The 72,089-nt window shown below is 36.0% G+C and overlaps 4 protein-coding genes across 4 annotated transcripts; 3 read left to right on the plus strand and 1 right to left on the minus strand.

The window, feature by feature from the left end:
- Positions 1–4,234: 4,234 nt before the first annotated feature.
- LOC108943311 (uncharacterized) lies at positions 4,235–4,672 on the plus strand. The gene has a single exon (XM_018767211.3). The coding sequence runs from the start codon at positions 4,383–4,385 to the stop codon at positions 4,611–4,613; it is 231 nt and encodes a 76-aa protein (XP_018622727.1). The 5' UTR covers positions 4,235–4,382; the 3' UTR covers positions 4,614–4,672.
- Positions 4,673–4,897: 225 nt separating this feature from the next.
- On the minus strand, positions 4,898–11,493 carry LOC104085843 (uncharacterized). Its single transcript, XM_009589958.4, has 12 exons — positions 11,201–11,493; positions 10,721–10,819; positions 10,520–10,604; positions 9,519–9,588; positions 8,594–8,654; positions 8,429–8,482; positions 8,049–8,205; positions 7,881–7,971; positions 7,535–7,644; positions 6,838–6,944; positions 5,369–5,479; positions 4,898–5,278 (listed from the first exon to the last, which is right to left on the minus strand). Exons 1-12 carry the CDS (start codon positions 11,288–11,290, stop codon positions 5,159–5,161), a joined length of 1,155 nt encoding a protein of 384 aa, XP_009588253.1. The 5' UTR covers positions 11,291–11,493; the 3' UTR covers positions 4,898–5,158.
- A 42,745-nt stretch (positions 11,494–54,238) lies between these two features.
- LOC104120406 (receptor protein kinase-like protein ZAR1) lies at positions 54,239–57,041 on the plus strand. The gene is made up of 2 exons (XM_009632167.4): positions 54,239–55,849; positions 55,958–57,041. Exons 1-2 carry the CDS (start codon positions 54,382–54,384, stop codon positions 56,629–56,631), a joined length of 2,142 nt encoding a protein of 713 aa, XP_009630462.1. The 5' UTR covers positions 54,239–54,381; the 3' UTR covers positions 56,632–57,041.
- A 6,999-nt stretch (positions 57,042–64,040) lies between these two features.
- Positions 64,041–69,820, plus strand: LOC138900409 (uncharacterized). Its single transcript, XM_070187150.1, has 3 exons — positions 64,041–64,679; positions 65,060–65,303; positions 69,357–69,820. The coding sequence occupies exons 1-3, from the start codon at positions 64,041–64,043 to the stop codon at positions 69,818–69,820; spliced, it is 1,347 nt and encodes a 448-aa protein (XP_070043251.1).
- Positions 69,821–72,089: the final 2,269 nt, after the last annotated feature.

Consider the following 72,089-nt stretch of genomic DNA (forward strand, 5'->3'; position numbering starts at 1 on the left):
TCCCCAAGGATCACTTGAACAATTAAACTAACCTACTGACCGTTTAGATACTTTTATTTGACAGAAGTGTATTTATTGGACATTTAAGTCAAGCGGACCACATGCGTGACATACACTTGCTGTTGACGTGGCAAATGAGCCAATTAAATAAGAACACATGTAATTTTAAATAAAAATAATGTCACGTGTAATTAAGAAATCCCAAAAAAGACAAACAAAAATTTTCACTTCTTCCGCTAAATGTTTGTCGTCTTCCTTGGAAAAGAAAAGTTCACCATCTTCCCCACCCGTATCCATATTCTTCAGTCCCGAAATCTTTACCCATTTCTTCTCTCTTTAATTTTTTTCTTCTACATGTTTCGAACAAGAGCTTCACTTTTATCTCTATTTATTCGAAAAACGGATAGAATTAAATTTATACGTAGTTCTAAAGATATATGGCGCAACTTAATACAAATTGAAGGATAAATAGAAATATAAGTATGGATTGTAAAGAATGCAAAATGGATAAGGTTGTAAGAAAGATGAATTTTAGGACTAAACAAGTGGAATCAATTTAAGAAACTTGAAAGAACAACTCTTTTATTGTGGGAGCATAAAAAAACTTGCCTTAACCAAAATGATAACCATACATTTTTATAGTATAGGGATCTTGCTTTAAAATATAATTAAAAATATATAGTGGGAGATCATGATAAATCAGTTTTTTCATAATTTTTGCCGAGATTCTCTTCTCTAGTGGGATTGCCACGGCTCTTGTCTATGAGCTCGATATTGACTCGAGTCTTCGGTCTTGACTCGAGCTCTCAATCTTGGCTTAAGCTCGATTCTGAATCGGACCCTTAAATTGATTCGGGATCGATGTTGATCGGTATCTGGATCATAAGCTCGATAAATTTACTTTGCATCATACCTCGATTTAGATTCGGGCTCGATAAGAATATCGACTCCTCGGACTCGAAGCTTGTTTGTACCATCTTCGGAACCCGACTCGAAGTCTCGCTTCGATCGATTATGTTTTGAACTCAATCGATCATACGAAGACCGAAATTTATTTCTGAAGGCATACAATCTCCCTAACTCTGGTTCATAAATAGATCTGTTATCGGACAGACTATTTTGTCTAGAAATCGGAGAAAAACATGATGAATCAGCTTCAAGAGCTTGAGACATAGCTCTAAACGATAACGACAATGAGGTAAAAATGGTGGGAGTAATCAAGTGCTTCACCGGAGATGGGAATTTGCAAATTCGTGGCCCTTCTTGGGTTAAATCACTTATTTTTTTCACTGGTTACTGCTGGTCAATCTTGGATTTCGCTAAATAGTTGAGATTGTTGGCTTATTTCCTTAATCCTCATAAGGTAGGGATAAGATCTGCGTATACACTACCCTATACAGATCTCACGGTGTGGATAATACTAGGTATGTTGTTGTTGTTGTATTTTTAGTTATTGGCTAGTACGCAGCAATAACTACGAAGATTAACATTTCATGACTATTTAAAAATTTCGTGAAATTTCTTAGTTATAAAAATTAAATAGTAAAAACTATTTCCTCATTTTTGCTATAATAATTGTGAAATGTTGTGGGAAGAATGACCAATTCACTCCAAGTTGTAATTAAGTCATACGCCAACTTAAACAACCAACTTCCCAACTTTAAGTAGTAACTAGTGAATTTGACTCCGCCTCGCACGGTCATAATTTTTTTTTTGAAAGGTAAAATTAGTAAATTCATTGATAAATGAAAAAGAAATGTACAAACTTTTTTTTAGTTGTTAATAAGCAAAATAGAAGTAAAAAGAAATTAATTCATACATTTACATCATAAATGCGTAAGAAAGTAAAATTAAAATGATAATAAAAATAAAAGCTTTACTAAAAAGGAAAATATCATCGTATTCTTGCTTATACCCAACTGATAGTCCCAATACAATCATCTGAATCTTCCCAATTGAAGTTTTGGAAAGCTTTACCTTGGAAGCGATTCACATATAATATCTTTATCACTTAGACTTTTGTTATATGTTCATTTATGTCATCTTCGAGCGAACAAATGTATACTTCAGAGTTTTACCTTGTCTCATTGTTGGATGTAAATAATATTGGCTCTTAATAATTTACATTCTTTGACTTGTCCTTAATTTTTAAATACCCATCAGAGTGCTTAACTGCAACGTCACTTGTATAGAAAATATTGCCACTCATAAGCCCAAAGTGAAAAAATTTAAGGAAAAGAATGACAATTTAAGTTGCAATCTTTTGCTTGCACATAAACACATATATGGACAAAAATGAAAATATTAAATTCTCTATGATTTTGTAACAATTTCTAAAACCATCTTTATTTTGAATTAACCAAATCAATTAACAAATATAAACAAAGAAAAAAAGTAGGGAACAGGAGAATGGAGGAAGAAAAGAGATAAATTTTGAGACTCAATTTTTTTTTTATTCCATTAAAAAGGAATATGAAAAGTTGGTATTGTAATACGTTGATTTAAGTTTTTTATTACAAGGAATGAGAAAGTTTGAAAAGAAAAAGTTCTAAATTTTTATTACTTCATTTGTTTTAGTTTTCATTCTTGTTGATGCATGAATTTTAAAACTATTTTGTAGATTCAAATTATAGTATTAGCTGAAAAATATCCATGTGTTAAAGTAGTACATATAGAAAGCAAAGGATGCAATGGAACTTCAGATATTTGAGAGGCCTAAAATATTTTCTGAGAAGTGAACATCAAGGAAGCATAAGCAAAAAATAAAACTAACTCCTCCATGTCAGTCTCAAAGTTCTATTTGAACAATTAGAAAATTCTGAATTTTAAAATAAAATTACTTCAAGGATCTAAAACATGTAGTGTATTTACTTGTCCAAAAAATAATAATTAAAGGATAGAACTCTAACATATCCTAGCGTAGATCTTTTTCGCTCCAATGACTTTGACATAGAGATGACCCAAATCATGGTAAGTAGAATAAACTTGTTACAAGAGAAACAATTTCAATGCCTTGTTATAGTGCGTTCCGACTCCTCCTCTTGCATATTAATATTTCTCCAAAAAGTTTCGTAACTCTCCAAAAAAAAAACTCCTTAGACATGGGGAAAGAAAACATTTTTTGCCTTTACTAATGTTTAATACACATTAATCACACTCATTATGGCAGAAGGGGAAAACAAATGCTTAGTATTTTTGAATTTTTTAAATAAGATAAAGGGAAACACGAGGGAAAAGGCAAAAAAAAAAGGAGAAAAAAGATAAATGAGTTTCTTGGCCAAAAGAGGTGCAAGTCATCTTTTCAATTCATTGAAAGCCAACTTACTCAATATTGTAATCGAACTACAAGCTAAATTACTTAAAGTTGTAAGTCTTTAGTATTTTTTTTATGCTATAAGTCAATTTACTTAAAAAATTGTAGTCAAACTTCCAACCAACTCATTCCAGCTAGCAAACAAGTTACTACCAAACAACTTTCAAAAATAAACTAAAAATTCACAATATTTTTCTAGCAAGTGTGATGGTAGTAGCATGAGAACTCAATATTTCCAAATATACTATGATATCCTATGCATAACCATTTCTCGGCAACCAGAGCGGAGATAGCAATACACTTTACGGGTCCGGCTAACCCAGCTTTAATCCAAACTATATATTTATCTTAAGAAATTAATTGAATATGTACAAGTTATTAATTTAGAACCCATCAACTTAAACGGATTACAACCCCAAACCCATAAACTTCAAATCCTTGCTCATAAACCTAATAACGGATAAGCATAAAGATTATATATAATCAAGGGCTTTTTTCACTTTTAGTCCGTAACAGAAACTATTTACATTTGGTAGCCGAAAAAGTGTAAAAGATTTGTATAATTTTTATATATAACATACATAATGTGTGTGTATATATATATATATATTTTTTTTTTCTGACTATTATTTAAAAATATATATATTTTGGCTATAGTTTTAAGAGCTGCTATACAATATCACTTTCCCTATAATTAATCAACTTGAACCTCCAAGTTCTATGAAAGGTCAAATAAAGGTATTTATCAAATATAAGAAAAAAATATCCCACTAGTTACGCTCGGCAACTTTTGCAATTGTGTGAATCACAAATAAGAATCTGTTCACACCACATTTAGCCATGTGCCCAAGTATTCTACCATATTTGGATAAGCACTGCCAAAAAGTCAGAACCCTTTACCCAAAACACAAGGTAGTTTATTTTGACCACTCATTATTAAGTCTCAAACATCCTTAAAAACCATCAACTGCCTTCCTAACTTGATAAGAGAAACTCATTTTTTGGTGATAAGAAGTCAGTAGAACTGCCCTTATCAAAACACCTGTTAAAATAGCCACTTAGACAAAATATGGTTAGGGAATTGAAAGCAACAGTGGGAAGCTGGGAAGGAAGAGGTGTTGAAGATATAGCACAGGTTGGCATTTGGGGTCTGTGGTTGATTTTGATCAGCCTGTGTATCATTTCAACAATCATCTTCTCTTGTGCAGATGGTATTTCTAAAGGGAAAGAAGCGACAACCCATACCGATAACTATGGCGCCGGCTGTGGTGCAGGCTGTGGCGCTGGCTGTGGTGCGTAACAGCAAAAAAGCGATAGGAGGAGAAAAGGAAATAGTGAGTACTCCCTACTTGTAATGGGGCTGGGTATCTCTTTGGTGGGGGGGGGGGGGGGGGTTATGGGAGGGGGCGGGTGATAGCTCGATTACATTTCATTGTAATACTTGGGTGGCAATGTGCAACTGTACAATTCTCTGTCAGATATTTCTTGAGTAGACTGTAAGCAATAGCCCAAAAAACGTCCTAAAGAAGAAAAAAAAGAGCTTAAGCCAACGATTTAAGTATAAAATTAACAGAACCTTAAGCCTTGGTTAAAGGGCATAATACTTAAAAACCAAGCATCAATTAATATACAAATGTTATAAAGAATACTTAACAATTTCTCACATTCTCAGTTCTATGGAGACTTGAAAGAGAAAACTATGAAAGAACTGATAAAGCTTACTTTCTTGGTTATCACTACTGTTCTTTTTGTTTTGCCCTTTATTTTTATGTTGCATAGACAAGTAATTGCTTAGACAATGCCAAGTACCAAAGCAGACAGGTTGAGTGAAATTATGCAAACAGCTTACAAAAGGCCTTGCCTCTTCCTAATTTCAGTGGAGGATATATCCATGCGGAATTTCTCGCCTGGTATGGGCACAAACATGTCTTTTAGCTCTGCTGGAATGTCGAAATCCTCAAGAACCTAGAGAAATTACATGATACAAAATTCGTAAGAGTTTCGAAAAGCTGAAGTGCTAAATACCTGAAGGCCGTGGAGAGTTTGTTAGTGTACCTTGAAAGTTCCATTAACATCTCGACCACCAACTAGGAAAGTACATCCCGTGTTTTTACATCCCAGAAGTATCTCCAACATCTTTTCATAGTCATCACCATAGTATTTTGGCTGGAAAGTGTAACTTGCAAAGGTCAATACATATGCTTTTGAAACCTTAGTACCTTACTACTCTATAGCAGCTTATCCCCCCATTTATCAGCAAAGGTTGATCATGCAAAAATCAGAATTTGATCACAAGTATGGATCACCTCTGCTATTTCCGAGTACACATATTTGTTTCGTCAACAAACAGCTCGGGCACCGCCAAGAAACCTTCAGCTCAGCATATCACGAGCTTTTACAAAGACTCCATTACCATGACAGAGAAAGTGAACGGAAGTTTGAGGAAATAATTGGTATAGGCAATACGACACATTAGTATTACCTACAACTTGATGTCAAAGCTACTAAAGGGCTTCGCAGCATTGAAGTTGAAGTCTACACCTAACTACAATGTCTTCATTCAACTTCCACTGAAAATTTTTGGTCTGAAAGAGACACAAAGCACCTCCATCATTATGTACTATTGTCTTTATCCTTGTTCTACGGAGTATTATTTTTATTGTCATCATCATCATCATAGTCAACAATGTGGTTTCTGGTGGGTGTGCTCGTACCTTTTACAAAATTAATTAGGTCTCCCGTAGTCCCGTATCATGGCACACACTGTGTGCATTTTATTTTTTTAGGATTATCAGTGGTGTCCGGTCAGGTTGTGCGCACTTTGACTAATTCATGAGGTACGAGTTACTTTCCACCAGCAAAATATCGGGTAACTTTATCCATCAAAGTTAAGACAAACGGAAAGAATTCACCTATTGTGCCATATGCTGCCTCTGTTGGGATTTAAATGTTGGTTCCCAAGGTTGTATCTCCATCTCTTCGACTGCTAGACCATCCCCTTGGGGCTGTGTGTGCATATTTTCGAAAGACTTACTTTTTCGCTACGAGTGTAAATAGCTAGAAATGCAAAGAGGAATACTTGATAATTAAAAATAAAAAGAAATATAAAATAAGAGAGATGGCCTAGAAAGTCGAAGTGCAGAATAACTGAAGAGACTGCTATAAGCAAGTAGTGAGAGAGTGGGGGCAATTCTGGGAGACAAGACTTTTTTTTTTTGATGAAGTAAGTGGCGTATCAATAACAAAAGCATCCGTGGATGCACGTATTACAAAATAAAAGAGGATATCAGCTCCTAAGAAGAAAGCAAAAAAAATTTATCATAAGACTAGAGAGCTGATAAACTCTGGGAGACAAGACTTTTGCCAGACAGAAAGTTATCAGAGCTTTGCTGATGGTAGGATATTACATGGAACACAGAATAGTTAGAGAGCATATCCATATGAGACAGAGAGAGATACTGAATTTATGGAATTCTTGATCTCATGTAATCACAATCTTGCAGAAGCAACTGAAGAAACCTTACATTTATAAGTCTTGCAACTGTGTCAGCACCAATAACAAAAGCACTGCCAGGAAAAAGTTCTGCTTTCTTGTAAAAATATGGCTGGTTAGACACTATGACCGTCTTTCCTGCATTCAAAGGCTAAAGTCATTCCAATACCAGCATATTTTTAATATGACAGTAGGGTAAAAACCTAATGACATGGATAGATCCTTTCTCTTTTCAGATAACATGAAAATTGAAATATTACATCAATGATGGAGAGACACTTTAGGGATCAGTCTTCGGTGGATGGTAGAAAATAACCGCAACATACAGTTCAGCATTCGAAGCCTCTGAAAAGTGTTGCAAAAAGATTTAAAAAACAGCTTTGCATCCATTTCTCAACCCTTACTTTCTGTGATTTCTCAATTTGGTTTGAGGAAAAAAATAAAGTTCACTTTTCCATTGGCCCCTTATCAAGGACATCTCTGAATGCAATATAGATATCTCTTTCACTCTGGATAACAGAACCATAGCCAAGCAAGATCACCATGCCGTTCTGATATCAACTTGCTTTGGTATATTTTTATTTCTTCTTTCAAGACTTATATGACATCAAGCTTGGAACCATTTCAGCCAGTAACTGATCAAACTAAATTTCCTAACTACCTAAGACCTAAAGATTAAAAATATAAAGATGCATGTAAAACATCAAAACATACATGTAGGGTCTTACCAACTTTTTCAAATTGCTTAACACGATCTTTAATTTGAGATATTGCTAATGGAGGTTTGTCTGCATTGACAGCTGACAACTCAAAGCATGGATACCCACCACCACAAATGCTGCATGAAAATAAATATATGAAATGAATGATATTCCACTATTTCTCTATGCAAGTTTTCAAATTAGTGTGCTACACATCTTCTCTTTCCTTTTCCTTGTGAAATTTGAAGGAAACGGTTTGGCACTCTGCAGAAAGATGTAATTCCTTAAGAGATAAACATATCTTTTCTCAATGTCTACAAGAAATCAATCTTTCCAATAGTGGAAATCACGATTGATGTTTACAGATGTGTACCTAGTTGCAATTTCCAAGAGCTTAACGTGACCATCATGCAATGGATTAAAGGAACCAGATAGAATTATTTTCCTTTGTTCATCGGACGTGTCTGCAAAATTCCTGTATCAACATATGACTGAATCTTTGGCTTCTTAAAGTGACTATCTCGATTGCATTTACACATACCGCTTGAGAATGGATACATTTTGAAGCATATAGTCCCAGCGAGAAGTTGCTCTAGCTCTTCATCTTCATCAAACTGTCTTTCATATTCATCTGGAACTTCTGATTCAGTCAAGTCTGGAACAAAAGTTCCTGGAACCTTGCTAGCATTTGCAATTGCCTGAACCAGATGGCACAAGCTAATATAATAATCTATGGGATAGATTTGATATAAGATCCAGCATAGAAGGATTAGCCATGCACTTATACATTTTGTTCAGCCATATGTACATTTAGTTGATGAAACCAGTGGAGTTGTATGTTGAACTTGTATAATTACCCAAATCGGAGTATGAAATGTTCTAATTCTTGTTTCTGAAAATATTTCAAAATTTTATACACACCTTGATTAAGTATTGACTTGAGACTCCATCTTCCTGCTCACGAGTTCGCAGCCCCTGTATTAGTTCATTCAGTTTAAGCGAATAAATCCTTCAGCAATTGATATCCATAGATCCTAATATAAAGAAGGTAAAGATGACAACATGAGGAGTATGCATGAACAATACCTTAGTTAAAGTAACAGTAGAGGTCCAAAGACAGTTAGACGTTCTGGTTGACAAGTGAAACCTACTCATAAAGCGCTAGCTTAGAAGGAGATCCAGATTTTGAAGTAAAAGAGTTATACATTCACAAATCAGTATGACAATGCTAGGAACACCAATGACATGTCAAAGGCATCTTTCTAGAGATCCAAACATGGTCTGCAGGCATCTTTGAAGGGATGGAAACCTTTCAGACTTAATTAGAGCAACAATGTTTGGTGCTTTATTCTTCCCTTTAGGGGATACAAAAGAGCACCGAGATGAAGCAATTCTAACATGAACACAACTCAGCAACATTTTTCAAAAGAAGGATCCGTCTGTGTTCTTAACATCCATACATGTAAGATATCAACAAAAGTTGTGCTTTCTTGATAATAATCATCGGCAGAAGAAGAAAACAAATTCAAAAATAGGTTGTTGATGTAGTAGTAACAAGAAGTTCATCAACCACAGCCAAAAATATACGACCCCTGATTGCAGAACTTTTCTCATGTCTCCAACAGAAAAGAAAAGCAGTTATTTCCACCCACATCATAAAGATAAAGGAGGAACAGCTGTCATCAATACTATCTTGTGCTTGGAAAACCACCCTCCAATTAACCAGCCCCACTTTTCAAAGAGAAATATACAAATATATCTTAGCATATTTTGTTTTTCCCTTAATTTGATCCACTTAATGCTGTAAGGAAAAGTGAATGGTAATTAGGGTAGTCACAATATAGCACAGAAACCTCATGTGAATCATTCAATAAAAATCAGCCCTATATCCCTCCTAGTGAATCTAGTTAACATACAACAAAAATTACAAACTCCGAACACAAGGTGCTCCTAAGGGAATAAGGATCTGAAAGGATATATCAGGGTAAACTGACAGATGCAACAGGAATACCTATGATCTCCACGTTTTGGACGTGCACTAGCCAAGGCACCAGTAAAACCCATACCTAAAACTGGTGAATCTGTACATTCAAACAAATAGAAAGCATGTCACATAAAAACAACATAGATCAAAGAATAAAACACTATTAAATAATAAATGGTGAAACTTTGTAATACACATAGGTGTAAAACAGTCTAACTTTGACTCCAAGTGACATCACTAGTTTTACGACCATACACACGATCCAACATAAAAATGAGGAGAAGTGATAAAAATCTGGCTTCTCCTTTTTGTGAAAGAGAGCATTTATCAGAAAGAGTAATAACAAAACCTGTGCTGCTACCTAGTAACTGAAAAGATGGTACACTTTGGCTTCTAGACTGTACCTTTAGCCTTTATACATCTTCAATAGCAAGCACAAATATCACACTAGAATGTCTATTATAACTTGTCAAAACAGGAAAATCTTCATCATTTAGCCAAGGCACACAAATCATTACATACACATATATCAAATAGACCACTCATGATTAGCTCAAGTGGTCATCTATGATATGAGCTGTTAAGTGTCTCCCAACCACTTCAAATTGACACTTGAAAGTTTTATCTTCTCTATCAATTCTCAACACGCTTAACTATCAATCAACTATATCAACACTAAACTAGTTAGAGTCGGCATAAGATGAAACATGAGGACTCTCCATGAAGACACACATCCTAGTACTACGCTCGCCTAAGCACACTTAACTTTTGAGTTCTAATGTGATCCATTACATTATTGTTAGTATAATCGCATCCCTCACATATTTAATCTGTTTACCCGCTTCCTTTATTCTTGGAGCTGGCTATGCTTTGGCTGCTCATGGAGTTTTCTCAATTCTCCTAACTAAACTAGAAAATTTCAATAAATATGTGAGCCAAATTCGTTTAGCTAAGAGATGCATGCACATGATAAAACCACAAAATCCACAATCCAACGACAAAAATTCCAATAAATCCAAAATCAAGACCTGGTTTAGAAAGCTTTAATGCCCTATTATAAGCCAACAATGCCATTTCCTCAGCCGTTTGCGAACTAGCTGCTTGAGCAGGAACCTGTCCCAGAAAAAAGGAAACTCTTAAATGCTTTAGCAGTGAAATCACGATAAATTTCAATTCCAATCAATAAAATATAAAAGAAAAACAACGATTGAACTTGAACATTAAATGACCTTGCCAAGTAATTGAATCATAGACATTCTGGAATAAGTAACTACGGATTCAAGCACCGTGTTTGATGCTCCTGGAACTGACATCAACCACCCCAGCGCCTGCTCAAATTGTTACATTTCATAAAATAAATGATATAGCTCAGTTGATAACATATAGAGATGCCTTAATATCTCATACGAGTTTAACTTATGTACACTGGCAGGATATATTTTAAACTTTTTATGCACTCAGATTAAATTGACCTAAAACATGATATTGATCAGTTTTAATAACACTTCAAAAAAAGATGCAATGATCAGTTGATAACACAAAGATGTCTTCATATTTCATGCTTATGAGATAAACTTATGTCCGCTGACAGTATATATTTAAAAACAATTTACACAAAAATTGACCTAAGTAAACAGTTATTAGCTGTTCATCACACGTCCAATATGTAATTAAGAAAACAGTTTTACACTGTCAGTGCATACGCTTACCTGAGAGGCACCGCCGGAGAGATAAATGACAGCTTGAGTAGGAGAGGAATGTATCGCTTCTACAAGAGCTCGAAGGCGACTATCGGTCATCGTCGCCGTTGCCGTCGCCGTCGATGGACGACTGCGATTAACTTCGCTTATTTTTTCGCCGATTTTGTTCAAATTGATTTCGTTGACACGGTGTCGTTTCTAGCACTACACGAAATGAGGAAAGTGCCAAAGCGAATCCCGTAGTGTAGCAGTCTGTAGCTAGTCCTCCTTTTGCTTTTCTTTTTTTCTTTTTTGGCAATGACAAAATGAGATATTTTTATAGTATAAAATATTAGCATAATTTTTTTTGGGGGGGCGGGGTCCAATAGTTCTCTTGCAAAAAACATATCACCCTTTTTATTAGTCATTTTCTGGTAAAAGTTTTCTTGCGAAAGACTACCAAATTATACCAATTTACTATTGTCATAAGATCTAATGAAGTATGAATATATATTAATTAAATGCAGTTAAGTGAGGAAAATACATATTTAAAAATATCATGTGTTTATTGATTTGATATATAACTTATAAGGTTTTAGCATTTCTTGTTGGTCCTTAGTATTCATATTTCATACTTGTTTATGTCACATAAAAATTGTATTATGAAGCAAATGAAATGTTATATTTAAGTAATATAAAGTCAAAACTTGTTAGAGTTTTTAGCTTTAGTACTGGGCTTATTCTGTTGTCTTAGTTTAGTTGTATATTTATCTTGTATTAGTCCAGTTGTTATTTTATCCGGTTAGTTAGCCCATTAAGCTTAGCTCTTACTTTGTGGGTGTTTCGATATAAGAATTGTAAAATTCCAAAATATAGGGGGGGAAAATTCAAGTAAAATGGTATTTGAAATTTAGAGTTGTGTTTGGACATGAATATTATTTTGGGTTATTTTTGAAGTTTTGTGAGTGATTTGAGTGAAAATTTTGAAAAATAACTTTTTGGAGTTTTCCAAATTTTCGAAAATTTTCAAAATGCATCTTCAAGTGAAAATTAGAATTTTTACGAAGAAACACTGATTTCGAAAAAAAATAAAAACTTTTTGAAAAAAGGAAAAAAATTCCTATGTCCAAACGGGCTCTTTGTTTTATCAATTTTGCCTGTGTATAAAGAACATATATCATCATTTTGGAGTAGTTATGAAAAGTTCTAGAATTCTCTCAAACGCTCATTCATCTCTCTAGCTTTGTTTTCCATTCTCTGGCTAGAAGTCCCCAGATTCACCATGGATTTCGGCTAGTTATTCTTAATTTCTTCATGGTATCAGAGCGGTATACCTCACTTTGTTTCATTTTCGTCAACCGATTATAAATCGCAGAGACCCTAATCTCTCCATTTAGGATTTTCTCAATTTCTCTTTTCATTTTTCTCATAATCACCTTCTATCCATTGATTATTTTGGAGTTTTGTTCTCTATTTGTGCGGAAGTTTCAAGGAAGGTTCGAAGTTGAGTTAAATTTGGCAAGTTTCGACTTCATACGGGCAGTTTCGAGTTGAATTTGGCAGTTTCGAGTTCATAACTCTGGTGACACATTTGTGGTTTTGCCGTGATTTTCTCAGTTTGTTGCTCGCTTGGTGATCCTCTTCGGTGTTGGTAAGATCTATCCCTCTTCTGGTAGTGTGCGTGTTGGTATAGTGTATTGACAGTGTCTGTGGGTGTATTCGTGGTGATATATCTTAGCTTCTCTGACTTCTCTTACTGTTGTGGAAAAAAAATTATGGGTGACGAATACTTTGATGTTGATAATTTTCATGATTCTGACCATCCCTACTATTTGTACCCCTTAGACAATCCTAGTCTCATGATAGTACCAAAGCAGTTTAACGATTCAGGGTTCGGGGTTGGAGTCGGTCTATTCGTTTCTCTTTAGGTGCGAAAAACAAATTAGAGTTCATAGATGGATCCTTTGTCAAACCTTCTTCCACATCTCCCCTGGCTAAACAGTGGGAAAGATGCAATTCTATGATCTCTAGCTGGTTGTTGAATGCACTGAGTCCTGATATAGCTGATAGTGCTATATACTCTAAAAATGCTAGTCAAATGTGGGCTGACTTAAATGAAAGATTCGGACAAGCTAATGTTGCTCGTTGGTATCGGGTTCAAAAGGATCTAAGTATTGTTTCTAAAGGTTCTTCTGATATTCAATCTTATTTTACCAAAGTGAAAAGACTTTGGGATGAGCTAGACTCTCTCAGTTCCTCTGGTTGCACTTGTGACTATACTTGTGAGGGTAAGGAGAAAGCTCAGAAAGATAAGGAATACAAAACTAATGCAATTGTTAATGGGGTTAAATGAAATCTATGCTGGTACTAGACGTAATCTAACTATTATGAAGCATATTCCAACTATAAGTCAGGCATATGCTATGCTACTCCAAGAAGCAAAACAAACTGAAATACATACCCATGTTCAGTTTGTTCCAGAATCTGCATCCATGACTGCTTCCTACTCAGGCACATAAAGATATGGTCATAAATTTACCCCCAAGAAATGATAATAAGAAGCTGAACTGCAACTACTATAAGAAGCCATGTCATACAATCGACAAATGTTATAAATTGCATGGGTTCCCATCTGACTTCAAGTTCACTAAGAATAAAAGAATTGTTGCAACAATTCAGGCCATCCTTGTGACTGACAATTCCACTGAGTTCACTGATAAATGTCAGACTTCTTCCTTCACACCTCAACACTTCCAACAATTGCAATAGTTGGTCTCTCTACTTTAAACTAGTCATCTGAACCGTGAGAAACATGCACCTGAGTCAGAAATGCTTACGACATCTGCCAACTTTACAGGTAAGATAGCCTGTTTCTTTGCTGGAAAGATAGCTTGTGCTACTCATAGTGTTGGTTCTTGTATGTGTCTTCATTCTAAGCATTTTGTTGAGTATTGGATAATAGGCTCAGGTTCAAGTGATCACATGACCTCAAACAAATTCTTACTTACACATGTTCATGATCTTCCTATTCCTTACTTAATCACTCTCCCAAATGGGTACAAAGTTAAAGTAACTTCCATAGGATCTTTAGCTTTGACTCATATTTTTATCTTGAAAAATGTACTCTTTGTTCCTAGTTTTTGATACAATCTTCTCTCAGTACACAAATTGACAGTTCAATTACATTGTAATTTGTTTACCTTAACTTTTTGTATATTGTCGGGCCCTTGTCACGCCTCGAACTCGGGGAGCGCGACCGACGCTCAACCGAGTGAACTCGGTCAAGCAAGCTTGTTAGATACTTTCTACCCAAACTCACTTATGAATAAAGATAATACATATTTTCATTAATTAGATAATAAATAGATCATGTATACAATACCAATTTATTACCATTAGTTACTTCATTTTAAAGTCTCAAATTACACACACTTTCATAGTTTGAAGCGGAAGATGTAACACATACACAACATTACTATCTTGACTTTCCCAATACTAATACAACACACACCATGTTTGCGGAGCCTCTAATAGATACGAAAGAGTACTATGATAGTGCCGGCAAGAATGCCCCGGATATACCTCAAATAAAATACACGAGGAACAAAAGATACATGATCCCGAAATGAAGTGAGGCTCACTAAGTTAGCTGGGAAGAGGGTGCACCGCTATCACTGATCAATGTCTCCTGTTGTGGAACCACCTGCATCCATTGAAGATGCAACACCCCCGGTAAGAGGGAAGTTAGTACATATGGAATAGTACTAGTATGAATGACAAAACACCCTCTCAATAGAACGATTAATAATACAAGCAAGAACAATCATAATATCAGTGAAAGCCACAAACAACATCAAATCTCAAGTTAGGACCAATACAGTGTTCAAATAAATTTCCATATTTTAAGTGGGGAGATCTTTACTACCAATATTCCAACGTTCATAATACCATTACCATTGTACTTTTAGCACAGAGTCCAATCACGACCCGATCGGCTAGGCCGTATCATCCGAGACATCAACCACAATCACAATTTTAATTACAATTTTCAGCACATTCACCACCGTGTGAGTGGCATGGCGTCCGATCATGACCCGATCGGCTGGGCCATCTCACCACAATGATGTGTGGATCAACATCATCCTTTTCTACCAATCATATCGTTTCATACTTCTTTCACATCTTTTCATTTCATTGGCACTAGTGGCCATAATTATAAAATCATTCTTGGCACGTCGGTCGTATTTAGTATTTTATGCTCATTTTTTTTCACTTTCAAACATCATCATCATCGTCAACAACAAGGCGTTTCAAATCAAAATTTTAGAACACATGTGAGCAATTAAGAGTCTTAGGCACGTAGAGACATTTTACAAAATTTGCATAATAGCCTTCGTTTGGACTTGACTTGAAGTCGAAACATTTTTAATGCATACCCCATACTTTGAACACATTCTCAAATGATAACATAACATGATAAAAGCATTTGGGATACATATTGAACATATATCTTTCAACACAAGCTTATTCCGAATAGCCAATTTTATAATGAACAACTCGGGACTTACATAAATTACATGAATACTGTGGGATTCAATTTTAAGAGGGGAGTTTAGCCAACATACCTCGATTTGAGCTTTCCTTAAATTACTACAATATTCCGAAAATCTTAGCAATTCCAATCTATTTTGAGACATAACAAAGTTGAACACAAATTAGGAATATATTCATGATTTCAGCTCATTTGAGCATTTTATCAAACACTATGTGTGCAAATTTGGCTACAAGGTTCTTCTACAAGATTTTCTTCATTTTACAACCCAATCTTTACTTATTTGAGCTCAACAATTTTCTCACAAACCTTATTGGTACATGCATGTATACATAATACTCTCACACCCAAAAATCATACTCTCAATCAATAATCTGTTACCCCAAACTCGAAATTGAAGAATTGGGGAAAAGAATTCTTACCTCTTTGAAGCCCTAGCAAGATCCTTGTGAAATCTTCAAGCCTTGAGCTAGAATTGATAAATCATTGGTTATGTCTTCTCTTTCTCTCTCTAAGATACTCTCACCTCCCTCTAAAAATATCAGATGAAGCCCTTAAAAATAACCCCCAATGCATTTTTATAAAAATGGGATCGGGTAAAATTTTTAAAACTTAAACTTGCCGAAAGCGGATCTGCGGTCGCATACTGTACCGTAAAATCGATATGCAGCCCGCAAAATAGGCCGCAAAAATGATGCCCAAAAACTGGACTTGTCTGGTCCAATGTGCAACAGTTCTGCGGTCCGCATACCTGTTCTGCGACCGCATACTGGACCACAGAATTATCTCCCAGATTGTTTTCATGCCAAGTTTACGACTGAAATGCAGTCCGCAAAGTGCATATGCGATTGCATAATAGACCGCAAAAATGACCTTCAAATTCAACAATCTATCTGCTTCAGTTCACGGTAGATCTGCGGTCCGCAGATGAATTCTGCGACCGCATAATTAACAATAGAAATGCCCTACGCTTTCGAAGATTTTCTTCAACTCCCCAACGCACTGTTCAACCCAAAAAGTTCGAGTCGCTACAATCTTCAAACACGTAAGCTTACCCGGCACCACAAAACCTTAAATTCCTTTACAAAATTTTAAGGGGTCTTACACCCCTTCTCTGAAGAGGCCACTGGTTCTTGGTGATCTGGTTCAAGGAATTTACATCATGGACAAACCCACTATCATATATACTACTACTGATTTTGATTCTCGCCTTATCCCTGCTTCTTTACAATCTGTAAATAATGCCACTATCCCTGTCTATTTATAATATGTAAATAATTCCATTATTCATGCTCCCTTACATTATGTAAATAGTGTGAATAAGACTTCTAGTTCAACATGTAATACAGGTTCCTCTATCAATAAAATTGTTGAACTATGGCATTCTAGACTTGGTCATATTCCTTTTTCCAAAATGTTAAAAAAAATTGGAATTTTTTTATCTCCATGCAATAAACAATATTTTATTTGTAATATATGTCCATTGGCTAGACAACAAAGAATTTTCTTTCCACATAGTAAAATTTATTCTACACAGATTTTTTATCTCATTCATGTGGACCTTTGGGGCCCTTACCACACCTCCAATTATTCTGGCTATAGGTATTTTCTCACTGTGGTGGATGATTACAGTAGAGTAACCTGGACCCATTTGCTGAGCTGCAAGAGAAATGCTTTTACCATACTGAAAGCCTTCTTTTGTATGGTAGAGACTTAATTCAATATGAAGGTTAAAATACATAGATCTGATAATGCACTGGAATTAGGATCTAGCCTCGAAAAATCTTCCTTTATTATTTCTAAAGGTATAATCCATCAAACTTCTTGTCCACACGCCCCTCAACAAAATGATGTGGTGGAAAAAAAGCACAAACACCTTCTTGAGACAACAATAGCTCTTTTATTTCAGTGCGGCCTTCCCACTTCTTACTGGGTGATTGTGTTCTTACAACCACTTATCTCATTAATAGATTCACATGCACTGTTTTATCTGGGAAGTCACCACATGAAGTAATGTTTAAATCCCCTCACTCTTATCAACATCTCAGGGCCTTTGGTTGTTTATGTTATGTTAACACACCAAAGCCTATTCAATATAAGTTTAAACCCAGATCTTCTGCACGTGTATTCATTGGGTATCCTTTTTCCAAAAAGGGATGCACGGTACTTCAACTCGACACCAAGAAAATTACAGTATCTAGAGATATTATTTTTTATGGGTCCATCTGGAAACCCTACATCTACTTTTTATCATCCTAATCCAGTGTTTAATTCTGAAATATGCCTAAATGATGCAGCTAGGTATGCACCACATCCCATTTTTCTCCTCCTTCCACTTCTACAATCCATGTTTCTCCAACTCATGTTTCTTCTCTACCTCTAGTTACATCTTCTCCGGGCCCTGCTTCTTCTCCACCTCTAGTTACCTCTTCTCTTATTCCTGATCCTCCTACTTCTAGTTCCCAGTTGAGGAGATCTTCTAGGCCTCATATTGTCCCTAACTACTTGCAAGAAATTTGTTATTCAGCCCCTACTTCACCTCTTCTTACCCTCACCAACTGTTCCATTGGTCCTAATCGCTTGTGCTTAAGTAGTTTATCTTCTAATAATCAAAATTTAGTAAGGACTATTAGCACTGTGCAGGAACCTGCCACTTTTCAGCTGGATGTTCTTCACCGTGCATGACAAGAAGCAACGAATAAAAAAATTGAGGATCTTGAGGCTAACCAAACCTGGTCTATTATTCCTTTACCTCCGGGGAAGAAACCAATTGGTAATAAATGGGTATATAAAATTAAACATAAGGAAGATGGCATCATTGAGAGATTCAAAGCACGACTTGTGGTTAGAGGGGACACACAACTAGAAGGCATTGACTATACCGATACTTTTTCCCCTGTTGTCAAGATGACAACCATCAGAAGTGTCATAGCCATAGCTATTAAAAAGGGCTAGGACATGTTTCAATTAGACGTTAATAATGCATTTTTGCAACGGGATTTAGAGGAGGAAGTATATACGAAAATTCCACAAGAAATGTCTGTTCCATCACCTAAATTGGCTTATAAGTTGCAAAAATCTTTATATGGGCTAAAGCAAGCTTCTAGGAAATGGTATTTGTAGCACCCCGGAAAATTTTTGAAATACTTAAGCGCTAATAATAAACTTAATATGCACTAATTATATTATTTTGTGTATAAGCGAAGACTATTAATATGATGGATATCAATTAGATATGATAATAAGTGTACGAGGTATATTATAAGTGATGTGGGGTCTAAGAATAGACCTAAGTCCAAGTCAAGTTGGAAATTACATGATAGATTAAAGTGCCAAATAAGTACGCACAAAACCAAACTTTGAACGAGCATATCTACATATATATATAAGGAGTTATGTGATGGACAACCTATCAAATAAAAGATCTTCGAGTGATCGAGTTTAGTTTCTAACGCTTCAAACCGATTGTCATTTGGACATTCCTACAAGACGTTATGACCACATTATTAAAGGCTGGCAGAAGAGTGTGCGGATGCGAAGCATCCGGGGCCGTGTCCGTAAGAATGGCTGGTAGTGAAGTGCTGCCATAGCATCAAAGGCCGCGTTCGAAACTCAGAAATCTGGACCTATAAATACAAAGTCGGGTTAGGGTTATTGATGTGAAGAGGCAATTTTAAGCTCAAATCAAATCCAATCAACCACGGTAAGTTGTTAATGTTGTTTTGGGTTGATTCTTACTCAATATACATGAGTTCTAACATCATTCTTATATCCAAATGCTATATTTCATCATCATATCCTCAAGAACACTAAAATAACCAAAGATTAAGCTACTAGAGGTAATTTCAATGCTTCAAACTCATTTATTTTGAGTAGTTAGAAGTATTTGCATCATTTGTTACAAGTTTTAATGGTTGAAAGATTGGATTATAAAACTCTAGTTCATGGCATGAATAGTACTTTTGAGAAAATAAGAGAGAAGATGAATGGTAATCTTGGCAATAAAATTTATGAATACAATGAACCTATGAAATTATTTGTTAGCAAAAGATGGAAGTGATCAACTAAGTAATCACCCGAATTGAATATTTTACAAGTGTTGATTAGAGAAGACGATGAATAGTAACTTGGTGGTCATGGACAATTGATGTAGTATCATTAATGATTTCGAATGGGTATTAAAACATGAGAATGAGGTTGAATGGTCTAGCATATAAAACTATTTGGCGATTTGAATTGTTGGAGGCTTGCAGCCAACTTATGAGCCATATATGGATGTTGATCAATAGCTTAGGTCATATTTTGATGTAATTAGGATATCTAATTGTAGATATTGAGTTGTTGGTGATGTTGAGCATTTTAATCAACATTGGAATGATAGAGGGGGATTGAAAGCTTGTGAATGTTAATAAAGCGAAAGCGAGGTAAGTTGATTAAAACTTACTCTTCTTGAGGGACTTTCTCTAAAAGCATGTTTCAAATTAATACTTAAGTTATTTGCTAATGTGCTTTCGTGCTTATGGGGATAAACAAGTACGAATGTCTCCATGTATTAAAGTATTATGTTGCATATGTAGTGTCATGTTGTATTATAAAATTTTATTTTAAATCTTGTTGGCAAAATGACACTCAAGGTAAATGTTATAAGTTTTTATCAAAACTTACGTATTGACGAGAGTATACATATTTGAGTGTTAACGATAAATTTTCATGGAAAGTATCTTTTTTAGAAATTAACTAACATAATAGCACTTGTGGTATCTTTTAAAGATTGATGTTAAATTGCTAAAGGCTTTAGAATGTAAAATGTTTTTTATTTAATTTTTGTTCAAATGATTTAAATTTTTATATAAATGATATGAGTTGATAAAAGTAGATCCTTTGAAGCTACTATGCTATGAATTTATTTTTGAAGTATCAAATGTTTTGGGAGTTACTTGTGTTCACCGAGATTGAATTCAGATATATTGTCTTCGTTGTCATGAAACTACATGTGCTGATGTAGGTGTAGATGGCCACTTTGTGGTATAGACTACGGCAGAGTGCTCTCCCTCGAGAGAGTTCTATTTTGTGCTATTATTAATATGTCTGAGATGATTCGTACGACACTACGATGAGACGACATGAGCAAGTAGGGTATATGATACTTGTCGCTAGGTACATAACCTAGTTGACCTTCTTATGTGGGTGATTGTATAGTACTCCTAGTGAAAGGTAAGGATGGTTTTCGTATGTTTAGACCTAAGGAACCGAAAGTGATTTTAATGACTTAAAACAAATGGAATAATTTTGTATGATTTTATCCAAAATCTTGGATTGATGTAAATATTTTAAAAGTTTATATTGTGATTTATATTTTAGTTGTCTTTTATTTAAAATGACAAAGATCATAAATTGATAAAACTTCTTATCGTTTTATATCAAATATTGATGAATTAATTTTTATAAAGTTTGTCCCAAGAACTTAAGTTAGAGAGAGTCTATGACACTTATTAAGTACCGTTGTGGTGTACTAAGCCCTTAGGGGCCCCACTCCAGGGTCCCGCTTACTTTACATGTTTCAGGATGAGGTATGATACGTGGAATACGGTCAGGTCTAGGATGACTCTCTTCCTGAGGTATATGGTGAGGCACCACTCCTATTTCATGGTAGCTATCGTGTTGTTTTCTTAATTTGCGCTAGTCGGGTATTAACCCAAGTGTTTAATTCTATTCTTTGGTATAGAGGCTCCATAGATAGTTGTGAAAGGTTGTAGTAACGGGGTTGTACATGACATACATGAAAGTATATTTATTTTACGTAGTTTCATTGTTATTATCATGAAAGACGTCATGTGTGATTTTGAATTGGAAAATATTTTATCATTTAACTTGAAAATGTATATGAATTTCAAAGAGCTTCCACAATTAAATTGATTTTCATGCATATGATTTGGGTGCATCACATGGTTTGATTCGCTCGGGTCAGGTAGTGTGTCGGGTGCCAGACACGTGGTTTTGGGCCGTGACATACTTGGTATCAGAGCACTAGGTTCTAAGTCGAGTCCTAGGAAGTCTATGGAGTCGTGTCAAGTAAGAGTATGTCACGACCCAAACCGATAGGCTGTGACGAGTGCTCGAATTTTACCTATCGAAAACCACTAAGCATTCATCTAAGATATAAACATGAAATAAGTGTTGTTCATGCATAAAGTCTGGAAATAAACTACTAATTCATATGAACAACTTACGTGAGAAAACATGCCCAAAAGACATATATATATATATATATATATATATATATATATATATATATATATATATATAGGAATACGATAGGGCTAGCCGATAAGGCCACATACTATCTAACTATACATGATTGCCTACAGACCTCGATTAGAGTGTACAACTGTATAAAGGACGGGACTGGGCCCCGTCGTACCCATATATATATGCAAACACATCGTACCAAAACTCAAAGCAGCTCCGGATCAAATGGAGCACACCAACTCTCGCTGATCAATGATCCTAAGAAGGGGGGGTGTCAGCCTGTCTACTTGCACATGCGGGCATGAAACGCAACGTCCCCAGGCAAAAAGGGACGTCAGTACGAATAATGTACTGAGTATGTAAAGCATGAAAATTACTACATAAAAGGCATAGATGAAACATGGGGTAAAGAATTCCACCTTGAGTCTAAATAACTTTGTGAATCCTGAAACATTTATAATGTCATGCACGTGCGTGTAAATGCCGTATCATGCATAGGTATAGGTGTACATAATATCATCAAGCCTCTAAGGACATCCTATCATATCATCTCGGCCACTGTGGGCAAAATCATCAACATATACCAGTTGATCAGGTGGTGGTACGTATATAATGCCTTAACCGTTTCCCATATCCCATATACATATAATATACGCGTATTTAACGCCTTCTGGGAATGGGTCAATGTACATGTATAAATGCATAAGAAATACGTTAATAAGATTTCTCGAATATCATAAAATTAATATTCCTTTCGGAAAAACTTTATCAAATACGGATTTTCCTGGGACCCATGAACAGAGGATATAATAATAATTCACATGGAGAATCAATAATATAAACACCCCTAGTATTTCTATTAATAGAGTCATTTATGAAAGTTGTGTATTTTGCTTGTGTCGTTTGTATCATTTGGATCATGCCAAAAGAAAAGAAGGGATAGCCTTAACATACCTCAAGTCGTCAATGCAACTCAACAATAATCTTATGACAACTAGCGCACCAACCCTATAGCAAATAAATACGTGTACAATTTAGATGGCGGTAGTATATTACGTATCTCAAACGATAACTCGATTCTAAAATAAAACGGGTAGAATTTTCCCTAATTTTACTGCTCCCTCAAGCCTACTATAGGCGAGATACAAATATAATACAATTACCAACTCAAAACCAACCTAATTACAATCCGGTACCTTCAATACAACAAAAACCCCAAATATACCATAATACACCCAATCAACAAGTTATCAATTAGCCCGCAACTACAATGGCGAGCGACCAACCTACTACCCTACCACATGTGGCATTTTTACATGCCATTTTTATCCTTCCAAACACCATATATCAGCATCATAATAGACAGACCGAAAGCAACACAAAACAGCCCACAAAACAATCCACTACAAGTCAAAGAACTCGAACTCACAGCTTTCGATCACCGTCCCGTGAGGTCTAACTATTAGGAAATAAATTTATCAATTTTTCTTGATATTTTAAAGCTTAAATATAGAAATTAGAAATTTTATTAACTACTAAATACATTCCAAAACTCAAACTATGAAGAAAAAAAAAGGCGATATAGTGATACTTACGTCATAGGGTCTGATGTTATCGCTTCTCGATTTCGTACCCGGGATGTTAGTATTATTTGAAGCTATTAGAGAGCTCAAGGACCATTTTTATGGCGCATCTGGTCATATTCTAAGTAAAATGAAGAAATAGAGACGAGTTAAAACATATTTATCAAACTTTTGAAAAGTCAAAAGGTGCTAGCTTGGCACCCTCTGATTCGCGTTCGCCCATCTTCCGACGCTTCTATCATTTTATTTGTATATCGTATGAATGAACGGTTAAGAGCGTTGGAAACTAAATTCAAAGACCTTAAATTTGGTATATAATATGTCCCAAAAGGTCCTCATATAGCACACAAAATATATTTCTCAAAAAGCACTGTTACAGGGCAAATCCTTAGTTGGGTTTTCCGCAACTTTAATCCGATTTTTTCCAAACTTTATATATTTTATCCAAACATCATATATAGTCATATTATGACTTTAAAATCATGTAAATAATGATTAATAAGTCTCATATTCATTATACGTCACCTTGGAACGCACAGGGTGTAACAATCTGCCCCCTTAGAAACATTCGTCCTCGAAGGTTAAACTCCCAGATATTTATAGAAATATTTGGCAGAGTATCCTCTGTAATGGTGCCACTATCAACCTGTTAGACAGAAAACCCAACAATACAAATCCACAATCATCAATAACACCAATTTTCTCACATTACCAATGACAATAACTAACATAAGAATCAAGTACCATATACGTACCTAAGGCTATGATGTCTCAGTCCGATCCTCCTTCATAAAGGGAAACAAGTAAGGATACCTAGACTTCATGTCTTCTTTAGCTTCCAAGTCATATCCCCCACATTATTGTTCCTCCAAAGTACTTTAATCGAAGATATGTCTTTAGTTCTCAACCTTTGAACCTGTTTATCTAGTATAGCAATGGGAGCTTCCTCATATGATAGATGCTTTGTGACCCAAACATCGTCAACTGGAATGACTCTAGAAATATCTCCAATACACTTGCGGAGCATAAACACGTGAAAAACTAGATGTACTAACTCTAAGTTAAAAGGCAAGCCTAACTCATATGCTACCTGGCCTACTCTGCGTATTATCTTATAAGGTCCAATGTACCGAGGGATAAGCTTTCCTTTCTTACCGAATCTCATAACACCTTTCATCGGTGATACCTTTAGGAATACCCAGTCAGCTACCTGAAACTCCAAGTCTCGTCATTGATTATCTGCATATGACTTCTAACGACTCTAAGCTGCTAATAGCCTTTCCCGTATAAGATTAATCTTCTCAACTGCCTGTTGTACCAACTCTGGTCCAACTAACTTAGTTTCCCCAACCTCCAACTATCCGATAGGTGACCTACACTTTCATCCGTAAAGAGCTTCATATGGATCCATCTGAATGCTGGAATGATAACTATTATTATATGCGAACTCAATAAGTGGAAGATGATCATCCCAGTTACCCCTGAAGTCCATCAGACAAGCCCGTAGCATATCCTCCAATGTCTGAATAGTACGCTCAGCCTGACCGTATGTTTGGGGATGAAATGTTATACTAAGACTTATTTGAGTCCCTAATCCTTTTTGGAAAGACCTCCAGAAATTAGCTGTAAATTGAGCACCTCTATCTTAGATAATAGATATAGGGACACCATGAAGTCGTACTATCTCCTTAATGTAAATCCTTGTATAATCCTCTGCTGAATACGTAGTCCTGACAGGCATAAATAGGCTAATTTTGTAAGTCTATCAATAATAACCCAAATATAATCAAACTTATGCTGGGTTCGAGGTAAGCCTATGATGAAATACATGTTAATCACTTCCCATTTCCAAGTCGGAATCTCTATAGCCTACAATAATCCACCGGGTTTCTGATGCTCAATCTTAACCTATTGACAATTTGGGCACTGAGCAACAAACTCTGTTATATCCTTCTTCATTTCTTCCCACCAGTATATTCCCCTGATATCATGATACATTTTCGTCGCTCCTGGATGAATAGAATAATGAGAATAGTGAGCTTCTCAAATAACCTGCTGGCGCAACTCTGCTACATTATGAACACATAATCGACATCGATATCTGAGGACTCCTTCTCTTGTAATCTCCAATAGTGTCTTCTCCTTTTGAGGGGTTGTATCCCTGTAGTGAGCTAGCACGGGATCTTCATACTGGCGTTCCTTCACTTCAGTTACTAGAGAGGATGTTGTCGTGTCCTAAATAGTAACTCCGGTACCACCTGAATCTAATAATCGAACTCTAAGATTAGCTAGCTGATGAATCTCACAAGTTATCTCACTTTTCCCTGGTTGTAAATATGATAAGCTACCCATAGATCTACGGCTTAGGGCCTCGACTACTACATTCGCCTTTCATGGATGGTATAAAATATCAACATCATAGTCTTTTAGTAGCTCCAACCATCGCCTCTAACGTAAATTCAATTCCTTTTGCTTGAATATATAGTGAAGGCTCTTATGGTCCGTATAGATATCAACATGAATGCCATACAAATAGTGCCTCCACATCTTTAGTGCATGAATCACCACGGCTAACTCTAAATCGTGGGTCGGGTTATTCTTCTCGTGGTTTCTTAGTTGTCTAGAAGCATAAGCGATAACCTTACCATGCTGCATCAATACACAACACAATCCAACGCTCGAAGCGTCACAATAGATAGCATAACCATCGGTCCCTTCTGGAAGTGTCAGAACTGATGCTGAAGTAAATTTGTCCTTCAATGCCTGGAAACTCCACTCACAAGCATTAGTCCACTGAAACTTGGTTGCTTTCTGAGTCAACTTTGTCAATGGTGCTAAGAGGGAAGAAAATCCCTCTACAAATTTCCTGTAATAACCTGCCAAACCCAGGAAGCTACGAGCCTCTGTCGGTGTCGTGGGTCTAGGCCAAGTCTTCACTGCCTCAATCTTCTGTGTATCGACCCGAATACCCTCACCCGAAATAATATGACCAAGGAAGGCAACAGAATTCAACCAGAATTCACATTTAGAGAACTTTGCATATAACTTCCTTTCTTATAGATCTCTGAGCATAGTACGCAAGTGATCTGCATGCTCAGCCTCTGGATGAGAATAAACCAAAATATCATCTATAAATACAATCACGAACAGATCTAGAAAGGGTCTGAACACAAGGTTCATCAAGTCCATGAATACCGGTAGGCATTAGTCAAACCGAATGACATAACACAAAACACAAAGTGTGTGTATCTGGTCCTGAATGCTGTCTTCAGAATATATTTCTTTCTAACCCTTACCTGATGGTACCCCGACCTCAAGTCTATCTTCGAGAAACACCTAGCACCCTACAACTGATAAAATAAATCATCAATCCTCGGGAGCGGGTACTTATTCTTGATCGTCGCCTTATCCAACTGTCTGTAATCAATACACATCCTCAAGGAACCATCTTTCTTTCTCAAAACTAACATAGGTTCTCCCCACGGTGATGAACTGGGTCTGATAAAGCCTTTTTTAAGCAAATCCCTCAGTTGTTATTTCAACTTTCTCAGCTCTACAAGTGCCATTCTATAAGGAGGAATAGATATCGGCTGAGTATATGGTAATGTGTCAATAGCAAACTCAATCTCCCGCTATGGCGGAAGGCCTGGAAGCTCATCGGGAAAAAGATCGGGAAACTCATTAACCACCGGAATAGATTAAAGGGTCGGTGACTCTGCTTTCACATCCTGTACCTGAACTAACTAATAAATATAGCCCTTTCTGATCATCTTCCTTGCCTTGAGATAAGAAATAAACCTACTTCTCGGCGATGCAGTATTACCTTTCTACTCTAGAATTGGCTCCTTTGGAAACTGGAATCGAACCATCTTTGATTTACAATCAACGTTCGCAGAACAAGAAGCCAACCAATCCATACCCATTATAACATCAAATTCTACCATATCTAACTCAATCAAGTCTGCTATTGTAGAACGACTATGAACTACTGCTATACAGTCTTTATATACCCGTCTAGCTATCACTGGATCCCCAATAGGTGTAAACACCTCAAAAGGTTCAATCAACTCAGGTTCTATCCCAAACTTACTAGCAACCAACAGAGTGGCGTACGATAAGGTGGAAACTGGATCAATCAATGCATATACATCATATACGGAGACTGATAAGATACATGTAACAACATCAGGTGATGACTCATGATCCTGTCGACCCGCTAAGGCATAGATACGGTTTTGAGGATCGCTCGAGCTAGATGCTCCACTTCTGCCTCTACCACGACCAGTTAGTGCTTGTGATCCTTGCCCAGGGGGCGTACTAATGCTGACGAACCAGCTATAGATCCTGCTGGCTGAACTATACCTGCACCACCTCTCGTCGGACAATCTCTCATAACGTGGCCTGGATAGCCACAAGTATAACAAACACCCAACCCCACGAGGCACTGCCTGACATGGTGCTTACCACACTTAGCAAATCGTGGCAAGGGTGGCCTAATCTGACTTGACTCACCCCTATACTGAGAACGAGAGGCCCTGAAACTTTGACTGGGCCCTGAATATGTGGAACGATCAAATCTCCTACAGGAAAACTGAAGGGGTGCACTAGCTGATGGTTGAGCTGGATACCTCGGATACTGTTGTCTCCGACCACCTCGAAACTCACCAGAAGAACCTAAAGATCCCGCTCTCTTACTCTGGCCCCTATCATGCTCACGACCGGCCCTCTACTTCTGCTTACGCTCCTTTACACCCTAAGCGTATGCCTGAATACGAGAAATATCAATGCCTGGATGAAGTAAGACTGATATACAGTCATTGAGCAGGTGCGGGTCCAACCCCATCACGAACCAGTCAACCCGATCCTCCATCTTAGCTACAATAATGGGAGCATACCTAGCCAAAGAATCAAACTGAAGGTTGTACTCCCGAACACTCATATTACCCTGTCAAAGGGTCAAGAACCTATTAACTCTGGCCCGTCTAAGCTCTGGTGTCAAATAATGAAGAAGCAAAGCCTCTGTAAAATCCGGCCATACTGCTGGAACGATATCCTCACCTCTGGACAACTCCCAAGACTCGTGCCAATTAATTGCAACATCCCTAAGTCTATAGGAAGCTAGCTCAACTGACTCAGCCGCAGTGGCCTTCATTACTCTTAAAGTTCTCTGCATCCTATCGATAAATACCTGAGGGTCCTTGTTTGGATCTGCTCCAGTGAATATCGGAGGGTCCAAATTAATGAAATCACGAACCCCCGCACTAATGGCCTTATCTGTATGACTAATACCAACCTCCTGATGTTGATCTTATGCGTCCACTAATCGAGTCAATAACTGAATATCATATCTCATCTCCTGACCCGGTGCATCTGGATGAGGAGTTGGGGGTACTGGAGTGGGTGCTGGAGCTGGTGCCCCTCAGATCTCCTCTGGAGAGGGCAGGGTATGTGAAGTCTGAGATGGAGTCTCAATATGCGACTCTCCCCGAGACCTGGTAACTCGTGGTGCTCTATTTGTAGTCTCATCATCCACGGACTTACCCTTCTGGGCGGCTGTAGCCTTCTTGGGCATCGCTGAAAATATAACATGTCGTTAGGAAAATGAATTCTTATATCGCATGATCTAAGATAAGAAAGAAAAGTAATCATCCTAAATATCTTGTAGCCTCATGTCTATAAGTGTGGTGCACAACACACCCATAAACAAGACTCTACTACACACGATCTGTAGACAACACTAGGACAGAACTACTCTGATACCACTTTTGTCACGACCCAAACCGATGGGCTGTGACGAGTGCCCGAGTTTTACACATCGAACACCCCTAAGAATTCATCTAAGATATAAACATGAAATAAGTGTAGGTCATGCATAAAGTCTGAAAATAAACTACTAATTCATATGAACAACCTACGTAACAAAACATGCCCAAATGACATATATGGGTACGACGGGACCCACTCCCATCCTTTATACAGTTGTACACTCTAATAGAGGTCTGTAGACAGTCATGTATAGTTAGATAGTATGTGGCCTTGTCGGTTAGCCCTACATATATATATATATATATATATATATATATATACATGTGTGTGTGTGTGTGTGTGTAAACACATCATACCAAAACTCAAAGCAGCTTCGGATTAAATGGAGCACACCAACTCTCACTGATCAAAGATCCTAAGAAGGGGGACCGTCAGCCTATCTACCTGCACCTGCGGGCATGAAACGCAACATCCCCAGGCAAAAAGGGACGTCAGTACGAATAATGTATAGAGTATGTAAAGCATGAAAATCGGTACATAAAAGACATAGATGAAACATGGGGTAAAGAATTCCACTTGTGAGTCTAAATAACTTTATGAATCCTGAAACATTTATAATGTCATGCATGTGCATGTAAATGTCGTATCATGCATAGGTATAGGTGTACAGAACATCATCAAGCTTCTGAGGGCATCCCATCATATCTTCTCGACCATTGTGGGCAAAGTCATCAACATATACCAGTTGATCAGGTAGTGGTACGTATATAACGGCTTAACTATTTCACATATCCCATATACATATAATATACACATATATAACACCTTCTGGTCATGGGTCAATGTACATGTATAAATACATGAAATGTATAAGAAATACATTAATAAGATTTCTCGAATATCATAAAATTAATATTCCTTTCGGTCAAACTTTATCAAATACGTATTTTTCTCGGACCCATGAACAGAGGATATAATAATAATTCACATGGGGAATCAAGAATATAGACACCCCTAGTATTTCTATGAATAGAGTCATTTATGAAAGTTGTGTATTTTGCTTGTGTCGTTTGTATCATTTAGATCATGCCAAAAGGAAAGAAGGAATAACCTTCACATACCTCAAGTAGTCAATGCAACTCAACAACAAGCTTATGACAACTAGCGCGCCAACCCTATATCAAAGAAATACGTGTACAATTTAGATGCGGTAGTATATTACGTATCTCAAACGATAACTCGATTCTAAAATAAAACGGACAGCATTTTCCCTGATTTTACTGCTCCCTCAAGCCTACTATAGGTGAGATACAAACATAATACAATTAGAAACTCAAAACCAACCTAATTACAATCCGGGACCTTCAATACAATAAAACCCCCAAATATACCATAATACACCCAATCGACTAGTTATCAATTAGCCTGCAACTACAACGACGAGCGACCAACCTACTACCCTACCAAATGTGGCATTTCTCCATGCCATTTTTATCCTTCCAAACTCCATAAATCAGCAGCACAATAGACAGCTCAAAAGCAACACAAAATAGCCCACAAAACAGTCTACTACAAGTCAAATAACTCGAACTCACGGCTTCTGATCACAGTCCCGTGAGGTCTAACTATTAGGAAATAAATTTATCAATTTTTCTTGATATTTTAAAGCTTAAATATAGAAATTAGAAATTTTATTAACTACTAAATACATTCCAGAACTCAAACTACGAAGAAACAAAAAGGCGATATAGTGATACTTACGTCATAGGGATCGTTCTAATGTTATCGCTTCTCGATTTCGTACCCGGGATGTTAGTATTATTTGAAGCTATTAGAGAGCTGAAGGACCATTTTTTATGGTGCCTCTGGTCAGATTCTAAGTAAAATGAAGAGAGAGAGAGAGAGAGAGAGAGATAGAATGGTTAAGAGCGTTGAAAACTACATTCTGACCTTCAATTTGGTATATAATATGTCCCAAAAAGACCTCATATAGCACACAAAATTTATTTCTCAAAAAGCTTTGTTACAGGGCAAATCCTTAGTTGGTTTTTCCACAACTTTAATCCGATTTTTTTCAAACTTTATATGTTTTATCCAAACATCATATATAGTCATATTATTACTTTAAACTCATGTAAATCATTATTAACAAGTCTCATATTCATTATACGTCACCTTGGAACGCACAGGGTGTAACAGAGTCTCTCTTATCGGTGTGTTGCCGGCCACACTTATATCGGAGAGGCTATAATGACATCTAGGGAGTTTCATTTTTTTTCATACTCTATATCATGAGTTTGTGACTGAAGTGAGAGTACAAATTATCGATCGTATTGATTACCTATTGAGGAAGATATTGAAGTGACGAGAATAAAGCTCAAAGTTCAAGTTATTATACAAAATGTTTGGGCTAATAACCAGAAAATGTTAGATTTGTTCAAAATGGAAGGATAAATTGAGAATAGATTGGGACTGATACAGTCAACACGTATGACTTTGGTGAATAAGAATTAACAGTCGAATACTGAGAAATCATGGAAGAAAATAAGGTGATGATGTCAGCTAGTATTGTCAAGATGGTGTCTTGACTTATAAAGAATTTTACTAAAGGATGCAAATCAGGGAACCTATATTAGGCCCTAGATTTCAATTCAAGATTGTTGGTCAAGATATTGGAGAGACTTTTTACTATGGTAATCACCATTAACGAGCTAAGCAAAGGTACAAAAAAAAGAATATTGTAAATGAAGATGTTGCATCTTAAATTATCATGACAAAATATAGAGAGGTGATATGGATCTAATTGATAAGTGAATGTGAATCAGTCAAGTTTGTGACGAACATAGTATGGTTCATAAGAAGTATGGCATGGTTAAGACAATGTTAATAATGACCAAAGACACCTTCCAAGAACAAGGGACTTCTTGATCATCCGAAAAGGGAATGTTACAAGACGAGAAAGATGACCCTTAATTGTACTTGACAACGGGTTTCCCCTAAGCATGAAAGGTTATCGTAATGATGATGTCATATGTAATAGAAGTGTCACGACTCAAAATCTCACCCGTCGTGATGACGCCTATCTCAATACTAGGAAAGCCAAAAATCTCAACAAACCATAATTTTTCTCAAGATTGAAAATATAATATTTAAATACAATACAAACACTTCCCAAAACCTGGTGTCACTGAGTACACGAGCAACTAATATGAATACAAGTCAGGAAAATACTCATACTATAATAGTCTGAGACCAAATACGGTAAACAAAGAGATAGAGATGGAGAGACAAGGTATGCGGAACACGGCAGCTACCTCAAAATCTCCTAAAAATCAACCGCGCGAAATGATCATCACCCGCTATGTCCGGGAACACCTGGATCTGCACACGAACTGCAGGGTGTAGTATAAGTACAACCAACTCAGCAAGTAACAATAATAAATAAGGAACTAAAGATAGTAACGAGCTACACAGTTATGGTTCATTTCTAGTAATCCTAACAAAGAATAGACATGCTATCAAATCTGGCAGTTTAATGTCAAATCAATTTTTATACAGTTCCTGTTCATGTAATCCGCATATCAACAATCTTTTAGAAATTTTACAACAATGACAGATAGCAACTAAGTACAACAACAAATGGAAATTAAGTACAACCTCTCAGGACAACAATCACTCCCTGGGCTCCCAGCCATCATTACTCCCTGGGCTTCATTACTCCCTGGGCTCCCGGCCATCATCACTCACTCAATGGGTACCCGTGATCACTGGGGGTGTACAGACTCTGGAGGGGCTCCTACAGCCCAAGCGCTATAATCTGCACGGACAACTCACGTGCCATAATATAAATATCTGAATCCGTACGGCCAACTCACGTGCCATAATATATATATCTGGATCCGCACGACCAACTCACGTGCTATAGTATAATATAAGGATACGCACGGCCAACTCACGTGCTATAGTATAATATAAGGATCTACACGGCCAACTCACGTGCTATATAGTATTAATATCTCACAATCAGACCCTCGGCCTCACTCAATCATAAATCTCTCCAGTCTCTCGGGCTCTCAATAATCATGAAATCAGCCCAAACAACAATGATATGATGTATCAATAATAATAACAGAGACTGAGATAAAATGTGCAAGTAAAAACTGAGATTGAGTACATATAGCATTTAGCAGGCAATTCAACAATTACGCGACCTATGTGGGTCCCAACAGTACTATCACATAGCCTAAGCATGATTTCTAACATGATTTACAATCAAATTTTATCAACACATAGAGAGCATATAGCTAACAACAAATTATTCAACTTTACAGTTTCCCGGGATGGACCAAGTCACAATCCCCTCGGTGCACGCCCACACGCCCGTCACCTAGCATGTGCGTCACCTCCAAAATAATCACTTGATACCAAAATATGGAGTTTAATACCCTCAGGACCAGATTTAAAACTGTTACTTACCTTAAGCCATGAAATTCTTATTCCGTAATTTCCTTTCCTCGTGAATTGGTCTCCAAACGCCTCGAATCTGGTCATAAATAATTCGTTTCAGTCAATAAAATTCATTGGAATTAATTCCATAAAAAATAATGATTTTCCATGAAAATCCGAAAATTAGCTCAAAAATCGCCCGTGCGGCCCATATCTCGGAACTCGACAAAAGTGACAAAATCCGGAAGCTCATTCAACCACGAGTCTAACCATACCAATTTTACCAAAATCCGACCCCAACTCGAACCTCAAATCTTCAATTTAAACCAAGAGGGTTTTAAAATTTACCCAACTCAATTCACCAATTAAATGATAAAAACAATCATGGCTTCAGGAAATTTAACCAATATTGAGTTAAAAATACTTACTCCATTGTTTCCTCAAAAAATCACCCAAAATCGCCTCAAATCTGATCTCCAAATCGTCAAAAACTAAAATGGGACGAAGTCCCATTTTCAGAACTTAAACTCACTGCCCAAGCTTTTCTTCTTCGTGAACGCGGTCAGTGCCTCGCGTTCGCGAAGCACAAAATATCTCCCGTCCAAATTCCTCCTTCACGAAAGCGGCTTCACCCTCGCGTTCGCGAAGCACAAAATGCCTCTGCCTTAATGCCTTCTATACGAACACGTTCAACCCATCGTGAATGTGATTCTTCGTTCCCCCTCACTACGCGAGCGCGACACCCCCTACGCGAATGCGTAGACCAATTGCATGGGGCCCTCAGCTGCTTCCTCTCTTCTTCGCGAATGCGTAACACCTCTCGTGTTCGCGATGCACACCCATTCCACCCTTCGCGAATGTGTTCTTCTCTTCACGAACGCGAAGAGCAAATTTCCAGCCTCTCAGTTCCTCTTCGCAAACGCGAGGCTCCACTCGCGAACGCGATGAAGGAAACCAGATGGTGCATCAGAAAAATTCCAGCAGAGTTCCAAGTCCAAAATTCAACCCATTAACCATCCGAAACTCACCCGAGCCCCTCGGGACCTCGACCAAATATACCAACAAGTCCTAAAATATCATACGGACTTAGTCGAATCCTCAAATCACCTCAATAACGCTAAAACCATGAATTACACCCCAATTCAAGCCTAATGAACTTTGAAATTTCTAATTTCTACAAACTACTCTGGAAACCTATCAAATCACGTCCGATTGACCTCAAATTTTGCACACAAGTCATAAATAACATAACATAGGTATTTCAATTTTCAGAATCGGATTCCGACCCCGATATCAAAAAGTCAACCCCCCGGTCAAACTTCTCAAAAATTAAACATTCGGTATTTCAAGCCTAATTCCTCTACAGACTTCCAAATAATATTCTGGACACACTCCTAAGCCCAAAATCACCATACGGACCTATTGAAATCATCAAAATTCAAATCCGAGGTTGTTTTCACATAGGTCCATATTCGGTCCACTTTTCTAACTTAAATTTTTTAATTATTAGACTAAGTGTCTCATTTCACTCCGAGTTCCTTCCGGACCCGAACCAACTAACCCGATAAGTCATAAATCAATTGCAAGACATAAATTGAGCAGTAAATGAGAGAACGAGGTTATAATATTCAAAACGACCGACCGGATCGTTACAAGAAGTGGCACATAAAAGTACCACGTGTAAGTACGAGTTGAGGATAGACGAAGCATGCCATATGTAAAAGATGGGCATGACAACCTTGAGTTCCTACAGATGATGAATGGGATACAAATAAAAGTCACCAATTATGTATACCAAGGTATGCGATGATAAAGTATGTGAACTTACATAGGTAAGCATGAAAATATTAAGGCATGAGATGCAGAAAAGGCATAATCTTGGAGGTTATAAGAAACAATATAGGTTGTTAGAGAAAATAATAAATGGCGTGGAATGATAATATTGGGTTTTTCTAGTCGAGGTATGTCTTATTTTATTATGTTGAAATGATGAAAATTTGAGAATTTCCAAAAATGATCTCAAAGCAACTCTATATGTGCCCAATATTGAAAGAACAGTTAACTTGTGAGTGAACGGATCCTTATGATTCAAGAAGAATAAATATTGAAATGGCTCATGGGCTAAGTTAAAGTTGTTGGAAAGCTATACATATAATGTGTACAGACGTAAGGCTCAAAAACAAATCTGAAAACGGTTATGGTACAGATTTGGCGATTGAGAAGTTACAAGAATTCTAAGACTACATGATACCGTGTCACAAATTCCTAACATGATATGTATGGACGAGGTCAGTGATACCATGAAGAATGGGAAGATATGCAAGTATATGGTTTTTTATATGAAACATGTTGATGTAAATATGTGGTATTAGCTATGGCCAAAAGAGTTTGCATTATGATGAAGACATGGGGTAATAAAACCCTACGGGCATGTCATCTTTATCATAAGTATAAGCCTACTCAGTGCGATACCATCAAAATAAAATTTCATGAAAGGACTTAAGAGCAAGAAATATAATTTAAGAGATATATACTACGGAATCTCATGTATATATATATGCGGCTTGAGAACATGATGGTAGCATAAAGATAGGATGTGTAATTCTTACATGTAGCATTGTGAAGATGGTATATGTTGTGAAAAGTTATATAATGATATGTGGATTTAGCCTAAGGGAGTCATACTTGTTCAGTATATTTAAGCATGAGATGATAGGCGCAAAGTAGTCATACTTGCTAGAACTGTATTAGAGCATGGATTGAAGGGTGAAGTATTAGAAGAGATTTCAACTATAGAGTGAACATGAAAGAGTGAAGTGCTAACTATAAAGATGTCGTAAGGGAAGAAAACAATGGCCCTTAGCAATATATGTTACAGCTAGTAGCGACGTGATACTTGGAGACGAAAATGAACAAAGAAAGTTCCTACGAGTATAATCAATATATCATATTGTCTGAATAATGAGCATATCGATATAATGATGAAACAAAAAATAATGTACGATGAAAGATTAAAGCGGTAAAATAGAGATTTCTAATTGGGGGATAAATATCAAGTAAAAGCAGGTGAGCATGTAAATGCTCCGAGAAAATTTATTCGAAATTTCAGTTAACTTTTTTAGTGGTAGGTAAGAGTTTCAAATTTCATTTACTCCTAAGTGGGGGAGCGCCTGAGTAAGCATATGTCACCTTTAAAGTAATGGTTTATAAATTTTTTTTAAAAAGGAAAGGTTATAGTTACTAAAAATAATTCGAATGAGGTATTATCAGTAACCTTTATGATCAGAAGGGTACAATTTTCATGAAGTACTTGTACGACAATTACAAACTTATTACGAGCAATAGTTACGATGTTCTGCATCAGGGATGTTGAAAGTTATGTCTGATAGTGAAGGATTTAATGGGCAACTCGAATGTATTCCTTCAACTTGGGGGCATGTGTGGTTTGAATTAAATTCAAGTATTGGTGGAGAACAAGGAAGTAGTTTGAATTGTACATGATATTAAGTGGAATAAGAGGGTATTTTAATGTGTACACACTTGGCATGAAATGAAATAGAAACGGGTAATGTAATGTGCATTCCTGAATGAGAAATGACTCTTGTACACCAAAAACGAAGTATGCCAGTAAAAATCATGGGTTTAAGAAAGGGCACTAATCTTAAAAGGTGTAAGTGTCATCGTGATAGCAATGATACGCGAGTGTTGAAAGCTTACGAGCTATGGTAGTATACCTATGGTGCACCCATAAGTAGATAAAATCTCAAATGTTTGTTAGAAAACCATCACAAGGAACTCAATAGAGTTAACGAGTTGGTTAAAGTTAAGAAATGGAGACTTAAACCCTGGTATTCGAAAATGGATGGCAAAGTAGTATCGTAAATTGACTAAAACGAATGATTATATTTTTTTCCATAGAACAAATTTATAAGCAATAATAGTTATCAAGTTGGGATCTTCGGTAACTCCAAAAATCACGAGTGAAAGTGGGGTTATTAATTGTTATATGATGGATAAATCTAGGACAAATATCTTATTAGTCTTTGGAAAGAACAAAAGAACATTCCAAAACAATTTTAACAATTATAGGACATCAAGAGTCCTAAGTGGGAAAAATCATTTATGGAAACAAGAATCGTGAAAGGCAACAAATTTATTTTAAAGTACTGTTTAGGAAAAAAAATCCAAGAATACGAGTCGTAATGAAAAAGTTTTGAAGTTACCAAGTGGGCAATATAACTTCGTTCTCATAAACTATGAGAAATTGTCTTGAGCAAGCTAAGAAATTAACGGGGCATGAAAATAAGTTATTGTTTATTAAGGAAGTCCAATCATAGAGAGATTTTTGATTTATTTGAAGATACTTTTCAGGTACAACTTGATATATGCATGACTAAAGAAAATGCAGGCATGTATAATAGTGATATGGGAGCTATGTATAGTAGCAATTATTGATATTGAATGGTATTCATATATGTTACAAGTTAAAAGTTTTAAAGATTTACATTTGATGAACTTATGGTATATGTACGACCGAGTGGGGTCAAGATAGTACATTATATTGTGTATTGTTGGTTGTTGAACGATATTGTTATTTGTGCCCGTGTGAGGGCTTGTTCTGGACAAGTTAAAAATTTTGGATAGTCCTAGTTATAGGGGAAACTCTGCCGAGATTTTTAAGAATTTATAACGATAGCCAAATTTTGAGGGCCATAAGTAAGTTGAGATTTTGGAAAGAAAGTATAAGACCCATGTAGTCATAAGTGCCTATGCATAATGGTTGGAGGTAAAAGGATGGTAACTCTATTCTTAGAAATGACTTGTAAAACATTCGAGGACGAATGTTCTTAAGTGGGGGAGAATGTAGCATCCCGAAAAAATTTTAAAGTACTTAAGCATTATTAAGAAAGTTGATGTACGCTAATTATATTATTTTGTGTGCAGACGAGGACTATTAATATAATGGATATCAATTGGATATGATAATAAGTGTACGAGACATATTATAAGTGATGTGGGGTTTAAGGATAGACCTAAGTCCAAGTCAAGTTAGATACATGATAGACTAAAGTTCCAAATGAGTACGCACAAGACCAAACCTTGGACGAGCATATCTACATATATATAAGGATTTATATGATGGAAAATCTATCAAATGAAACATATTCGATCTAGTTTCTAACGCTTCAAACCATTTGTTATTTGGACATTCTTACAAGAAGTTATGACTCAATTATCAAAGGCTGGCAGGGGAGTCTGCGGATGCGAAGCATTCGGGGCCGCATCCGAAAGAATGGCTAGCAGTGAAGTGCTGCCATAGCATCCAAGGCCGTGTCCGAAACCCAGAAATCTGGGCCTATAAATACAAAGTCGGGGGAAGAGAGTATTTTGAGTATTGGGGGTTAGGGTTCTTGAGGTGAAGGGGCGATTTTAAGCTCAAATCAAGTCCAATCAACCACGATAGTTAATGTTGTTTTGGGTTGATCCTTACTTAATATACATGAGTACTAACATCATTCTTGCATCCAAATGCAAGATTTCATCATCAAATCCTCAAGAACACTAAAATCACGAAAGTTGTGATTTTTCAAAATTGAGCTATTAGAGGTAATTTCAATGCTTCAAACTCATTTATTATGAGTTGTTAGAAGTATTTGCAGCATTTGTTACAAGTTTTAATGGTTGAAAGATTGGATTATAAAACTCTAGTTCATGGCATGAATAGTACTTTTGAGAAAATAAGATAGAAGATGAATGATAATCTTGGCGATGAAATTTATGAATACAATGAACCTATGGAATTATTTGTTAGCAAAAGATTGAAGTGATCAACTAAGTAATCACCCGAATTGAATATTTTACAAGTGTTGATTAGGGAAGACGATGAATAGTAACTTGGGTGGCAATGGACAATTGATGTAGTATCATTAATGATTTCGAAAGGGTATTAAAACATGAGAATGAGGTTGAATGGTCTAGCATATAAAACTATTTAGCGACTTGAATTGTTGGAGGCTTGCAGCCAACTTATGAGCCATATGTGGATGTTGATCAATATCTTAGGTCATATTTTGATGTAATTAGGATATCTAATTGTAGATATTGACTTGTTGGTGATGTTGATCATTTTAATCAATATTGGAATGATAGAGGGGGATTGAAATCTTGTGAATGTTAATAAAGCGAAAGCGAGGTAAGTTTATTAAAATTTACTCTTCTTGAGGGACTTTCTCTAAAAGCATGTTTCGAATTAATACTTAAGTTGTTTGCAAATGTGTTTTCGTACTTGTGGGGACAAACAAGTACGAATGTCTCCATGTATTAAAGTATTATGTTGCATTTATAGTGTCATGTTGTATTATAAAATTTTATTTTAAATTTTGTTGGCAAAATGACACTCAAGGTAAATGTTATAAGTTTTTATCAAAACTTATGTATTGACAAGAGTATACATATTTGAGTGCTAAAGATATGTTTTCATGAAAAGTATTTTTTTTTGGAAATTAACGAATATAATAGCACTTGTGGTATCTTTTAAAGATTGTTGTTAAATTGCTAAAGTCTTTAGCATGTAAAATGTTGTTTATTTAATTTTTGTTCAAATGATTTAGATTTTTTTATAAATGATATGAGTTGATAAAAATAGATCCTTTGAAGCTACTATGCTATGAATCTATTTTTGAAGTATCAAATATTTTGGGAGTTACTTGTGTTCAGCGAGATTGACTTCGGATATATTGTGTTCGTTTTCATGAAACTACATGTGCCGGTGTAGGCGTAGATGGCCACTTTGTGGTATAGACTACGGCAGAATGCTTTCCCTCGAGAGAGTACTATTTTGTGTTATTATTAGTATGTCTGAGTCAATTCGTACAATACTACGATGAAACGACCTGAGCAAGTAGGGTATATGGTACTTTCCGCTAGGTACATAACTTAGTTGACCTTCTTATGTCGGTAATGGTATAGTACTATGGTTTTCGTATGTTTAGGCCTAATGAGCCGAAAGTGATTTCAATGACTTAAAACAAATGGAATGATTTTGTATGATTTTATCCAAAATCTTGGATTGATGTAAATATTTTAAAAGTTTATATTGTGGTTTATATTTTACTTGTCTTTTATTTAAAATGACAAAGATCATAAATTGATAAAACTTCTTATCGTTTTATATCAAATATTGATGCATTATTGTTTATAAAGTTCGTCCCAAGAACTTAAGTTAGAGAGAGTCTATCACCCTTATTAAGTACCGTTGTGGTGTACTTAGCCCTTAGAGCCCCCTCCAGGGTCCCGCTTACTTTACATATTTCAGGATGAGGTATGATATGTGGCACGTGATCAGAGCTAGGATGACTCTCTTCCTGAGGTATATGGTGAGGCACCACCTATTTTGTGGTAGATATCATGTTGTTTTCTTAATTTACGCCAGTCGGGTATTAACCCAAGTGTTTAATTCTATTCTTTGGTATAGAGGCTCCATAGATAGTTGTGAAAGGTTATAGTAACGGGGTTGTACACAACATAAATGAAAGTATATTTATTTTACTTAGTCTCATTGTTATTATCATGAAAGAGGTCATGTGTGATTTTGAATTGGAAAATATTTTATCATTTAACTTGAAAATGTATATGAATTTCAAGGAGCTTCCGCAGTTAAATTGGTTTTTATGCATATAATTTGGGTGTATCACATGGTTTAGTTCGCTCGGGTCGGGTAGTGTGTCAAGTGCCCGTCACATAATTTTGGGTCGTGACAGTATTCCAAACTCAGCGACGCTTTGTGTTATAGAGGATATATGGCTTCCAAAAATGACTATTCTTTATTTTTGAAAATTTCTCCTGCTTCTACTGTAATTGTAGCAGTTTATGTTGATGATGTGCTTGTGACTGGTGATGATCGTGCTGAAATTTCTCCTTTAAAGTCCTTTTTGGATTCTCAATTTCGAATCAAGGATCTGGGGAACTTACACTACTTTCTGGGATTAGAAGTACTTTAAGAATCGGGTGGTGTTATTATTACTCAGCGTAAATTTGCTTTAGAACTCTTAAGTGAGTTTGCATGTGACATTGATGCCTCTGTTTCTGCTCCCTTACCTGATTCTATCAAGCTAACTCCCGATTCTGATGATCTCCTGGCTGATCCTCTTTTGTATCAAAGGTTGGTTGGTAAGCTCAACTTCCTTACAAACACTAGATCGGACTTGTCATTCACGGTGCAGTTACTAAGACAATTTATCCATTCTCCCAGAACTACTCATTATTCTGCTGCCTTCCATGTCCTGAGGTACATCAAGGGAAATCCAGGATAAGGCCTATTCATGTCTAATTCTACTTCGTTTGAGTTGCAGGCTTTTTGTGACTCTGATTGGGCTGCTTGTCCAGATTCCCGCAGGTCTGTTAGTGCGTTTGTTGTGATGCTTGGTTCCAGTCTTCTCAGTGGAAATCAAAGAAAGAAGCAATTGTTTCTTTGTGAAGTGAAGAAGCTGAATATCGTTCTATGCGAAGGGTGGTGGTAGAATTGGCTTGACTCTCCAGATTGTTGACTGAATTGACTGTTCCTTCCCTGATCCTTATTCCTCTTCACTGCGATAGTCAATCAACAATATATATTGCCAAGAGTCCAGTCTTTCACGAGCGGACCAAACACATCGACCTTGACTATCATTTCGTTCGTGAAAAGTTGCAAGAAGGGCTCATTTCTCTATCTTTTGTTCCTACTATGCTTTAGGTGGCAGATATGCTAACCAAACCTTTGTCTAGGACTCACTATCGCGATATATTGGGCAAGTTAGGTGTTGGCTACCTCCCTCCAACTTGAGAAGGGTGTTAGAATTTAGCTTTATTATTGGGCATATTCCAGTTGTCTTAGTTTAGTTTGTATATTTATCTTGTATTAGTCTAGTTGTTATTTTACCCTGTTAGTTAGCCCATTAAGCTTAGTTTGTTTTACCAATTTTGCCATTTGTATATAAAGAACATATATCATCATTTTGCAGTAGTTATGAAAAGTTCTAGAATTCTCTCAAATGCTCCTCCATCTCTCTAGCTTTGTTTTCCATTCTCTGTCCAGAAATCGCCGGATTCACCATGGATTCCGGCTAGTTGTTCTTAATTTCTTCAAAACTCACGATTATCTTCCTTTCCATAGGCATTTCTGTCACATAAAAATTGTTCTTCCAAAGTAAATGACCATGAGGATTGAAAATGAATATTTGAGTAATAATATGAAGTACCTAAACTCATAGTTGTTTTCCTTTCGATCAACAAACCATTCAACATACTAATGTTCGATTTCAAATGATGTTTCGTTAATAACCACAATATAATGTACCAAACATTAAACTCCTTCTCGTTTCCTATCTACTACGCTAATAAGTTTATTAAATAAATCAGGAAAGGGTAAAAGAAATAGGAACCAGATAATACACTTCTAAAATCTAAACGGGGCGGAGCTAGAAGCTAATCTACGGGTTCAACTGATTTAAGAATTTTATTCTAAATTTTGTATTTATATTAAGAAATTTACTAAAGAAATCATCTACAAATATGTTATATCGCTATTCTAAAATTTAAAACTTATAAAATTTCACAGTTACCCACGAACTTCAATGACTTGGAAATTAGTAGGTCTATTTGACTCTCTTCCGTGACTCCCGATTTGGCTGCACTGCTCCTTTGATCACGCTAGATTAGGAATTTGAGGAAAAAATGATATGTGAAATTGAAAAATGTGTGTAGTATAGAACTATAGAATCATTACCTAATAGGAAGAATAAATAACTGTACTGAGATTTAAGTAACACTAAATTTGCCTTTAGATTAAATTACAACAACAACAATAACAACATACTCAGTATTATCCCACACCGTAGAGTGTGGGGAGGGTAGTGTATACGCAGACCTTACCCCTACCTTGTGAGGATAGAGAGATTATTTTCAATAGGTCCTCGGTTGAGGAAAGCATAAGCACCACATTAATGAAAATATAGACAAGAAGGGACATCACCAAAAAACCATATAAAAGCAGAATAAAAACAACAAGATAGTAAGGTGATCAACAATGAAAGAAAATAATAGTTAGTCATAAAAGCCTACTATCAACAGAAAGCGAGACTGTGCCAATACTACTGTTATGAATATTCTAGACTACCTACTCTGCTATCCTAATCCTCGACTTTCATAACTTTTTATCAAGGGTCATGTCCTCGGTTAGCTGAAATTGTTTCATGTCTTGCCTTTAGATTAAATTATTTAGTAATATTGAACCCAGATGGATCAAAATAGAACGGAGTAAAATATAAAAGATTTATATAGTATAACTCTAATTGTTCTGGCATTTTAAAAATTGAGACCTAGTTGAGCTATTGATATTTATCTTAATTTACTTTTTGAGATTCTTATAAAGTGGACGTGGCGTCTATTTCATTTGGGCCACAATAAATAATAGACATGAAGTTCTCTTATGATTTCTTTAACTCTTTTTTTACAATTCGGACAAGAGTGGATCGCTCTAGTGGTGAACACCCTCCACTTCCAACCAAGAGATTGTGAATTCGAGTCACCCCAAAAGCATGGTGGGGAGTTATTGGAGGGAGAGAGCCGAAGGTTTATCAAAAACAGCCTCTCTACCCAGGGTAGAGGTAAGATCTGTGTACACAATATCCTCCTCAGACCCCACTAACGAAATTATACTTGGTTGTTGTTGTTATTGTTTTCTTACAATTCGAGATAAAATGCGTTTTTTAAACAATTATCGAAGTAAACAATTACTTGCACCTTGTACATGCATCCAACCGGTAAATGTATAACATATGTAATATTACAATAAAACTTTAAATTTTATAACGAGAATTCACGATCAATAAAAAATTTCGGAAATTAAGTATTAATGAATTCATAAAATAATTTTTTAATCGCTCAATATTGACTACTATAACAAAAAAATAAAACTAGAGCATGCATAGAGTACTGGTGATTTTTTTCCTACTTCTGTAGTAATAGTTAGTAGTATAAACTTAAAGCATGCACGATAACATAAGTATAAGTAAATGTTTCACATCACTGATTAGGTTATAGGTATATATAAATTTTTTAGTACTTCATTAATAATCAACATAAATTATAAAGTAGTCGTAGTAAAATTTATTCATGAAAGATAATGATCAAAATAAAAATATTGACATGTTAACACCTTGCTTCCATTGAAAGAGTAGCTGAAAAGTTTCTCAATTTTGTTATTCTATAACAATAAGGTGTTAACATGTCAATATTTTTATTTTGATCATTATCTTTCATGAAAGTGTAGCTGAAAAGTTTATATTAAATTATATTAATTTTTATTCTATAACAATAAGCTTCCATTGAAAGTGTAGCTGAAAAGTTTATATTAAATTATATTAATTTTCATTCTATAACAATAAGCTTCCATTGAAAGTGTAGCTGAAAAGTTTCTCAATGTAAAAATGTTTATTTCCACAGTGTAAGATTTTGGGAGGGTACTGTATGCAGATTTTACTTCTATCTTGTGGAGATAGAGAGGCCGCTCCCGATAGACCCTCGGCTCAAGAAAAAAATAGTTTTAAAACGTTATATTGAGATTAATAAATACAAGAACAGTAACAACAACAAAATACAAAAGCAATAAGATAACCGAAACAAGGATATAATAACAAGATCATTGTTCTAAAAGAACTAGTGTTTGTTGCTCTATAATTTGATCTAAGCTGTGGAGCTATGTTAAGTGCAAAAATAAGACCAATAAAGGTTGCGGTGGAGTGTTAAGTACTCCTTCATTTTAATCAGATGTCTCGGGTTCGAGTCTCTAGGTATGAATTTGCGTTTGTTAGGGAGCGTTTTACCTCTAATGTGGAACTTTCCGGCACGAATCCGGATTTAGTCGGGCCTCGGCGTGGATAACGAAACCAAAAAAAAGTGCAAAAATAAGTAACAAAAAAAAAAGCTATTCCACTAACTAACTAACACTATTTTTTGGGCTCTGTTCTGACAAATACAGTAGCTATTTTGGTAGTTCACTTATCAAATGTTTTCTACTTTCTCGTTTTTATAACTTCTCACGAGAACTCGAGCCTCCCCTGCCACTCATCTAATCAAGATATGTAAAAGGAACCATACAAAATTGACCTGTTCACGAAATTAATTGCATTCCTTAGTCTAAAATTATATAAATATATATATTAATGAAACATGAAGTTCTCATATAATATATATATATATATATATATATATATATATATTCCCTCCGTTTCAAATTAGACGAGATACTTTCTTTTTTGATCTGTTCCAAAATAAAGACACATTTCTAAATTTAAAATAATTTAAACTTTAAATTCTTCATTTACACATTTTACTCTTAATGAGAAATTTTTATAACCACACAAAATGTCATGGCCCTACAAAGCCTTTACCCCTTAAGCTTTTAAAACCACAAATTTTAAAAGTTTTATTATTTTTCTTAAATTTCGTGCCGAGTCAAACTACGTCATTTAAATTGAAACGGAAAACTGGCACGGACCGGGTTCACTCATCGGTTGTCCTACTTTGGAGTCTGGTTGTTCATTATCCAGTTTAATTAGGTGGTTTTTGTTACGGTAGTTAATAAGGTTAAATCGTTGTGAGATAATACTAGAGATATGTTATTGTTATAGTTAATAAGATTAGGATATACTGTAATATAATTGATGGAAGAAATAAAAGAATAATTAGATTTTGCCTATTTCTCTTGGAAAGGAAATGCCACTCTAGGGTGAGGTGTAAGCCTTACAAATTTGTGATTTTTAATATTTTAGACATGAGAACTAATTAAGCACACACATTCATAGGGTGAAAACTTATCCATACACATATTTATATTAATTTAATGAATACATGATACATAGTTTTACATACGCACCTATCACCAAATTTTAATGCATATCTTCACTTTAATTTATCACTTAATCATGATAATTAATATAATTTAATATAAATAATGGATGCGAGTATATTTTTACCGTAAATATTTATAGTTAGGACTTGAGGTGTCTTTGTCAGGATAAAAACAAGAGGAATTAGGGATTAATTTGGGTCAAATAAACATGTGGAGTGATTAATAGACAGTCAAAGTGCATGCTTCATAGAAATCTGTTCATTACAAGTAGTATTAGTTTACTATTTCATTTTGTTAATTAATTAACAATTAAATCATCTTGCTGTTTCTCCTTTCAATTGTCCCACACTAAAAAGACAGTCCTCACTGTCAAATGTGGTCACTTTTTACCAACTTTAAATCCTAACCCTCTATCTCTTCTTGTAATTCTAGCCCCAAAAAATCAAAGTACAGAAAACTGTGGTCCTTAAATTTTGTTTATTACAACTAGCTAAGTAGCTGGTACTATTACCAATTCTTGATAAAAGATAAGAGTTACCCCAAAGCCTGACTTCTTCTGAGTTGTCATTGCTTTACTTTTTGCATAAGATATGGTTCATCCTTGGCACATATTTCCTGTTTCAGAAAGAAAACAATTCCTCAATTTTTATTTATGTGGCAGTACTTAGTACATAATTAAAAAGAAATATTTTTTTGAAACAAGGTTTATTAAACATGTAAATTCATAATTTTTAGTCAAGAGTTACTACTAATCATAAAAGGGTGTTCGGTCAATTTATTTGTACGTTAATACTAGTTTCCTATACAAAATTATAGTGTTGAAATCGAAACAATAAATGCTTTCATATCCAATAGTTTGTATCTATGTTGAAAGTTTAAAGTTCAATTATTTTTAAATATAAAAAAAATAACAAGAAATAAATACTGCATAAAATAAAATACATGAAATATAATTAATCTCATTTAAGAGATTTTTCAAGGCACATGTTCCTCAAGTCCTAACCTAAGACTAAAATTGAAGAATAATACATCATAAACAACTTATTTAATTAAGTAGTTATCAATTAACTCCCAATAAAACCTAAGAAGTCAAGTTAGACCTCACTTTAACACCGTTTTTCTTGAACAATTATTGTGGAAAAAATAAAATAAAAGTATTCAAGCATGTCCACTTTTTTCTCCAAAAAAAGGCATAATCTCTTTTTGTTATAAATATATTATATTATGGATGTTCATTTAGTACTCCGTTATAAATAAGATTCCTGAAGAAGTTTATCCATATGAGACTCCGACGTAAATATGTTTATCTATTTACTACTCTATTGGAAATAAGGCTCCTGAAGAAACTTATCATTTGGTACTTCGTTATAGATAAACATTACCCCCGGTAGAAGATTATCTATATCTGCTACAGTAGCAGCTTACAAGCATCTTACACAGCAGCTTGCAGTAGCAATTTACACAGCAACTTGTAATAGCAGCTTACAAATAGTTTACACAGCAATTTGCAATAAGAGCTTACAAGCAGCTTACACAGCAGCTTACAAGCAGCTTCATTTCTTCTATAAATAGAGGAGTTTTCAGTTCATTATGTACATAAGTTTGAAGTTTGAATAATATATCAATTTCTCTCTATACTTGTCTTTACTTTATAGTCTTTATTTTATAATACGTTATCAGCACGATACTCTACCATCTCGAGCAAATACTTTGAAAGTATTAGAGGTACGAACTTTCTTTTTCTAAATAATGTCAAATCTTTCTAAACTTGAATTTGTAGCCCCGGATATATCAAGCAAAAGTTACATGTCTTGGGTGCTTGATGCTGAAATTCATCTTGATGCGATGGGTCTGGGAGACACCATCAAGGACAAAAATCGAGCATCAAACCAAGAATGTACCAAAGCAATGATATTCCTACGCCATCACCTTGATGAAGGCTTGAAAATAGAATATCTCACTATTAAAGATCCAGTCATACTGTGGAATAATTTGAAAGGTATATTTGGCCACCTGAAGATGGTCGTTCTTCCACAAGCACGTTATGATTGGACTCATGTAAGGTTACAAGATTTTAAATCTATCAGTGAGTATAATTCTGCTATGTTCATAATTATTTCCCAATTGAAACTATGTGGTGATAATATTACTGATCATAATATATTGGAAAAACTTTCACCACTTTTCATGCCTCGAATATGCTCCTGCAGCAGCAATATCGAGAGATGGGATTCAAAAAGTATTCTGAACTTATCTCACATCTTCTTGTAACCGAGCAACATAATGGGCTATTAACGAAAAATCATGAAAGCCGACCTACTGGTTCTTGTCCATTCCCCGAAGTAAATGAGACGAACTTCCACCAAGCTAAGCGTGGAAGAGGACGTGGCCCCAGTCGTGGTCATGGCCGTGGTCGGGGAAGAAACTCTAATCATGGTAATAATAATGCACCAAAGAACCCTCCTCACCACCAGTGGTGGAAAAAGAAGAAACAAAAGTATGAAGCGATGCAAGCAACAAAGCCAGAAATTGCATGTTATAGATGTGGAGGAAAAGGGCACTGGTCACGTGCCTGACGTACACCAAAGCACTTGGTTGAGCTTTATCAAGCCTCCTTGAAGAAGACAGAGAAAAATGCTGAAGCAAATTTATTTCTAAAGATAATTTAGACTTCATGCATTTGGATGTAGCTGATTACTTTGCACTTCTAGAAGAAGAAACAAGTCATGTGATCGGTGATGAATCTGTAGAGATGTAAATATTTTATTTTTTGTTATTTGTAGTAGATAGTATGGTTATGTAATTATTGTACATAAATAAAAGTTATGCTTTGATAATGATGTTTACTATCATATTTATTTAGTTTATGTCATTTTGAAGAATATGGATAATCCTCAAATTATGTTTGGATCAAAGATCAATCATGAAGATATGTGTGTAATTGATAGTGGAACAACTCATGCCTTATTCAAAGATCAGAAATATTTTTCTTATTTGCATAAGGAAAAAGCAAATATTTCAATAATTTTTGATAATATAAGTTTAATTGAAGGCTCCGGAAGAGCCACTATATTTCTGTCTAAGGGAACGATGCTTATAATAGATAATGCATTATTCTCCTCCAAGTCCTGAAGAAACATGTTGAGTTTTATAGATATCCGCTGAAATGGATATTATGTTGAGACGATAGATGAAATGAATATGGAATATCTTTGTATTATAAAGAATATTTCTGGCCAGAAGTGCATTGTAGAAAAGTAACCAACTTTATCTTCTGGCTTATATTATTCAAAGATTGGTACAATTGAAGCACACTCTATCGTAAACTAGAAGTTTACTGATTTAAATATTTTCGTGCTTTGGCATGGCCGTTTGGGCCATCCTTGATCAATAATGACGAGACGAATTACTGAAAATTCGAGTGGGCATCCATTAAAGAACCTGAAGATTCTTACAAACAATGAATTTTCTTGTGATGCTTGTTATCAAGGCAAGATGGTCACTAGACCATCACCAATGAAGGTTGGCATTGAATCCTCTGCCTTTTTAGAACGTAAACATGTGGATATATGTGGACCTATTCACCCACCAAGTGGGTTATTTAGATATTTTATGGTCCTAATAGATGCATCTTCAAGTTGGTCTTATATGTGCCTACTATCATCTCGCAACATGACGCTTGCAAAGCTATTAGTCTAAATAATTAGATTAAGGGCACAATTCTCAGATTATCCCATAAAGGCTATTCGCCTTGATAATGCTGGAGAATTCTCATCTCAAATTTTTGATGATTATTGTTTATCAGTTGAGATAAAAGTTAAACATCCTGTAGTTTATGTTCATACTCAAAATGGCCTTGCATAGTTATTTATTAAACGCCTGCAATTAATAGCAAGACCACTACTTATGAAAATAAAATTGTCCACTACTGTTTGGGGCCATGCTATCTTGCATGCAACATCACTTATCCGTCTCAGACCGATACATTATAATAATATTCTCCGTCACAATTAATTTTTGGTCATGAACCAGATATTGTCCATCTACGAATTTTTGTATGTGCTGTATATGTGCCAGTAGCACCACCACAACACAGTAAGATGGGTCCACAAAGAAGGTTAGGAATATATGTTGGGTTTGAATCAACCTCTATTATTCGCTATCTTGAACCATTGACGGGAGATTTATTTATTGCTTGATTTGCAGATTGTCAGTTTGATAAATAAATTTCCCACAATTAGGGGGAGAGACAAAGGAAATCAAAAGAGAAATTATGTGGAAAGTTTCATCGTTATCTCATTTTGATCCACATACCCCTATATGAAATCAGGAGGTCCAGAAGATTATCCATTTATAAAATACAGTAAATCAAATGCCAGATGCATTTACTGATTTGAATAGGATAACTAAGTCACATATCCCTGTAGAGAATGTGCCTATCAGAATTGATGTCCCAGCAGGACCATGTACTAGCATGAGAGTTAGTGAATCTAAAGCATGCCTGAAGCATGGTAGGCCTTTGGGTTCTAAGGATCGAAATCCTCGAAAACGAAAATCGACAAATGATAACGATACTATGAAGGGATTTCTTGAATAGACCAAAGTTCTGATTAGTTATGAAATTCCTGAAAAAATCAATGAACCTAAAACTTAAGTGAGCGAGGAACGTTTATTAAGTTCTACTGGTGATGGGATTAATTAAAATCGATCTGAAATAGTGGTGGATAATATTTTTGTATATAATGTTGCACTTAACATTATGGAAGATATTGAGGATTTTGAACCCCGATCTGTCGAAGAATGTTGACAAAGATCTGATTGGCCAAAATGGTAAGAGGCAATTCAATCAGAATTGACGCACTTGCTAAATGAGAGGTCTTTGGACCAGTAGTCCAAACACCTGCTGGTATAAAACCAGTTGGTCATAAATGGGGTTTTGTGCGAAAAAGGAATGACAAAAATGAAGTTGAAAGATACAAGCACAAGGATTCTCACAATGACCTGGAGTCGATTATAAAGAAACATATTCACCCGTTATGGATGCCATAACATTTCGATATCTCATCAGTTTAGCCTTACATGAAAGGCTTGAAATACATCTAATGGATATGGTTACAACTTATCTGTACGGGTCACTTGATAATGAAATTTACATGAAAATCTCCGAAGGATTTAAAATGCCTGAAGCATATTCAAAATCTCAGAAAATGTACTCAATCAGATTATAAAGATCTTTGTACGGTTTAAAGTAATTTGGGCGCATGTGATATAATCGCCTCAGTGAATATATGCTGAAAGAGGGTTACATAAATGATATTATTTGTTCATGTATTTTTATAAAAAAAATGGCATCCGAATTTGTTATACTTACTGTTTATGTTGATGACATAAATCTTGTTGAAACTCCACAAGAGCTCCAAAAAGAAATTGAATATCTTAAGAAAGAATTTGAGATGAAAGATCTTGGAAAGACAAAACTTTGTCCTGGTCTGCAAATTGAACATTTAGCAGACGTGATCTTTATCCATCAATCTGCATATGCAGAAAGGGTTTTAAAATGCTTTTACATGGACAAAGTGCACCCATTGAGTACACAAATGGTTGTTCGATCACTTGAAGTAAATAAGAACCCATTCCGACCTCCATAAGAGAAAGAGGAACTCTTTGGTCCTGAAACACCATATCTCAGTGCAATTGGTGCACTTATGTATCTTGCTAATGCTACAAGGCCTGGCATAGCATTTTCTGTTAATTTACTAGCAAGATATAGCTCTTCTCCTACAAAAAGACATTGGAATGAGATTAAGCGTATTTTGCGTTATTTAAAGGAAACTTTTGATATGGGTTTATTTTATGCTAACAAAGGTAGTGCAGATCTTATTGGTTATGCAGATGCATGTTATTTATCCAATCTCCATAAAGCTCGATCTCAAATCGGGTACCTAAAATATATGTGGAGGTACTGTCATATCATGGCGCTCCACAAAGCAATCTATTGTTGCTACTTCTTCAAATGATGCTGAGATAATAACTATTCATGAAGCAAGTAGGGAATGCATATAGTTGAGATCAGTGATTCATTTTATTCAAGAAAAATGTGATTTGGAATGTGATAAAAGATCCACAATTTTATACGAAGACAATGCTACATGCATAGCCCAATTGAATGGAGGATTTATAAAAGGAGATAGAACAAAGTACATTTCACCAAAATTATTCTACACACACGATCTTCAGAAGAATGGTGACGTTGATGTGCAACAAATCCGTTCAAGTGACAATCCGACAGATTTATTCACTAAATCTTTGCCAACTTCAACTTTTACGAAGATGGTATACAAGATTGGAATGCGGAGACTCAAATATTTGAAATAAGATTTTTACGAGAGGGAGTAAAATACGCGATGTACTCTTTTTTTTTTTTTTTTTCTTACTAAGGTTTTTTCCATGGGGTTTTCCTTATAAGGTTTTTAATAAGGCAGTTAGTAATGCGTATTACTAAATATGCGTACTCTTTTTCCTTCACTAGGATTTTGTTTTCCCATGGAGTTTTTCCTAGTAAGGTTTTAATGAGGCACATTATCTTTTAATGAACATCCAAGGGGGAGTGTTATAAATATATTATATTATGGATGTTCATTTAGTACTCTGTTGTAAATAAGCTTGGTGGAGAAATTTATCCATATGAGACCCCGCGGTAAATATGTTTATCTATTTAGTACTCTATTGGAAATAAGCTTCTTGAAGAAACTTATCATTTTGGTACTCCGTTATGGATAAACATTACCCCCGGTAGAAGATTATCTATATCTGGTACAGTAACAGCTTATAAGCAACTTACAAGCAGTTTACACAACATCTTGCAGTAGCAGCTTGCAATAACAGCTTACACAGCAACTTGCAATAACAACTTACACAGCAGTTTGCAGTAGCACCTTACACAGTAGCTTCATTTTTTCTATAAATAGAGGAGTTTTTAGTTCATTATGTACATAAAATTTGAAGTTTGAATAATATATCAGTTTCTCTATACTTGCCTTTACTTTACGATCTTTATTTTATAACAATTTTTTAGTTTTTACTCTTTTATTTTCAACTGTTCCTATTTTGTTTTTCATATTGGCTTATAGCCCCCCCAAAAAAAAAAAAATCCTCACGATAAAACGAGAAATATAAAAATTGTCCCACATATATCCTTACCCCACTCCACTGAAACATACAGTGTTACTACATTAAAGCTTCTTTTTCGTTCTTTCTTCTGTTTGTTTTTTCCTTAAGTAATAAGAAAATAACCACCAAAGTATTTGATGCAATGGATGTACTCTTCCCTTGATCAAAAGTTTCTGATTGAGTTTGGGTATGAAAAATACTTGTTAGGGAGTATTTTTTCACGAATGAGACCTTAAGTGACTCGAATCTGGATATAGTTGTGTTCAAATACGGGTACCGGATAGCGGATAGCGGATGAAAAACCAAAAAAAAAAAGTACATAAAAATACATTAATCTATTTTCCCAACGTCTTTCTCCCACTTATTAGCTCAAACCCCACTTTACTTTTCTCCAATATACACACACACACAGTACCCCCTTTTTCCTTCTTTCCACTGTTCTCACTATCAACCCTTTCACACTCTCCCTTTCTTTCTCTAAAGCTCAAAACTTGGTTTTCTGGTGTACAAAGGTAAGCTCTTTGAGACCAATTTTTTCCATTTTCTTGAGCTAAAAATGCTAGCTTTATATTTGTACATTTTCTTGGTTCTTTCCAATTCTTGTGTTTTAGTGAGTTCTTTGAATAATGAAGGAATAGCACTTTGGTCATTCAAGAAAGGTATAGGACAAGATCCTGAAGGTTCATTAAAGAATTGGAACTATTCTGATGAAACTCCTTGTTCATGGAATGGTATTACGTGCAAAGATTTTAAAGTTGTATCTGTTAGTATTCCTAAAAAGAAACTCACTGGTTTTGTTTCTTATACTCTTGGATCTTTATCTGAGCTTAGACATGTTAATTTAAGGAGTAATTTGTTTTCTGGTAGTTTGCCTGTTGAGCTTTTTGAGGTTCAAGGTTTGCAAAGTTTGGTTCTTTATGGGAATTCGTTCTCTGGGGTTATACCTTTTGAAGTTGGGAGGCTAAATTATCTTCAAACTTTGGATTTGTCACAGAATTTCTTGAATGGGTCTGTTCCTTTGAGTTTGCTTCAGTGTAAAAGGTTGAAGGTTCTTGATCTTAGTCGAAATAATTTTACTGGTTTTTTACCTGAGGGGTTTGGGGGTAACTTGTCTGCACTGGAAAAACTTGATCTTGGTTTTAATAAATTTAATGGTCCAATTCCAAGTGACTTAGGAAATTTGTCTAATTTGCAAGGGACTGTTGATTTGTCTCATAATATGTTTAGTGGTTCGATTCCGGCGAGTCTTGGTAATCTACCTGAGAAGGTGTATATTGATTTGACTTATAACAATTTGAGCGGTCCAATTCCACAAAATGGTGCTTTAATTAACAGAGGACCTACTGCTTTTATTGGTAATCTTGGGCTTTGTGGACCTCCATTGAAGAACCCGTGTTCGGCACAAAGTGAGGCAAGTTCACCGGAATTGGAACCTTTCTTGCCTAATAATTCTCCCTTAGATGGTGCTGGAAATGATGGGAATACCAAAGGTTTGAGTAGAGGTGCTGTAATTGCGATAATTGTTGGGGATGTGGTTGGAATTTGTGTTATTGGTTTGCTATTCTCGTATTGTTATTCGAGAATCTGTGCCTGTGGAAGGAAAAAAGATGAATCTGGCTTTGGTTTCCAGAAGGGAGGGAAAGGAAGAAAAGAGTGTTTATGTTTTAGGAAGGATGAGTCAGAGACGTTATCGGAGAATATTGAGCAATATGATTTAGTGGCACTAGATAATCAAGTGGCGTTTGATCTTGACGAACTTCTCAAGGCATCTGCCTTTGTCCTTGGTAAAAGTGGTATTGGCATTGTGTACAAAGTTGTGCTTGAAGACGGGCTTAACTTGGCTGTGAGGAGACTGGGTGAGGGCGGTTCCCAAAGATTTAAGGAATTCCAAACAGAGGTGGAAGCAATTGGAAAACTGAGACATCAAAATATTGTGACGCTTCGTGCCTATTATTGGTCTGTGGATGAGAAGCTACTGATATATGACTTCATTCCAAATGGAAACCTTGCCACTGCAATTCATGGTAAGCGTCATATGTTGACAATTGCTTTCTTGTTTATCGTTTTTTTCTCCAACTTCTCATGAATATTTAATTGTTAATTATGGGTTTTTGGCTTGTCTCAACCCTTAGGAAAACCTGGAATGGTGTCATTTACACCTCTTTCGTGGTCGATTCGCCTGAAAATAATGAAGGGAACTGCTAAAGGGTTGGTTTATTTACATGAGTATAGTCCCAAGAAATATGTTCATGGTGATCTGAAACCATCTAATATATTGCTTGGGCACGACATGGAACCCAAAATCTCTGACTTTGGACTTGGACGTCTTGCTAATATAGCGGGAGCATCCCCTACGTTGCACTCCAATCACATGGCCTCCGAGAAACCACAACAAAGTAAGCAAGGCAGTGCACCATCAGAGGCCGCCACAACAGTTACTTCAACTACAACTTCTGGTTCTTGTTACCAGGCTCCCGAGGCATTGAAAGTGGTGAAACCATCGCAGAAATGGGATGTTTACTCATATGGAGTGATTTTGTTGGAAATGATTACGGGAAGAACCCCGGTTATCCAAGTAGGTTCCTCAGAAATGGATCTTGTCAACTGGATTCACTGGTGCATTGAAGAAAAGAAGCCACTTTCAGATGTATTGGACCCGTATTTAGCTCAAGATGCTGATAAAGAAGAGGAAATGATCGCAGTTTTGAAAATTGCAATGGCGTCTGTTCACAGCAGCCCGGAAAGGAGACCTTCAATGAGGCACGTATCTGATGCACTAGAAAGACTGCCTGCGTCCTCTGACTGAAAGATTCAAACACTGCCCGTGTCACGTTCTCTTGGCTAGCACTGAAGTTTCAGCATGTAACCGATATTGTGCAAACCATTAACCGGTTGGAGCAAAAAGAGATGGTGCAGAAATATTGACTAACAGTAGTAATCTCCACTTGTTCTTGTTGAGAGATCTTAGTGAAGGAAAGTCTGTTTGAAGAGCATGCCAAAAAAAATTGTTACTGTTTTTTCATGTGTTTTATGTAGGTTTTTTGCTCTAAATTCAGGCTTTGTTGTTTATTTGTTCGTTCTGTTGATCAAGAACATAAATTATTGTTTCTATTTATTACTACTGCTATTCATCTTTGTTTGTCAATGAGTATGTAAATAACAATGATTGTCAAAACAATAAAGAATTTATGGTGTAGCAATAACTATATGTGTCTGGAGTCTGCAACTTTTGGTACAATTTTTGTCAATATTCCTTTGTCCAGTACTTGAAATTCTTTAACTATAGGGATTAATGTTTTCTAGTGCTAATAAATGCATCTTGGTGGCAGCTGCATAATTGTCTCATCTACCCTTCTCATTTCTGCAATACACTCTTTGGTGGCAGCTGCATGCTGTCATGTGACCAGGATGACACGTGTTCGAGTCGTGGAAATAACCTCTTGCACAAATGCAGGATAAAATTGCGTACAATAGATCCTTGTAATCCGGTCCCCGCGCATAGCGAGAGCTTAGTGTATCGGGCTGCCCTTTTACTGTTTCCGCTACTTGAACCTATGACCTTCCCGTCACACTGCAGCAATTTTTACCATTGCACCAGCTTCCTCTTCTTAACTTCTATATGCTAAAATTTATAATAAAAAAAATGTACGATATCAAGTCACTTAAAAGTTAATTATAGTAACCGTCCAAAAAATACATGAATGTGCTTATTATTTTGATGTATGGATCGAGCGTAGGTAAGTATTTTCGTGAATTCAGCCTAGGCAAGGGAAAGAAGAGGCTAAAATCATAAGAATGATATGCAAATGAAAATTTGGGGATCATTTTTCAGATTACTTCAGCTTCAGCATATGCATTTCTGTACAAATCAATTTGATTCTTGATTCTTGATTGTGTCAGTCTACCTAGCCCTCAAAGGAACAAGCCAAATATGCAAAGCTTTCAATAAAAGGGGAGTCTTTATATATTAAAGACTCACCCTTTCCATCCAATGGCTCCTTGCAAATATCGTCAAAAAGACGAATTCAAAATTTAGAATTGATAGATTCAGAGCGACATGTAAATGGAAATTTTTATGTCTTTTTGTGCATACACATCGATATAAATTTTTTACTAATTTTCGAGCAAATAGGGTTGCATCTGCCTCTGGCATAGGTGGATCTTGTTTAATGACGGCAAATGTGGTCTGAATCTATTATTAAATTCTAAACTTATAATTTCAGAAGTATAATGGATTCAATAATAAGAATCGAAACAATTAGAGTCTAAATTCTGAATCTCTTTCTTATTTCTTATTTCTCATTACACCTTTTTCAGATTCCATACAATCATCAACTCACCATCTTTTCTTAGTGCTTACTGTAAAGCTAGCTATAGAGCACATGAACTTTTGCCAAAAGACAATATTACAGATACACTGAAGCTTATTGCCATTTTAGTAGGTAGCAATGCATTGAGACAAAGTATGACAGCTTTAGAAGTAATAGTACTTTTAATCACTGTGTTTTTGGACATCTAAAAATCTAGGTCTATTTCGATATGGTTGGTCTTAATTAGTTGAAAGGAAGCCAAATTATTTTCGTGTGACTTATATGTCAAGAGTTCGAACCGTAAAATCAGCAACTGATGCTTGTATTAGGGTAGTATACCTACATCATACCCTATTGGGATGCTACCTTCTCCGGACCCTATCTGAACGCGGGATGCTTTGTGCACGGACGGCCCTTTTTTGGTCTTAATTAGTTGAAACTTTATGGCTGGAGACCAATATTAAATTAATGAATTTTTAGTTTGAAAAAAGCTTGACATTTTCTTGGTCTTGATTGGCTACTTAAATTGCAAAATATTTGACTTTATAATAGTGCTTTATTGTCGGAACGTAGCTTGTCAACTCAATGCAGTAGCACGAGCTCTATTTTTTTCTACTATTTCTAATCATGATTGCGCCATTCATGCCAACTACAATGGGAGAATTTGGTACCTACGTAAACATTTTGAAAAATATAACTCAAGTGTATTAGTATTGATCTTCAATATTAGGGTCAAATTAATCACCTTTCCTCCGTGTTTTAGAAATTTAATTGAAGAATTTGTTGTCAAAGAATCATAGATACGATTCAACAAATAACATGTACATTAAGTTGTTAGTTTTTGACAGATGAATTATCAATTTTAATAATTATAATTATAGCCTACCTTTATAGATATTTAATGTAGGGCTTTTTTCACTTATAACCCGCGCCGGAATTTATTTATATTCGATAGTCGAAAAAGTATATAAATTTTTTATAATTTTATATATAACATACAAAATGTATATATATACAAAAAATATATGTTTTTCGGCTATTATTTTAGGAGCGGCTATACATTGTCATTTTCCCATCAATATGTACCCATGTTTCTACAAATCAATTCAAAAGACTTCAATTGCTATTCTTTTCCATATGGATTTGTTGTTTAATTTTTCTAGCCGGTATACATAAATATATATTAATTATATATATATTTATACACATATTACATATGAATTATAATATATATTATACATTTTAATGTAAACAATTAGGTGAACAACCGTATAGATTATTTCTTCTTAGAAAATAGGGGCAACATAGCATCAAAGACTTGGAAAAGTGAAACCAGAGATATATGACAGCATGGTCCATAGGAAAGAGAGGCCACTCTTTTGCTTTTACTCCTTTAATACACACATATTAGCTAGTTTTTTTTATTTCTCGCTCGGTGTCCGGTATTTATATTAGGGCCCAACTAAATTCAGATTCGTGTCGGAAAGTTCCTCATTGGGGGCAAGGCGCTCCCTAACAAGGGCGACTCCATACCTAGGGACTCGAACCCGAGACATCTGATTAAGAATGACGAAGTATTTATCACTCCACCACAATTCTCGGTACATATTAGCTAGCTATATAGCTTTGACACTGAAATAGATCATTGTTGTCATAATGATTTGTTCGCATAGAGAGATTTATGATTTCTAAAATAGATGAGAAGAAAAAAGTATTAAGTGAGAATCAATCCATGTTCATTTGGATAAATAATTCAACGTCCAATCAGGTGCACTATTCAACTTTTTTGGAGCACGAGGGACAACATATAATATTAGATCAATCTTAACAAATATATATATAAAGTACCTAATTTAATTGAAAAACCATGAGTTCACGTGCATCGATAAAATGACCTAAAGTACGGGTGCATTTTTTATTTTTTAAATATAACTTTTAATTACACTGACATTTCTAAAGAATTTAATTATCGATAACAATTGAAAATAGCAACTTGAAAAATAAAACCATTAATCTGGTACACCATGTTAAATTATACTAACAACTTAATAAGTATAGCATTCTTAACGCTATTGGTATATATAAAGTTAAGGAAAATTTACCTAGCTATAATATAATAGAAACCTATTTACCACATTTATTTAGGTTCCTTATTAATTGCTTTGTATATTTATATTTACAAGCTATACATAGAACCGTAAAAACGAAAAAAATTCAAGATCTCTTAAATTTAGCCTATCAGTTACACAACACCCACTCCCATTCCCAATAACCCCTACATTTAAGATTATGTTCTTTTTTCAAAGGATTTTAAAAATAGTTTATCTCTTTCTTAATAATCACTCAAATATTTTCTTATTTTTTATACCCCCCCCCCCCCCCCCAAAATTGCAATTCTTTTCCTTTTTCAAAGGTCTTGAAACCCAATTTTTGTCTTTCTTACCGATCACCCAAAATCTCTCTTTCTTATTGATACAATGAAGACAAAATTCGAAATATAACTTTAAAATTTTGTTTTCTTTCTTTCTTTTGTCTCTCTTTCACGCTTTACTCTACATTAACAATGTCTTCACTAACAATAAAAATCATTATAGGACTTTTTTTATAGAGATCTTCCCAAATTGCTATCTCTTTACTAAAATACAGGTTTGAACTTTGATTTGCAGTTGCTCTATTCACTAATAGGTAAAAAAATCCAAATTATATGATAATTTTATCATATTTATTTTAGAATTATATCACAACTGTATTAATATTATATGTGACTTGTACATGATACATCAATATCCAAAATAATACTTGATACAATACTAATTCAATTATAATACGTTATATTAGATTTTTAGTGTAAAGTTGTGATTGAAACTTGAAGAAGATGAAGATCTTAATTGTGTCACAATATTTTCAGAAATGCATCGTGATTGTATTATAATTGTATATGTATCATAATTTTTGCATGAATTGTATTACAAATGTATGATAATTATATATTAATTGTATATTTTTACGAGCAGTTGTCAGTTCGTGACCAATTTTATAGTTTGTATCACAAATATATGATAATTGTATATCACTTTATTAGTTTTGTATCATGTATTATTTTGGGTACTAATGTACCAAATACAAGTTAGATACAATTGTGATACAATTATGTTTTAGGCATTGATGTATTGTATATGATACAATTCAAATACAATTATGATACAGTTATAATATAATTATCATACAATTCATGCAACTTCTTCTTTTTCGAGTTTCAATATGAAATTTCACCTAAATCAAACTTTATACTTAACTAATATCCCTCAAAATAGAGATATAAATTCCAAAGCATATTCTCAATCATTTGCAAGAATATACAATCCAAATAAATCACAAATTCTGAAAATATGAATATCGACTGATAATCGGTTCAATATATGCATATTTTGATATATATATATCGCCTCACATTTTGCTCATGTCTCAACGATTTGAGATGTTTAATATGATTATTTGTGCTAAATTTTGGTATTTCTATGTGTAGGGATCATTTGGATGCAATTTGGGACGAAAGGGCGCGAATTGGAGGGAAATCGGGACAAAAAGCAAAAAGTTGAATTTGAGGGCCACAGCCAGCGTGAGACGCTGGCTGTGGTCCAATTTACAGCAGCTAAAATAGTTGAGCGCCAGGGCCAGCTCGGACGCTCAAGACGGGAAAGTAGCCTTTTTCGACTAGGACTCGATTATTTCGACCCCTAGACGCCCCCAACTCATATAAAAACCAACCTAAACCTATTTTTGCTGGGGGAGAGGGGTGACTTTGAGAGAGGAAGGGAGGTGCCAAACACTCCGGAGCACGGATTTGATCAATTCTTCCATCCCTTTCCTAGTACTCATTGATTTTATGTTTGAAAACTTATTTTTGTTGATTGTATGAACATGAGTAGCTAAGAACCCTATTGTTATAGGGTCATGGGTGATACATGAATGTTGATGTTTGAAGTTTAATTTGACGAAGTTGATTTTTTCATATTGGGTTATTTATTTAATTCTATTCTTAATTATTTTGCTAAGTAGCTAATAGTGAAACACTATCTACGAATCTAGAGTTGAACTCGAAAGTGAAAATTCTAGATTGCATATAGAATTAAATAGAGCAAGTTTTTGAACCTGAGCATTGGGGAACAAATTCGCAATTAGGATAGACATATACCTAATTGCCTTGCTCGGTTGAAATACATGAATTGTAAATGCATTCTTGTTAATCTTAATTCCATAGACATATAGGCATTGAGTTAGATTGAATAGGCGAGTAAGGACTCGATAGATTCTTATGAGTAGTATCAACTATGTCAATCAACAATCCAAAAAAATCAATTAGTCATTTTAAGCTAAGAACACAACATGATTGATAGCTAACCCGTGACCCTGGAATATTATCTCCTATTGATTATTATTCGAAATTATTTAAGTATTGTGGTTGATTTCTAGTATTTTATTACTTGATAGTTTTTAGGTAGTAAATTAGGAAATTATCTATTTTGTGAGAAATCAGTTGAATCGATAAGTTATTTGAGTTTGAATTAGTCAAAAGTTAATCATAAGTCTTCGTGGGAACGATACTGTACTCACTACTCTATTACTTGACGATCATGTATACTTGCGTGAGTGTGTTTGGTCGTAACAGGTTTTTGGCGCCGTTGTCGGGGACTTAGAAATTAGCTACTTGACTGAGTTAAGCTTTTATTAGTTATTTGTTCAAACTCTAATTTTCACTTTACCTTGTTTGTGTTAACGCATGCTCTTCTCTTAAATGCGAAGGAGTAGAAGTGCAAACAATCTCCTTCCTCTTGATCCTGAAATTGAACGAACACTTCACAGCGTGAGGAGGGAAGTCAAAGCAAGAACTTGAATAGAAGGAGAGTTGGATATTGTAGTTCAACCACAACCAATAGAGATGACATGTAATGAAGAGCGTGCGATGATAGAAGCCGCAAGGCCCAATCTTGCTAATATGACTCGGGCTACTGTGAAGCCTGATATCACATGGCATTTTGAACTCAAACAGTACATGGTACAACTGATTCAGTCCACAGGGCAATATGTGGGTTTATCTCATGAAGACCCGCAAAGGCACATTCAGAATTTCTGGAAATCACGGACACCTATAATTATCCGAATGTTTCCAAGGACTATGTTAGGCGGACACTATTTCCCTTTTCACTGCTGGGGGAGGCTAAGAATGGTTGCAAAAGGAGCCCGCGAACTCATTCCACACTTGGTATGATTTAGCAAGGAAATTCTTAATCAAGTTTTTCCCCACTAAGAAGACAAAGTCACCGAGGAGCCTGATTCTTGGGTTCCAACAACGGGATGGCGTCACACCGTGTCAAGCTTGGGAAATATACAAGAAGCTACTCAGAGACTTCCCGCATCATTGTCAGACTGATGAGGTGTTGGGTCACACTTTTGTTTATGGGCTAGACGAGGCATCAAAGATGAATCTTGATTCAGCTTGTGGGGGTAGTTGTACGGCGGGGCCTTATAGTGAAATACAACTCTTGCTAAATAACTTCACTGCTAATGACCATAATTGGCAAGGAGATGGGAACTCACGAAGAACAATTAAACAGAAGGCAGCTGGATTGATTGAGCTTGATGACTTCTCAGCCATGAAAGCTGATATAGCAAAATTGGCAAATCAAATGAATATAATGACAATGCAACAAACACAACAGATGCAACATGTACAACAAATGTCTATTTGATGTGAACTATGTGGTGACAATCATATGAGTGACATGTGCCCCACGAATCCTGAATCTATATACTATGTGGGGCAACATAGTAGAGGTCCAATGAATCAGCATGCACAATATGGAAATACTTACAATCCAAATTGGAATAATCATTCCAACTTATCATGGGCGCTCTTCCCAGTGATACAGAGAATAACCCTCAAGTTAATGCAGTTACACTCAGAAACGGGAGGGAACTAGAGGAAGTGCCAAAGAAGAGAAAGGACAAGCCTATACCTGAAGGGGAGCTAATCCCTAAGGCAATACATGAGTCAAAGAAAAATGATACAGGTTCAGATCCAGTAGAGGCTGCAAGGCCACCACCACCTTTCCCCCAGAGATTGCAGAAAAAGAATGATGATTACACGTTTAACAAATTTCTCTCTATGTTGAGCCAGGTTCAATTAAATATTCCATTGGTGGATGTACTTCATGAAATTCCAAAGTATGCTAAGTACATAAAAGATATAGTGGCTCACAAGAGGAAATTGACTGAGTTTGAGACAATTGCACTTACTGAGGAGTGCACTTCAAGGGTCCAAAACAAGCTTCCTCAAAAGCTTAAGGATCCTGGCAGCTTCACCATCCCTGTGCGAATTGGTAATATTGATGTGGGTCGTGCTCTTTGTGATTTGGGGACGAGCATAAATTTAATGCCCTTGTCCTTGTTTAAGAAATTGGGTTTGGGAGCTCCAAGATCAACCACTGTGATGTTGCAATTAGCTGATAGGTCCATAGCTTACCCTGAAGGAGTGATTGAAGATGTGTTGCTGCAAATTGGGAAATTTATCTTCCCAGCATTATTATTCTAGATTTTGAGGCTGATTAATAAGTTCCAATCATATTGGGATGACCTCTCTTGGCTACTGGTGATGCATTAATTAAAGTGAGAGAGGGAAAAATGATTATGAGGGTGGACAACGAGGAAGCAGTTTTTAATGTCTACAAAGTGATCCAACTTCCCCGCCACTATGAGGAGATCTCTATGATATCTGTTATGGAGGTGGATAAATAACTTCTTGACAAGAGTGTATATCTAGACGATTCTCTAGAAAAAGCACTCATGTTGTTCGATAGCTTGGAGATTGATGATGAGGTTAAGGAGATGATGCATATCCTAGATGCATCCTGTGCTTACATGTAGGGAATACACCCGTTTGAGCCCCTGAAAAATCCTAGTGGGTCTCCTCCAAAGCCGTCAATTGAAGAAGCTCCAAAATTGGAGCTTAAACCCCTACCCCCTCACTTTCAATATGCTTATTTGGGTAGTTCTGACACTTTACCTGTTATTGTTTCTTCTGACTTGTCTAAATTGCAGGAGGAAAAGCTGTTGAGAGTGCTACGCGAGCACAAGCGAGCAATTGGGTGGACGATGTCTGACATTAAAGGCATTAGTCCAGCTTTCTGCATACATAAAATCCTCATGGAGGTCGGACACAAGCAAAGTGTAGAGCAACGCCGCCGCCTAAATCCAATCATGAAAGAGGTGGTAAGAAAAGAAATGATTAAGTGGCTTAATGCAGGTATTGTATTTCCAATCTCTGATAGCAAATGGGTAAGCCCCGTTCAATGTGTGCCTAAGAAAGGGGGGGATGATTGTAGTGGTTAATCAAAATAATGACTTAATTCCTACAAGAACTGTCACTGGGTGGAGAATTTGCATAGATTATAGAAAATTGAACAATGCCACCCGAAAGGACCACTTTCCCCTCCCTTTTATTGACCAAATGCTTGATAGGTTAGCTGGCCAGGAATACTACTATTTCCTAGATGGTTATTTGGGGTATAATTAGATTGCTATAGCCCCAGAGGACCAAGAGAAAACCACATTTACGTGTCCCTATGGCACGAATGCGTTCAAGAGAATGCCCTTTGGTCTATGTAATGCACCTGCGACTTTTCAAAGGTGTATGATGGCTATTTTTTACTGACATGGTTGAAAGATTTGTAGAAGTGTTCATGGATGATTTTTTTATGTTTGGGTGTTCTTTTGATAATTGTTTAATGAACCTTGATAAAGTGCTTTCTAGGTGTGAAGAGACAAACTTGGTACTAAACTAGGAAAAGTGCCATTTCATGGTACGTGAAGGTATAGTCTTGGGACACAAGGTGTCCAAAAATGGTTTGCAGGTGGATAAAGCTGTCACGCCCCAAAATCGAGGAGCGCGACCGGCGCTCAACTGAGTGAACCCGACCGAGCAAGCCTGTTAGATTTCATTATACTTAAACTCATCCACAAATGGAGATAATACAAATTTTCATTAATTAGACAAAAAGATGTTCATGTCTATAATACCCATTCATTACCAATAGTTTCATCATTTTTAAAGTCTCAAATAGATAAATAATACAACCACAACATAACATATTTTGACTTTCCCAACACCAATACACAACCCACACTATGTCTACGGAGCCTCTATAGATAAAGAAGAGTACAATGATAATGCCGGCAATAAGGCCCAGACTATACCTCAAACAGAATACACAAAGTACAAAATATTCATGACCTCGGAATAAAGTGGGGCTCACCAAGTCAGCTGAGAAGAAGCTGCACTGCTATCACCGACCAATATCTCCTGATGTGGAACCACTTGCATCCATTGAACGATGCAACGCCCTCAACAAAAGGGACGTTAGTACTATCGAATAGCACTAGTATGTATAACTAACACCCTCTCAATATAATGTCAAATAATACAAACAAGATTATCATAATATCAAAGGATGCTTTAATCAACATCAAACCTCAATTTAGGATCAAGACACTGTTCAAATAAATTTCCATATTTCACATTGGGAGATTTTTAGTATCGATATATCATTGTCCACAATACCATTATTCACAATACCATTATTCACGATACCATTATTCACAAAACCAGTACCACCGTACTCTTAACACAGAGTCCGATCACGACCCGATCGGCTAGGCTATCTCATTAGAGACATCAACCAAAATTTCTCTCAATATCAATACCACAGTCTTTAACACGGAGTCCGATCACGACCTGATCGGCTAGCCTATCCATTAGGGAGATCAACCACAATTACCATTTCAATTACAATTTCCAGCACAATCACCACCATGTGTGTGACGTGGTATCCGATCACGACCCGACCGACTAGGCTGTCTTATTCAAGACACCAACCTTTTTATATCAATCATCGCATTTCATATCACTTTCACATCTTTTCATTTCATTGGCACTAATGGCCATAATTATACGGTCATTCTTGGCACGTTGGCCATATTCAGTATTTCATGCTCACCTTATCAATTTCAAATATCATTATCATCATCAACAACAAATACAATTCAAATTAAGGTGTGTAGTACACATGTGAGCAATTTAGAGTCTAAGGCACATAGAGATATTTCATAAAATTTGGCATAATAGCCTTCATTTAAACTTGATTTAAAGTCGAAACATTATTAATACACAACCCATAGTTTAACACATCCTCAATTGGTAACATAAGATGAATAAATTATCTGGGATGCTTGTTGTACATATATCTTTCAACCCAATCTTACTCGGAATAACCAATTTCATAATGAATCACTCAGAACTTACATAATTTACATGAACACCGGGGAATTCAATTCTAAGAGAAGAGTTTAGCCAACATACCTCACTTGAGCTTCCTTACACTCTAAATGTTCCGTAATTCTTAGCAACCTCAATCTATTTTAGAAATATAATAAATTGCACCAAAATTAGGAAGATGATCTTGGTTCTAGCTCACTTGAGCATTTTATCAAACACTAGGTGTGCATAACATTCAACTACCTCTAGTAATGGTGTTTCTTCCTCCAACAATACATCCTTATCACCAACAAGAGATACTACAACATCCTTTGTCCACTAACTACCTTCTTAGCACCATTATAATCATCAATGAACTCACATCTATCAAATTCTACTAATTAACTTGTTACAAAATCTCTACCACACCCAATAATTCAGTTTAAGTATTTATGGCTTCCAATCACTATCTCATAAGTGCTAGTACTTATTTCTTTCTAATTTATTCACTAACAATCCATGCATGTAGGTTTAAGGGTGAAAGATTACCTCTTGTAGACCAAATCTTGAAAGTCAACTTTTGGGGTGTCCTTGAGATTTTGAAGAAATCCTATGGAATCCAATACAAAACCTTATTGTAACTAGTGATTGAGAAGTGAAATCATCATAAAAAAATAACGGTGGCCGGACGTGTATTTGAAGCCTTGGCCGGATGAGTGGTGGAGAGAAATCCCTAGTCTTGAAGAAATGACTTATCTCTCTCTCTCTCTCTACCCGGTCTTGAGGGTATTTAATGGGTTTCTACATCCGTGGCCGCGAATTTGGCCGCGGATTTGAGGCAGAAACTCTCAAATATGCTCGGCCGCGCATCTGACACATGTCCAGTAAAATGGCCATATCGTTCTGTATATATATCCAAATGACAAACTCTTTATATCTTGAGAGTTATGCTCGTTGGAAGTTAGATCTTGTGCAAACTCACTTGAAATTTTATCCCATCATACAATATTCAACTTGACTTAGCCTTAGGGCTCTTCTTAGACCATAAACCATTCTTAATGCACCTCATACCTATATTATAATCATCAATTACTATCACTCAAATTATCAGTCTTGTTCATACCCGAATTAATATAATTAGCACCCGCTAATCTTTTTAATGGTCTTAAAATACTTCAAAAATTTTCCGGGGTATTACAAAAGCAAAGGTGGAAGCGATTGAAAAATTACCTCCACCGACATCCGTCAAAGGCATTCACAGTTTCTTGGGCCATGTAGGTTCTTATCGTCGTTTCATTAAAAAAAAATCGAAAATTTCTTCCCCTTTGTTCAAGCTTCTTGAAAAAGATGTCACCTTCAAGTTTGATGATGCTTATCTGAAAGCATTTGAGGAGCTGAAGGGAAGGTTAGTGACTGCACCAATTATCATTGGCCCAGATTGGGCGCAACCATTTGAGTTGATGTGCGACGCAAGTGACATAACAATTAGAGCTGTTTTGGGGAAAAAGTGGGATAAAATCTTTCACTCTATTTATTATGCGAGCAAAATTATGAATCCAGCTCAGATGAATTACATAGTTACTGAAAAAGAGTTGCTTACAGTGGTGTGGGCGTTTGACAAGTTCATATCTTATCTAGTGGGAATCAAAGTCATCATCTACACAGATCATTCAGCTATCAGATACTTGTTTGAAAATAAAGACGCCAAGCCGAGACTGATTCGTTGGGTCCTGCTCTTGCAAGAATTTGACTTAGAAATCCGAGATCGAAAAGGGACAGAGAATCAAGTGGCTGATCACTTGTCCAGATTAGAAAATCAGAACCATGTAGCTGAATGTAGGTTGATCAAAGAAACATTTCCTGATGAACATTTATTAGCAGTCACCTAAAGTGAAGCCCCGTGGTATGCAGATTATATGAATTTTATTGCAAGTGGGGTGACACCACCAGAATTGACACTTAATAATAGAAGAAGGTTCCTACATGATGTGAGGCTCTACATGTGGGATGATCCATTCCTATATAGGCAGTGCGCAGATCAATTGGTGCAAAGATGTGTTCCTAAGGAAGAGATGAATGCAATATTGCATGACTGTCATGCTTCGCCATATGGAGGTCATCACGGTGGGGATAGAACTGCCCAAAAAGTGCTACAATCAGGTTTCTATTGGCTAAAATTATTTAAGGATGCACATGCCTTTGTTAAAAAGTATGACGTATGTCAAAGAACCGAAACTATCACGAAGAAGCACGAGATGCCAAACATTCTTGCAGTAGAGCTTTTTGATGTTTGGGGGATTGATTTCATGGGACCGTTCCCACACTCTAATGGTCACAAGTACATCTTGGTGGCGAGCGACTATATTTCTAACTAGGTGGAGGACATTGTACTTCCTACTAATGATGCAAAGGTCGTGGTAAGCTTTATAAAGAAGCATATCTTCACACGTTTAGGGACTCCAAGAGTGTTGATAAGCGACGGAGGAACTCACTTCTGCAAAACAGTAAGTGGAAATAGAAAAGACTGGGCCGGGAAATTAGACAATGCATTATGGGCATATCGAACTACATACAAGACTCCTATAGGTACTTCTCCGTATAAGTTAGTTTATAGGAAGGCGTGCCACTTGCCCGTAGAGCTTGAACACAAAGCCTATTGGGCAATTAAAAAGATGAATATAGATATGGACTTAACTGGTGAGAGGAGGTTGCTCCAACTCAATGAGCTTGATGAGTTTCGATTGCACGCATATGAAAACGCCAAATTATATAAAGAAAAAATGAAGAGGTGGCATGACAAGCACATCTGACATAGAGTTTGAGCCGGGTCAAGAAGTTCTCTTGTTCAATTCGAGGTTGAAGCTATTCCCTGGAAAGATTAAGTCTCGTTGGACAGGTCCTTTTGTTGTGGTAAGTGTGAAGTCTCATGGAGCGGTGGAACTGCGTGATACGAGCTCAAGTGGTACCTTCTTGGTAAATGGCCAGAGAATAAAACATTATTGGGGTGGTGACATTGCACGTCACAAGACCTCGGTGGACTTGGCCGATGCTTAAACACGTATTGAGTCGTGCCGTGACGTTAAATCAGGCGCTCGTTGGGAGGCAATTCAATTTTTACTGCTTTCGAAGCATAGTTTTTTGTTTTCTTTTAGTTAGAGTAGGCTAAATTTTTCTTTGTAGTTGCAAAAATCTCGGGTGGAAATGGTGTGGAATGTATGTAATTTATGCATTGAGTGCTCAGGTAGTCGGAATTATTTATTTGAAAAGAAAAAAAAAGAACGAAATGAGCGCCCAGCCCAGCGCCCCATGCTGGCTGGGGCGCATTTTCCAGTCGCTGGAGAGATTCAATGCCAGCCCCAGCGTTTGGCGCTGGGCCGGCGGTCAGGTATATAATTTTTTTTTTTTTTTTTCGTTTTGTTAGTTTAATTAAAACATCAAACCCAATTAACCCAACCCAATTACCCATATACACACAAAACCTAACCCATACCCAATTACCCAAACCCAATCCTCACCTAACTCACTTTAATCTCAAGACTCAAAGGTATGTTTCTCTTGTTATCTCTTTTCTTATATTTTGGAATTTCTTAGTGTATTTGTAGTCTTCTTTCCCCCCATATCCCCTAGGTCTCTTACACATACTTTGATATTATTGTGGGTGGGTTGATTATACACGAAATTTGGTGCAAAATATGGTTTTGAATTTGTGTTTGAAGTAGTAAACTATAATTTCCTCTACTTCATGTAAATTTGGGAGGGCCACCTTATTCCACCATTATTGAAATAAAAGAAGCAAAATTGATGCCCACAAGGTATTTGCTAAAATGCTTAAGAGAGTAAAATTGAACACCGGTGACGTCTAAGTAGCCGAGTGTAGTTGTATATGGGGTTGGGCGAAGTGTGGGGTGTTTGGGGGTATTGTATCTTGTTGTAAACTCTTGTAAGCCGTAGTTAGTGTACTAAATTAGTGTAGTAATGTAGACTTTAACTTTGTTATGCTTGCACTATAGTTAAGTTATGATCATGTTAGACTAATTAAATTTTATGGCATAGGGAAGTTTGAGTACCTATAGCCTTGTGATGACACATTGGTGCACGTTGAATCAATATTATGATTCGATTATACATAGCCTTCGGTTTTAAGTGTGGGGTCATCTTGCCTCTCACGATGACCTTAGGCGACATCTCTTGATTCATTCTCATCTTTGTGTTTATCATGTGTAGGTTGCTATGGCTCGTGACGGTGCCGCTAAAGGAAAATGGGTGGGGAAGTCCTCCACTACTGCTCCCCCTCCAAAGAAATGCAAGCAAGGCGAGAGCTCTTCCCGACAAGCCAAGGGAAAGCAAGTGGCTAGTGGGTCTACGAGGCCACCACGGCCTTGGGTGGAACTAGTGCGAGATGACGCCATCAAATGGCATGATACTTTTGTTCCATATGGGAGATATGTGTCTGAAATGGGGATAAATGTGAAGGCCTTGGAACAAAACTTCCCATATGTACTTGCTACACTGATCGAAAAAAAGATGGATAAGCTCCTCGAATATCCGGGCCCGGCAAATCTAAGCATGGTAAGAGAGTTATATGCCAACTGGAACGAGAAAGAGGACGCATCATGGGTTTGAGGAAAGGAAATTCCAATGAAT

The sequence above is a fragment of the Nicotiana tomentosiformis genome, chromosome 10, assembly GCF_000390325.3.
Source record: "Nicotiana tomentosiformis chromosome 10, ASM39032v3, whole genome shotgun sequence".
In the NCBI taxonomy this organism is placed as follows: domain Eukaryota; kingdom Viridiplantae; phylum Streptophyta; class Magnoliopsida; order Solanales; family Solanaceae; genus Nicotiana; species Nicotiana tomentosiformis.

Coding starts and splice junctions, on each gene's coding strand:
- LOC108943311 (XM_018767211.3), top strand. CDS start 4,383: ATGGTTAGGGAATTGAAAGCAACAGTGGGAAGCTGGGAAGGAAGAGGT.
- LOC104085843 (XM_009589958.4), bottom strand. CDS start 11,290: ATGACCGATAGTCGCCTTCGAGCTCTTGTAGAAGCGATACATTCCTCT. Junction 8,206..8,428: donor CAAGTCAATACTTAATCAAG/GTGTGTATAAAA, acceptor CATCTGGTTCAG/GCAATTGCAAATGCTAGCAA. Junction 7,972..8,048: donor AATGTATCCATTCTCAAGCG/GTATGTGTAAAT, acceptor GGAATTTTGCAG/ACACGTCCGATGAACAAAGG.
- LOC104120406 (XM_009632167.4), top strand. CDS start 54,382: ATGCTAGCTTTATATTTGTACATTTTCTTGGTTCTTTCCAATTCTTGT. Junction 55,850..55,957: donor CCTTGCCACTGCAATTCATG/GTAAGCGTCATA, acceptor CTCAACCCTTAG/GAAAACCTGGAATGGTGTCA.
- LOC138900409 (XM_070187150.1), top strand. CDS start 64,041: ATGGGCGCTCTTCCCAGTGATACAGAGAATAACCCTCAAGTTAATGCA. Junction 64,680..65,059: donor CTGAAGGAGTGATTGAAGAT/GTGTTGCTGCAA, acceptor GCTTACATGTAG/GGAATACACCCGTTTGAGCC. Junction 65,304..69,356: donor GACGATGTCTGACATTAAAG/GCATTAGTCCAG, acceptor CGTGGTATGCAG/ATTATATGAATTTTATTGCA.